The following is a 67,531-nucleotide window of genomic DNA, read 5'->3' on the forward strand; positions in this document are numbered from 1 at the left end:
TAAAATGCCTGCATACAATTTTATTTTTAATTAATTTCTGTAATTACCTAACCTGACCCATGTCCCTCCTCAAAAGCATCAAAAGTATTTTGGAATACAACATGATCAAAATAAGTAGATTGTACCAAAAGAAAAAAAGAAAAAAGAAAATGATCAAATATTAAGTACATGGTAGTTAAAGGTGCTATATGTAAGTTTTTGACTCTACTAAAGCATAAAAATACCATGATATGTTTGCAGATATTTAAGAAACATGCTACGTTAACATACGTGTTTATCTGAAAATCAATGTTACACTCAGTTATTCTCCTTTGAAAATGTGTGTTCCTGGCCAGAATGTCGAATGTGTACCCAATGGTATTTCAGCACATGGGTTGCCAGTTGGCGGAAAACACAGCTTATTTCATTTCATTCATCATCAGGTGTGACCGTTCCTGTTAGAGTAACAATTTGGCAACCTGCGTGTGCGTCAAGTCCGAGGATGAGGGGCTGGGTGAAAAAAACCCTCTCCAATATTTTGAATTTGGACTGCAATACTGTAACGTAAGGATAGAGGAGACAATAGCAAGTCAAACAGATCCTTTTATTAGGATGAATAGTACCAGTCTCAGGGTAAATAATGGAGAAGCAGACACAGTTCTCAGGATTGCTGGAAGATGCCAAAGCAGAACACAGGTCCTTCAGAATGTGATGGTATCTCTGATGTTGAAGATGACTAGGCAGCGCAGGCTTGCATGGACAACTCGATCCGAGGGTCAGACGTGAAGTAGTAAATCCAGTGTTGGAACTCCACCATAGAGAGTTGTTGACACCAAGAGGAAGGATTCTTGGAGGCAATACATCGCAACATTCTCTCCAAATCTTGGTTGGCTCTCTCGGTCTGCCCGTTGCTCTGGGGGTGGTAACCCGAAGATAGACTGACAGTGGCCCCCAGTAATTTACAAAATTCACTGCCAAAATTTGGGGACAAATTTGGATCCCCTGTCAGAGACCACATCCGTCGGGAGGCCATGTAACCGAAAGACGTGGTCGATGACAGTCACCGCTGTTTCCTTGGCTGATGGCAATTTGGGCAAGGGAATAAAATTCACCTTCGAGAACCGGTCCACTATGGTTAAAACAACCATATTGCCTTGGGATGGCGGGAGGGCGGTAACAAAATCTAGCGCTATGTGGGACCAGGGTCTCGAAGGGACAGACAGCGGTTGAAGAAGCCCATCTGGGGGTCGATTGGAAGTCTTACCCATCGCACAGATCGAGCAGTCCAAAACAAAATCTTGAATGTCGAAAGCCATAGATGGCCACCAGAGTCGTTGCTTAACTAGAAATCTAGTATGATTTACTCCTGGGTGACAGGCTACATTGGAACAATGACCCCACTGAATAACGTCAGACCGTAATTCCTCCGGCATTCTTCGGTGGGCACTGGGACGGAGGCGTTACCCCTTCTAAGGCCGTCTTGACCTTCAATTCGACCTCCCATAAGAGTGTGGAGATGAATAGAGTCTCCGGTAAAATGCACTCGGGAGTAGCCGTGCGTTCGGATGGATCAAAAATACAAGATAATGAATCGGGTTTGATGTCTTTAGAACCCGGACGGTACAAAAGAGTAAAGTCAAAACGACCGAAAAAAAGAGCCCACAGAGCCTGCATGGAGTTGAGTCTTTTGGCAGATTTAATGTATTCTAAGTTCTTGTGATCAGTCCAGATGAGAAAAGGTACCCTCGACCCTTCTAACCAATGTCGCCATTCTTCCAATGCTAACTTGACTGCCAACAATTCCCTGTAAACCAGTATTAATTTCATTGACTAAATATTTTCGTCATTATTTTCGTCACGCATATATTTTTGCGGACGAAAATGAAGCGAAAACTAAAATAGAAGGCACTGATGGAGACTAAAACTATGACTAAATTGATTGACATTATCGTCAACGAATAAAGGACGAGACCAAAATAGACTGTGACGAAAAACAAATCAGCAGACGGGAGAGATGCGAGGAATTAACAAAAGAACCGGCAAAATGTAACAGGCGAGACTGCATGAGAGAAGAGAACCAATCCGAGCCTGACTTATTGAGACGTGAAGCGAAGGTTTTCTGTTTTTAAATGAGCTCCCGGGAAGACGGCATTCGAAGAGGTGATGTCTAAAAAAGCGACAAAATGTCCACAGCTCACTTCACGTTTGACGACGAACAAAACAAAACAAACTGTAAAGCACGCGGAGAGCTCATTCGTGGCAAGAACACAACCAATTTGAAAAGACATTTACAGACGAGCCACCCGGACATTTTCTCAAATGTAATTTCACAACGATGTTCTTTTGTTTATTGAGCTAAGCAAAACTGGAAGACTGCAGTGCGTAGATGTTGTAGCATTAAATATTACGAACTGAAAAGTACTGTAAAATAGCCCCTTCTTCAAGTTAGATGAGAGCACAATACTAATACGTAATATCATGATAAATACATTTGATTAATACTAATGTTTAGTATATTTTATAATGTTCTACCTGTTGACAATATCACAAATATTTCTATATTAGTCATGTGAACATGAATGTTCACATCCTATCATTATACATACGAATCTAGCAATATTGTAGTATTTAAAACATACAATATTGCTAGACAAATGAATACCTTATAAAATCTTGTTACTTTTTTTATCCACCTAGCTGCCAACTTATTAAATATTTACTTTAAATGTATGCACTTATTGTTCAGCTCAGCTGTAAACTTTAAAGTCCTGGACCTAACGTTATTTTTTATTTTATTGATGGTCAATTGGCAGCTAGTTATTGTTTACATTATCATGACAGTGTTTGTTGCTGCATAAAAGCTTTTGAATCAAAATAAAGACACAGTTGTGTTGAAATAAAGTTGAATTTGTGTTTTATATATTTTGGTTAAGTTTGTTTCCTATACCAGCTGTAAAAAATTGTCTAGTAAATCTGTTATTGATTTTAGTCTTATTTTAGTCGACTAAAATACCAAGCAATTTTAGTTGTCTAAAATAAGACTAAAATTAAAACAAATCAGATGACTAAAACTTGTCTAAAACTAAAAAGAATTATAGTCAAAAGACTAAGACTAAAACTAAATTAAAATTTCGTGTCAAAATTAACACTGCTGTAACCAATGTCATAGTTACGTTCGGTAGGTGACAAACGATGAGAAAAGAATGCGCAAGGATGCATCTTGTCGTCTGAAGAAAAGCGCTGAGAAAGCACTGCGCCTACCCCCCACCTCTGACACATCGACCTCCACCACGAACTGACGTGACCGATCAGGAGTCATAAGAATGGGAGCTGAAACGAAGCAGCTCTTTTGGTTGGTGAATACAGCTTCGGCTGTTTTGGACCAGCTGAACGTCGTTCTGGGGGAGGTCAAGACAGTCAGAGGCACGGCTAGTTGGCTGTAATTACGAATAAAATGTCGGTAAAAATTGGTGAACCCCAGAAACCTCTGTAGGGCCTTACGGGAATCTGGACTTGGCCAATACACCACAGCCTTAACTTTGTCAGGATCCATAAGCACTCCCTCAGAAGAAATGACATAACCTAGGAAAGGGACAGACTGTGAATGAAAAGCGCATTTCTCTGCCTTGACAAAAAGCCCATTCTCTAGCAACCTCTGAAGCACTCGTCTGACATGCTAAATGTGTTCCTGGAGAGACGAAGAAGAAAAAAATCAATATGTCATCCAGGTAGACATAAATGAACTGATTGACCATGTCTCTCAGCACATTATTGACAAGTGCCTGGAAGACCCTTCCTGATGCGGACCAAATGATAAGCATTACGTAAGTCCAGTTTTGTGAAGACCGACGCTCCCTGCAACCTCTCGAAGGCTGAAGACATCAATGGCAAAGGATACGTATTCTTCACCGTGATGTTATTCAACCTTCGGTAATCAATGCAAGGTCAAAGAGAACCATCCTTCTTCCCCACAAAAAAGAACCCCGCCCCCGCTGGAGAAGAGGAATGTCGGATGAATTTGGATGCCAGAGAATCAGAAATAAATTTCTCCATGGCCCTCGGGCACAGACAGAGAGAATAACTTGCCCTTAGGCGGAGACGTACCTATAGTAGATCTATAGCACAGTCATAGGGACGATGCGGAGGAAGAGAAGCAGCTCTGGACTTACTGAACTCTTTGTTCAGGTCGAGGTACTCGGCGGGCACGTTTGACAAATTCACTGGCTCTTCCTGCAAGACAGAACAAGACAGAGACGAACCAGCAGACACTAAACAAGACGCATAACACTCAGTGCTCCAGGCAGAAACAGAGTTATGTCCCCAGTCCACCCTGGGATTATGCAGCACCAACCAGGGGTGGCCGAGGACAATGGGAACATGAGGGGAGTCCATGAGGGGAAATGACAGTTCTTCAGAATGATTGCCGGATGTGATGAGTGTTATCGGACTCGTAGTGTGACATACTGTTGGTAACTGTTGATCATTGAGTGCGTTGACTGAGATGTTGTTAGTAAGAGGTATGGTGGGTATCTGACAATGTTGTGCAAATGACCAGTCCATGAAGTTACCTTCTGCCCTGGAGTCGAGAAGAGCATGACCGTGATGTGACGAGTTGCCCACTGCAATCTCACCGGGAGGAGGGTGGAAGAGACTTTCTGTATGGAGACCCCGCCCGACAGAATCCTCTACTTCACTGCCGGGCCCTTTCTTTTACTGGACAATTATTGAGAAAATGTCCAGATCCGCCATAGTAGTGGCACAATCCTTGGGATCTCCTTCTTTCTCTCTTCTCCCGTGAGAGCCGGGCTCGACTCACCTGCATGGACTTGTGATCGTCGACATGCTGACCGCATCACAAGCGTTGAGTGGGGAGATCCCAAAGCTCCTCTGTGTCGTACGAGTGTGTTGTTCCAACCGATGCAGGCGTGTGTCCACTCTTAAGGCCAGTTCGATCAGATTGTCAAGTTTCTCTGGCAGGTCCAGGGTATAAATCTTGTGTTGGATGCGGTCAGCCAGCCCATGCAGGAAGATGTCCCATTGCGCCGCCTCGTTCCAGTGGCATTCTGCGAAGAGGGTGCGAAACTCGATGGAATAGTCGGCGATGGATCTTTCTACCGGGTGGATGTCAGCGAGCTGGCAAGCCGCTTCTCTGCCTGCGACTGCCCGGTCAAACACCCTTCTCATCTCCTCCGAGAATGCCGCAAATGAGTCACAACAGGGTCGATGGTTTTCCCACACCGCCATCCCATAGCGCCGCACGTCCGGACAGCAGTGTAAGCACGAAAGCCACCTTCGAATCTTCAGTGCAAAATGTCTGGGGTTGGAGAGCAAAAAACATTGAGCACTTGGTCAAAAAAGCTCTACAATAACTTGGCTCGCCAGAATAACTCTCTGGAGTCGGCAGACGTGCCCAATATTGACGGACAGATGCGGGGTAAATCGGCGGTGGGTTGGGCACAATGGACTGTGTCAGTTGTTGGACCTGCTGGGTAAGCCCGGACACCTGCGCTACCAATGCCTGCACCGCTCTTTCAGTTGCAGCGAGATTCTCCTCCTGCCGCTCCATACGGGCTGTGTTGTGTGCGAATTATTCAGTGGCATCATATCCGCTTGCTGCCCCATGCATGGTCAGACCTTTCTGTTATGTAAGGATAGAGGAGACAATAGCAAGTCTAATAGATCCTTTTATTAGGATGAATAGTACCAGTCTCAGGGTAAATAAAGGAGAAGCAGACACAGTTCTCAGGAATGCTGGAAGATGCCAAAGCAGAACACAGGTTCTTCAGAATGTGATGGTATCTCTGATGATGACGATGACTAGTCAGCGCAGGCTTGCATGGACAACTCGATCCGAGGGTCAGACGTGAAGCGGTAAATCCAGTGTTGGTGAAATAGTGAAGACATATACTGCAAACGACGAACTTCCAGCCAGAGAACAAACCAGGAGACACGAGGAGCCGAAGAGACAGGAACACAACAGGTTACATCCATAACACAACAATCTGACAAACACAAGACGCATGAGGTGAGTATAAGTAGACAGTGGTAATGACAAACACCTGTCGCTGATTTCCCGGTGGATCATCAGCGACCAAGCCCACACACACACACACACACACGCACACACACACACACACACACACATTCATTCATAAAATAAGCATACACAGTGCAAGAGATCGTCAATGAATTCCTCAACCGTGACAAATAACTAGTTCAAGCACTCAGTGTCATTCCTACATACAGCACCTTTTTTTTTGTTTGATCAAATAACAATTATCTTTTAGGAAATGGTTTTGATTGTAAAAATCAGAATTCCACATCTCACACAATGCCTCGCAAAAAAAAAAAAAAAAAAAAAAAAAAAAAAAAAAAAACACCAGCACCACTGCAGGTAGCGCTGTTTTATTTTTGATTAATTTACCAATTTGTTAATTTTTTCTACAACCACAAGTCATGTAAATACATATAAAATGGCTTTCCTACATGCATCTGCATCAGCTCTCCCATAAGTGGTGTTGTTGATGTCAAAGGTTGTGCAGCTTCATTATTTATTTTAATCCAAATGTATTATTTTGTAATTTAACACGGCTACTACTAATACAACATCACAGGTAACTCCACAACACTTGTGCTCTCTGATATAATTATTAATGTTTATTGAGACAAAATTAAAGTTTAATTTCCTTTAGAAACAGGCCCCTCAACCTCAAGCAATACTTCACAAACCTCACTATATCAAGATCAAGGTAATGATTTGCATCTTGAAATGTGTTGTTTTTTTGTTGTTGTTTTTTGCTTATTAGATTTTGCAGTACATCTTTAGTCTGTTTAGTCTTATTTTAACTCTTTTATTGTCAATTAGCAACTCAACCAAGTGCAAGTAATGACTCCATCACCTCACCTCCAAACACGACCATCACATCTCTCAACTTCACACAACCCACCTCAACCTTACACACATTTACCAGCATCACGGGTAACTCCACAACACTTGTGCTCTCTGATATAATGATTGATGTTTATTGGGACTAAAATTGCTTGATTTATGATGATAAACATTTATTGATCATGACATCTGCATTACATTAGACTATGTTTACAATACTTAGCATGTTTCAGCAGTTTAGTCATAGACCCTGAAAAACTTTTGTTTTTCAAAGGTTTTTATTTTTTTATTTTTTTATTCTTAGCATACCATTTCTAAATATTAATAATTTCTCATATCTACACATTCCTCTCTGTAACGGTGCTTTATTTGATCAAATAATTATTATCATGCAGGGAACCCTTGGAATTTCACATCAATCTTACCAACAGTCACCACCCCACATCAACAAAACACCAGCACCACCACAGTTAATAGCATATATTTTAACATTATATTTATCATGTGTTTGTGTGTGTGTGTGTGTGTGTGTTTATATAAAAAACAATATTTGATTAAGTCAATAATGTTTTATCTCACACTCAAACATTCTAATCAAAGAATCAAACACATCTGCAAATACCACTGAACTTAAAGATGACATCAAATTCACACTCCTACATTACCATACCCCCCCCCCCCACACACACACACACCTCTCACACGCTGACCTTCATCCACCACACATCTGACCATTCCATCATGCTGTGCACTCAAACATAATATCACTGAACAAAAGGTATTGATTGATTGACTGACTGAATAATTTGCCCCAAGCAAGCTCTCTTAGGCTACACCAGTACCAAACTTGATGTCTTTAGCAGTATGTATGAAATCTAATGTTGCACTGCTTTCTCTATTTTTATTTTCTTTAATACATTCTGCGCATTTTTATAAAGGCACAAACAGGTTATGAATGTTTTATATTGCATTTGTTGTCATGTAGCTGGCTTTTTCGCATGTGTGTTTTCTTTTAAATTGTTGTTTCAAATATGTGTCATTGATTATTACATACTTCTGCCATTACATTAGACTATGTTTACAGAACTTAGCATGTTTCAGCAGTTTTGTCATCGACCTTGAAAAACTTTTGTTGTTCAAAGTTTTTTATTTTTTTTTATTCTTAGCTTCACATTTCTTAATATTAATAATTTCTCATATCTACACATTCCTCTCTGTAATGGTGGTTTATATAATCAAATAATTATTATCATGCAGGGACCACTTGGAATTTCACTTCAATCTTACCAACAGTCACCACCCTACAACAGCAAAACACCAGCACCACCACAGGTAATAGCATATATTTACAAATTATATTTAATGGGTTTTGTGTGTGTGTGTGTGTGTGTGTGTGTGTGTGTTTATATACATAAAACATTATTTTGATGAAGTTAATAACGTTTTATCTCAGACTCAAACATAAAAATGACATCAAACCCATACTCCTACATTACTTATTACTTACTTACACTTTCCCACACACACACGCTGACCTTCATCCACCACACATCTGATCATGCCATGCACACAGACTTAATATAACTGAACAAGAGGTCTTGCTTGATTGATTGATTGCCCCAAGCAAGCACTTTTAGGGTACACCAGGCTCTTTGTTTAACACTTGTGCATTGTTCAAATTCAGTACACTTCCGTTAAGTTCGGGATGAAAACATTCACTCAATTAAACTGCTGTAAAAATGTGTCAGATTCATATTTTTTCTAAAAAAATTTTGCATAAATCTGTTAATCGACTTTGGTCCTGATCAAATCTACCAAATGTTTTTTTAAAAATCCAAGATTTTAACTCTTTAATTGCCAATTTCATAAATGATGTCACTCATTTGGGAAAAGAAAAAAACACACACAAAATGACTTATTTTCAATATAAAAGTAATTGTGGATTTTTTTTTTTTTTTACTTTTTATAACAGTCTTGGGCATGTCAAAGATTAATAGCAACATTGGCTTTGATGCATTTTTAGTTTTGTGCAGCATTAGATTTTAATTTTTTCTCCCTAATGTTTTGTTGGTGGCTGTTTTTGCCCCATTGACTTCAATTATAATGACATTTTTTGATTGCAAAGCCATGACACCATATAATCATGCATTCTTGATTGTTTGTGATTTTCCCTTTTGGGAAGAGGTAAACATTGCTATTTTCACAGTTGATCACTAGGTGGGACCATTAAACCTTTAGATAGGCCTGTGCAAAAAAAAGGCTTAGTTTCTGGCTTGTTTATGGAGTTATATGAAGTATAACAGCAAATTATAAGATAAATACACAACGAATGATGCTTGGCCTGAAACTTGGCAGGTTTAGGGGCAGAGACAGACTGCACCACTCTTCTGCGGCCATCTCCTCACTGCGGCTGGGGTTAAGGCTGCTCCCGTGGCTGAGCGGGAGTGGAGGAGACCACAGTGGGGCACCCTCGGCGACGAGCAGGCTGAGTTGGCTGTGCTGGCAGCAGCATGGGGCCAACAGCAGGCTGCTGGGGCAGGATGTGCTTCATGGTCTCAGACTGCTTCTGGGCGGCAGAGAACTGCTGGGAAAAATTCTCCACCGCCTTGCCGGAGAGGCCAGCCTGGGAGACTGGGGAGGTGAGGAGCTGAGTCTGATCAGACTCCCTCTTGTCTGCCAGGTTTAGTAATAGGTGGCGCTCCTGGACCACCAAAGTGGACATCACCTGATCCAAGGTGCGCGCAGTAACCTATGTCTCCCAGAGAGTGAGGTCAGTAGCAGTTCCTGCAAAACCCCTGGGTCAGCACTGCCCCCATGTAGCTCTTTGAGCACCTTGGCTTGGTAGACCTGAAGGGTGGCCATGGCATGCAGGACAGAAGCGGCCTGACCCGCAGCTCTGTAAATCTTGGCCACAAGCATGGATGAGAACTTACAGGCCTTGGAGGGAAGCTTGGTACAAACATGCCATGTGGAGGTCTGAGGACACAATTGCATCGCAACAGAACACTCCACTTGGGTAATCCCAGCATACTCATTGGCCACTCCACCATCCAGGGCAGTGAAGGTGGAGAAAGACACTAGAAAGTCCTCGGGCAGATAATGGTGCCTTCCATGAGCTCGTCACTTCCTGGTGCACCTCCAGGACGAAAGGAACCAGCGGGGCTGCTGGTGATCATAACAAGCAGTCCCCAGGAACAAATCATCCAGCCTCGAGCACTCGGGACAGGGTGGAGGATTCCATTCAAGCCCGATGCTCTCAGCTGCCCGGGAAAGCATGGCCATCAGCTCGGGATCAGACTCGGGCAACGCTGGCACTCCAGAGGGAGGCAACACAGCTAAATCCTCATTTCCCAAGGACTCAAGCCCACCTTGTGATGGAGCAATCGACACTAGGTTTTCTTCCCAAGCCCTGAATGAGATGTCAGGAGCCTGAGAGGAACCAGCAAACAAGGAAACTCAACTGTCTGCGGCGTTTGTGAGGAGGGTGTGGCCCGAGTAGGCTGGCTCATCGGGGAAGCCCACACGGTACCCCTCAGATCACTATGGCCTCCAGCCAAAGTAGCCCTCTTATGAGAAGAGGAGCTAGAATGGGGTGTGACAGAGGGGACTCTATACCTTTTGAAGGTAATCATGTCTCAATCTTAATGCTGAGATGGTAATGTCCGCGCAATGAAAACATGAGTCATCCACAAACATAGTCTCAACGTGCTGAAAGTCCAGACACATGACACAGTGATCATGGACGTCACAAGGAGCCATATATCGACTGCACCTGGAAACACACGGGCAGAATGACATCTTTAAAAAGATGCAAACACAACCCGAACTCTTTTAGTAGGTCTTTCAGTAGTGCTGAAGCGCTCAGGGGAACGCAGGAGCTGAAGGCAGGAAGCTCAGATGAACCGCTGAAGCGCGCTGTCACACCAACACCAGCCTCGCTTGTAAACACTCTAGTGAAAGAAGCAAGTGATGTGATTGGCTCCGGAGCAAAAGCTTGAATGTGAGTTGCTTGCACTGTGCCTTATATACCCACACAGTGGGGAGGAGCTTCCGATGCAAATCCCGCAGACCAAGGCAGAGACTGTGTACCATTGGCTCATTTTATTACCACTCGAAGGTGACTGGGCTCTAGGGCGAGACCCCATTCATCAGTCGTAATAATTGTGATAAAGGCACAAACAGGCTATGTATGTTTCATAGTGCATTAATTGTCATGTAACTGGCATTTTTTTAATTGCTGTTGCGTAATTTATAATGTTTTATTTGTAATTTTTTGCAGAGCACAAATTCTGACTATGGGTCACCATACTTGGCTGAATGTCACGCCACTTTCACTTTTTTTCACTTTTTAATTAAATATTAATGAGTTCTCATATCTACATATTACTCTCCGTAAAGAAATTGATAAAATGTCAATAATCTAAATCAATTTAGTCATATAATAATGTTGGGATAGAAAGTCTATAGAAAGCAGAAGAGAACACTTTTTGAGAGCCATCATAAAATTAAATGATTAAACTATGATTGCACAATGTAATTGTGATTGTAATTAATGTTTTGTTGTTGTTGTTTTGTTTATCTCATAATGTCCACAGAAGCAGGAAAAAGTGATGCATGTAAGTGTTGCTCTGTTTCTGTTATCCTGTTCCTGATTAAACATATGAGACAGAAAGAATACATTATTTGTTTTTAAGACTTGATATGATTAAATATTATTTCAAAAACAGATATTTATAAGATAAACATGGTATTTGATCAAATATTTATTATCATACAGGGAACACTTGGAATTACACATCAATCTCATTCAGGCTCACCACTGCACAACATCAAAACACCATCACCACCGAAGGTAACAGCATATATTTTAACATTATATTTAATGTTTTTTTTTTTTTTTTTTTTTTTTGCAACTGAATTCGTTACCCTGTAGTACTATGTGGAGTCACCTTTTGATGCACAATTTCCTTGTATATTGGTCTGCACTGTGAAAAGGTATTTACATATTATATTTTATCTAATAATAGTTATCATGTACTAAAGATAAAATCCAAATAACCTTACCCCGTGTGCCACACAACAAGAAAGCATCAACACTACTGTAGGTAAAAGTGTATATAACATTACATTTATTTTTCTTTTACATTTGACTAATTTATCAGATTTTTTTTTGTCTCTATAATGTAAATAAATTAGCATATTGTTCAGCTTATGCAGTTTATGGTAGTGATAAGCCATTATGTATTGGCTTTCTTTGTACAATACAAACATCGTGTTTGGTCACCATGTGATGTCAAACCTTTTCATACAGGACTATATATGGACCCACTTTATATTAAGTGTCTTTAACTGCAAACAATTAAATTAACCATTTGATACAATGGGATAATTGTGTGCATAAAGAATGGTTTAATTTATATTTTAAAATGCCTGCATGCAATTTTATTTTTAATTAATTTCTGTAATTACCTAACCTGACCCATGTCCCTTCTCAAAAGCATCAAAAGTATTTTGGAATACAACATGATCAAAATAAGTAGATTGTACCAAAAGAAAAAAAGAAAAAAGAAAATGATCAAATATTAAGTACATGGTAGTTAAAGGTGCTATATGTAAGTTTTTGACTCTACTAAAGCATAAAAATACCATGATATGTTTGCAGATATTTAAGAAACATGCTACGTTAACATACTTGTTTATCTGAAAATCAATGTTACACTCAGTTATTCTCCTTTGAAAATGTGTGTTCCTGGCCAGAACGTCGAATGTGTACCCAATGGTATTTCAGCACATGGGTTGCCAGTTGGGGGAAAACACAGCTTATTTCATTTCATTCATCATCAGGTGTGACCGTTTCCTGTTAGTGTAACAATTTGGCAACCTGCGTGTGCGTCAAGTCCGAGGATGAGGGGCTGGGTGAAAAAAACCCTCTTCAATATTTTGAATTTGGACTGCAATACTGTAACGTAAGGATAGAGGAGACAATAGCAAGTCAAACAGATCCTTTTATTAGGATGAATAGTACCAGTCTCAGGGTAAATAATGGAGAAGCAGACACAGTTCTCAGGATTGCTGGAAGATGCCAAAGCAGAACACAGGTCCTTCAGAATGTGATGGTATCTCTGATGTTGAAGATGACTAGGCAGCGCAGGCTTGCATGGACAACTCGATCCGAGGGTCAGACGTGAAGTGGTAAATCCAGTGTTGGAACTCCACCATAGAGAGTTGTTGACACCAAGAGGAAGGATTCTTGGCGGCAATACATCGCAACACTCTCTCCAAATCTTGGTTGGCTATCTCGGTCTGCCCGTTGCTCTGGGGGTGGTAACCCGAAGATAGACTGACAGTGGCCCCCAGTAATTTACAAAATTCACTGCCAAAATTTGGGGACAAATTTGGATCCCCTGTCAGAGACCACGTCCGTCGGGAGGCCATGTAACCGAAAGACGTGGTCGATGACAGTCACCGCTGTTTCCTTGGCTGATGGCAATTTGGGCAAGGGAATAAAATGAGTCACCTTCGAGAACCGGTCCACTATGGTTAAAACAACCATATTGCCTTGGGATGGCGGGAGGGCGGTAACAAAATCTAGCGCTATGTGGGACCAGGGTCTCGAAGGGACAGACAGCGGTTGAAGAAGCCCATCTGGGGGTCGATTGGAAGTCTTACCCATCGCACAGATCGAGCAGTCCAAAACAAAATCTTGAATGTCGAAAGCCATAGATGGCCACCAGAGTTGTTGCTTAACTAGAAATCTAGTATGATTTACTCCTGGGTGACAGGCTACATTGGAACAATGACCCCACTGAATAACGTCAGACCGTAATTCCTCCGGCATTCGGTGGGCACTGGGACGGAGGCGTTACCCCTTCTAAGGCCTTAAATTCGACCTCCCATAAGAGTGTGGAGATGAATACAGTCTCCGGTAAAATGCACTCGGGAGTAGCCGTGCGTTCGGATGGATTAAAAATACAAGATAATGAATCGGGTTTGATGTCTTTAGAACCCGGACGGTACAAAAAAGTAAAGTCAAAACGACCAAAAAAAAAGAGCCCACAGAGCCTGCATGGAGTTGAGTCTTTTGGCAGATTTAATGTATTCTAAGTTCTTGTGATCAGTCCAGATGAGAGAAGGTACCCTCGACCCTTCTAACCAATGTCGCCATTCTTCCAATGCTAACTTGACTGCCTACAATTCCCTGTAACCCAGTATTAATTTCGTTAACTAATTATTTTCATCATTATTTTCGTCACGAATATATTTTTGCGGACGAAAACGAAACGAAAACTAAAATAGAAGGCACTGATGGAGACTAAAACTATGACTAAATTGATTGACATTATCGTCAACGAATAAAGGACGAGACGAAAATAGACTGTGACGAAAATCAAATCAGCAGACGGGAGAGATGCAAGGAATGAACAAAAGAACCGGCAAAACGTAACAGGCGAGACTGCATGAGAGAAGAGAACCAATCCGAGCCTGACTTATTGAGACGTGAAGCGAAGGTTTTCAGTTTTTAAATGAGCTCCCGGGAAGACGGCATTCGAAGAGGTGATGTCTAAAAAAGCGACAAAATGTCCACAGCTCACTTCACGTTTGACGACGAACAAAACAAAACAAACTGTAAAGCACGCGGAGAGCTCATTCGTGGCAAGAACACAACCAATTTGAAAAGACATTTACAGACGAGCCACCCGGACATTTTCTCAAATGTAATTTCACAACGATGTTCTGTTGTTTATTGAGCTAAGCAAAATTGGAAGACTGCAGTGCGTAGATGTTGTAGCATTAAATATTACGTACTGAAAAGTACTGTAAAATAGCCCCTTCTTCAAGTTAGATGAGAGCACAATACTAATACGTAATATCATGATAAATACATTTGATTAATACTAATGTTTAGTATATTTTATAATGTTCTACCTGTTGACAATATCACAAATATTTCCATATTAGTCATGTGAAACATGAATGTTCACATCCTATCATTATACTTACAAATCTAGCAATATTGTAGTATTTAAAACATACAATATTGCTAGACAAATGAATACCTTATAAAATCTTGTTACTTTTTTTTAATCCACCTAGCTGCCAACTTATTAAATATTTACTTTAAATGTATGTACTTATTGTTCAGCTCAGCTGTAAGCTTCAAGGTCCTGGACCTAACGTTATTTTTATTTTATTGATGGTCAATTGGCAGCTAGTTATTGTTTACATTATCATGACAGTGTTTGTTGCTGCATAAAAGCTTTTGAATCGAAATAAACACACACTAGTGTTGAAATAAAGTTGAATTTGTGTTTTATATATTTTGGTTAAGTTTGTTTCCTATACCAGCTGTAAAAAAATGTCTAGTAAATCTGTTATTGATTTTAGTCTTATTTTAGTAAAATAAGACTAAAATTAAAACAAATCAGATGACTAAAACTTGACTAAAACTAAAAAGAATTATAGTCAAAAGACTAAGACTAAAACTAAATTAAAATTTCGTGTCAAAATTAACACTGCTGTAACCAATGTCATAGTTACGTTCGGTAGGTGACAAACGATGAGAAAAGAATGCGCAAGGATGCATCTTGTCGTCTGAAGAAGAGCGCTGAGAAAGCACTGCGCCTACCCCCCACCTCTGACACATCGACCTCCACCACGAACTGACATGACCGATCAGGAGTCATAAGAATGGGAGCTGAAACGAAGCAGCTCTTTTGGTTGGTGAATACAGCTTCGGCTGTTTTGGACCAGCTGAACGTCGTTCTGGGGGAGGTCAAGACAGTCAGAGGCACGGCTAATTGGCTGTAATTACGAATAAAATGTCGGTAAAAATTGGTGAACCCCAGAAACCTCTGTAGGGCCTTACAGGAATCTGGACTTGGCCAATCCACCACAGCCTTAACTTTGTCAGGATCCATAAGCACTCCATCAGAAGAAATGACATAACCTAGGAAAGGGACAGACTGTGAATGAAAAGCGCATTTCTCTGCCTTGACAAAAAGCCCATTCTCTAGCAACCTCTGAAGCACTCGTCTGACATGCTGAATGTGTTCCTGGAGAGACGAAGAAGAAAAAATCAATATGTCATCCAGGTAGACATAAATGAACTGATTGACCATGTCTCTCAGCACATTATTGACGAGTGCCTGGAAGACCCTTCCTGATGCGGACCAAATGATAATCATTACGTAAGTCCAGTTTTGTGAAGACCGACGCTCCCTGCAACCTCTCGAAGGCTGAAGACATCAACGGCAAAGGATACGTATTCTTCACCGTGATGTTATTCAACCTTCGGTAATCAATGCAAGGTCAAAGAGAACCATCCTTCTTCCCCACAAAAAAGAACCCCGCCCCCGCTGGAGAAGAGGAAGGTCGGATGAATTTGGATGCCAGAGAATCAGAAATAAATTTCTCCATGGCCCTCGGGCACAGACAGAGAGAATAACTTGCCCTTAGGCGGAGACGTACCTGGCAGTAGATCTATAGCACAGTCATAGGGACGATGCAGAGGAAGAGAAGCAGCTCTGGACTTACTGAACTCTTCGTTCAGGTCGAGGTACTCGGCGGGCACGTTTGACAAATTCACTGGCTCTTGCAGGAGCAAGACAGAACAAGACAGAGACGAACCAGCAGACACTAAACAAGACGCATAACACTCAGTGCTCCAGGCAGAAACAGAGTTATGCAGCACCAACCAGGGGTGGCCGAGAACAATGGGAACATGAGGGGAGTCCATGAGGGGAAATGACAGTTCTTCAGAATGATTGCCGGATGTGATGAGTGTTATCGGACTCGTAGTGTGACATACTGTGGGTAACTGTTGACCATTGAGTGCGTTGACTTAGATTTTGTTAGTAAGAGGTATGGTGGGTATCGTACAATGTTGTGCAAATGACCAGTCCATGAAGTTACTTTCTGCCCTGGAGTCGAGAAGAGCATGACCGTGATGTGACGAGTTGCCCACTGCAATCTCACCGGGAGGAGGGTGGAAGAGGCTTTCTGTATGGAGACCCCGCCCGACAGAATCCTCTACTTCACTGCCGGGCCCTTTCTTTTACTGGACAATTATTGAGAAAATGTCCAGATCCGCCATAGTAGAGGCACAATCCTGGGGATCTCCTTCTTTCTCTCTTCTCCCGTGAGAGCCGGGCTCGACTCACCTGCATGGACTCGTGATCGTCGACATGCTGACCACATCACAAGCGTTGAGTGGGGAGATCCCAAAGCTCCTCTGTGTCGTACGAGTGTGTTGTTCCAACCGATGCAGGCGTGTGTCCACTCTTAAGGCCAGTTCGATCAGATTGTCAAGTTTCTCTGGCAGGTCCAGGGTATAAATCTTGTGTTGGATGCGGTCAGCCAGCCCATGCAGGAAGATGTCCCATTGAGCCGCCTCATTCTAGTGGCATTCTGCGAAGAGGGTGCGAAACTCGATGGAATAGTCGGCGATGGATCTTTCTACCTGGTGGATGTCAGCGAGCTGGCAAGCCGCTTCTCTGCCTGCGACTGCCCGGTCAAACACCCTTCTCATCTCCTCCGAGAATGCCGCAAACGAGTCACAACAGGGTCGATGCCATCCCATAGCGCCGCACGTCCGGACAGCAGTGTAAGCACGAAAGCCACCTTCGAATCTTCAGTGCAAAATGTCTGGGGTTGGAGAGCAAAAAACATTGAGCACTTGGTCAAAAAAGCTCTACAATAACTTGGCTCGCCAGAATAACTCTCCGGAGTCGGCAGACGTGCCCAATATTGACGGACAGATGCGGGGTAAATCGGCGGTGGGTTGGGCACAATGGACTGTGTCAGTTGTTGGACCTGCTGGGTAAGCCCAGACACCTGCGCTACCAATGCCTGCACCGCTCTTTCAGTTGCGGCGAGATTCTCCTCCTGCCGCTCCATACGGGCTGTGTTGTGTGTGAATTATTCAGTGGCATCATATCCGCTTGCTGCCCCATGCATGGTCAGACCTTTCTGTTATGTAAGGATAGAGGAGACAATAGCAAGTCTAATAGATCCTTTTATTAGGATGAATAGTACCAGTCTCAGGGTAAATAAAGGAGAAGCAGACACAGTTCTCAGGAATGCTGGAAGATGCCAAAGCAGAACACAGGTCCTTCAGAATGTGATGGTATCTCTGATGATGACGATGACTAGTCAGCGCAGGCTTGCATGGACAACTCGATCCGAGGGTCAGACGTGAAGCGGTAAATCCAGTGTTGGTGAAATAGTGAAGACATATACTGCAAACGATGAACTTCCAGCCAGAGAACAAACCAGGAGACACGAGGAGCCGAAGAGACAGGAACACAACAGGTTACATCCATAACACAACAATCTGACAAACACAAGACGCATGAGGTGAGTATAAGTAGACAGTGTAATGACAAACACCTGTCGCTGATTTCCCGGTGGATCATCAGCGACCACGCCCACACACACACACACACACACACACACACACACACACACACACACACACACACACATTCATTCATAAAATAAGCATACACAGTGCAAGAGATCGTCAATGAATTCCTCAACCGTGACAAATAACTAGTTCAAGCACTCAGTGTCATTCCTACATACAGCACCTTTTTTTTTTTTTTGATCAAATAACAATTATCTTTGAGGAAATGGTTTTGATTGTAAAAATCAGAATTCCACATCTCACACAATGCCTCGCAAAAAAAATAAAAAAAAATAAAAAAATCACCAGCACCACTGCAGGTAGCGCTGTTTTATTTTTGATTAATTTACCAATTTGTTAATTTTTTCTACAACCACAAGTCATGTAAGTACATATAAAATGGCTTTCCTACATGCATCTGCATCAGCTCTCCCATAAGTGGTGTTGTTGATGTCAAAAGTTGTGCAGCTTCATTATTTATTTTAATCCAAATGTATTATTTTGTAATTTAACACGGCTACTACTAATACAACATCACAGGTAACTCCACAACACTTGTGCTCTCTGATATAATTATTAATGTTTATTGAGACAAAATTAAAGTTTAATTTCCTTTAGAAACAGGCCCCTCAACCTCAAGCAATACTTCACAAACCTCACTATATCAAGATCAAGGTAATGATCTGCATCTTGAAATGTGTTGTTTTTTTGTTGTTGTTTTTTGCTTATTAGATTTTGCAGTACATCTTTAGTATGTTTAGTCTTATTTTAACTCTTTTATTGTCAATCAGCAACTCAACCAAGTGCAAGTAATGACTCCATCACCTCACCTCCAAACACGACCATCACATCTCTCAACTTCACACAACCCACCTCAACCTTACACACATTTACCAGCATCACGGGTAACTCCACAACACTTGTGCTCTCTGATATAATGATTGATGTTTATTGGGACTAAAATTGCTTGATTTATGATGATAAACATTTATTGATCATGACATCTGCATTACATTAGACTATGTTTACAATACTTAGCATGTTTCAACAGTTTAGTCATAGACCCTGAAAAACTTTTGTTTTTCAAAGGTTTTTATTTTTTTATTTTTTTATTCTTAGCATACCATTTCTAAATATTAATAATTTCTCTTATCTACACATTCCTCTCTGTAACGGTGCTTTATTTGATCAAATAATTATTATCATGCAGGGAACCCTTGGAATTTCACATCAATCTTACCAACAGTCACCACCCCACATCAACAAAACACCAGCACCACCACAGGTAATAGCATATATTTTAACATTATATTTAACATGTGTTTGTGTGTGTGTGTGTGTTTATATAAAAAACAATATTTGATTAAGTCAATAATGTTTTATCTCACACTCAGACATTCCAATCAAAGCATCAAACACATCTGCAAATACCACTGAACTTAAAGATGACATCAAATTCACACTCCTACATTACCATACCCCCCCCCCCCCACACACACACACACACCTCTCACACGCTGACCTTCATCCACCACACATCTGACCATTCCATCATGCTGTGCACTCAAACATAATATCACTGAACAAAAGGTATTGATTGATTGACTGACTGAATAATTTGCCCCAAGCAAGCTCTCTTAGGCTACACCAGTACCAAACTTGATGTCTTTAGCAGTATGTATGAAATCTAATGTTGCACTGCTTTCTCTATTTTTATTTTCTTTAATACATTCTGCGCATTGTTATAAAGGCACAAACAGGTTATGAATTATATAGCATTTGTTGACAATGATGATTGCTGATGTTTTTGCATGTTTGTTTTCTTTTAAATTGTTGTTTCAAATATGTGTCATTGATTATGACAGTGGTCTCAAACTCAATTCCTGGAGGGCCACAGCTCTGCAGAGTTTAGCTGCAACCAGCTCCAAATCACACCTGCTTGGAAGTTTCTAGTAATCCCGAAGACCTTGATTAGCTGGATCAGGTGTGTTTGATTAGGGTTGGAGCAAAACTGTGCAGAGCTGTGGCCCTCCAGGAATTGAGTTTGAGACCAATGGATTATGACATACTTCTGCCATTACATTAGACTATGTTTACAGTTCTTAGCATGTTTCAGCAGTTTTGTCATCGACCTTGAAAAACTTTTGTTGTTCAAAGTTTTTTTTTTATTTTTTATTCTTAGCCTCAGATTTCTTAATATTTACAATTTCTCATATCTACACATTCCTCTCTGTAACTGTGGTTTATTTGATCAAATAATTATTATCATGCAGGGACCACTTGGAATTTCACTTCAATCTTACCAACAGTCACCACCCTACAACAACAAAACACCAGCACCACCACAGGTAATAGCATATATTTACAAATTAAATTGAATGGGTTTTGTGTGTGTGTGTGTGTGTTTATTTATATAAAACATTCTTTTGACACTCCTCCATTCCAATCAAAGCATCAAACACATCTGCAAATACCACTGAACATAAAGATGACATCAAACCCACACTCGTACATTACTTATTACTTACTTATATACACTTTCCCACACACACACCTTACACACGCTGACCTTCATCCACGACATATCTGACCATCCCATCATGCCATGCACACAGACTTAATATAACTGAACAAGAGTTCTTGCTTGATTGATTGATTGCCCCAAGCAAGCACTTTTAGGGTACACCAGACTCAGGCCTGTATAGAGTTAATGATAAACATCTATTTTTGGTAATAAAAATATATCCAAACTAAATAAGAATTTAAGTATTCATTCCTTTTTTTCATGTGATCCCGTGTGTGAAATCTGGGCTAAAGTCTCAAAATCTAATTATGAGATAACAAGCATCAAAATTTGACTTCAACCATTAATTTCTCTATGATTTCAATCTTTGGCATACCCTTCCTCTGTCAATATTAAAGATATAAAGGTTATATTTCCACAGAATGTTCTAAATCTTTATGAAGGATGATTTTATGTAGAAAACAGTAAATCACACACACACACACACATACACACACACACACACGCACACACACACACACACACACACACACACACACACACACACACACATACACACAAGTATTAACTGTGTTTTAAAGGCAGGGTGACATCCCAGCCAGCATTTCAAAGCTGAAATGTGAGGTACCATGGTTGAATCAACGTTGAATTACCTTTGGATTTTGCAAATTGGATCAACGTTTAAATTGTGATGTTGTTTCACTGTCTTAACTAAATCATGGGTGAATTATGGTCGTTCTTTAGACGTTGGATTAATGTTGAATTAGGTGTTGATTTTGCAAAGTGAATCAGCGTTGATAACACAACGTTGTTTCACCGTCTTAACTTCATCATGGATACAATAATATTTAAAGGTTTTTGTAAAATAATATCCATATTTTGCACTGCACTTGCAAGAGAAACCCTTGTATTTTTCTGACTGAAACCAGTCGATCTTTTATTTTGGTGAAAAACTATACTGTAGGTTCTGTAAAAAAACATGTTCAAGTAATGTGTCTCATACAAGAGATTTGTACATTCGTGCGGTGAAAATGTGCTGAACAGTAAGAGAATGGAACCTGCAACCAGGGGCACAGTAAGGGGAGGGAAGGTTAGGACAATTACATGTTTTTTTTTTTAACCATGGGGAACACGTATTGTGATTTCTACTGAGGGGGGGGTTCTGAAATGTTAGAACCAACAGCCTCTTTCATATAGTGTGGTTGTGCTTCTGGTGATCCTTGAAAATTTCCCAGCTCTAGGTCTTCAGACGCTAGGTCCTTTCCCCTCCACTCTCTCCCACATTTTCTGTACTGTCCTGTATAAACCAAAACACCGAAAATAAATCCTCATGAAATATAAACTTTGATTTTCTGAAATATTTGCAGCTCTAAGCTTAGAACAATATTCAGTTCGAACATCAGATAACCAATGGACAGAAGGGGTGGTATGGGATGGCCTGGAAGACAAGGAGCAAACCGTGTCTAAATAAGATATAAAAGTGTTGAAGAAAGTATCAGTAGCACTGCACACAGTTTTGGGGAAGGAAGCGAAGATGAAACCATAGCAGATAGCTGGGAGGGTGGGAGTTAGCGTAGGTTACGAAAGATGAAATGTGGAGGTGTAAGTGATGTATCAGGGACCATGTTGAGGTTAAGAGTGAGGAGGAAGTGATTCCTAGGTGTGCAGTGGAGTAACCAGTACATGATCAGTAGAGCAGTGTTGTGTGTAAATAGAGTCCAGTTGGTTGCTTGATTTGAGAGTAGCAGTAGTTGACACTCAAGCATAGTGTGGAAGTCTGCAGCTAGAGGTGTATCTAGGTTGATGTTGAAGTCTCCAAGCATAATTAGGGGAGTAACATCCTCAAAAAAGGTTGAGAGCAGCACATCTAATTCATCTAAAAAGTTACCTAGTGGTCCCGGAAGTTCATAAACAACTACAAAATGTCTTTTAAGAGGGTAGGTAACAGTAACTGAATGAGATTCAAAGGAGCTGTTGATACCCAAAGATGGTCAAGGAATAAACTTGCAATCATTAGAAATAAGTATAGCAGTACCTCCACATCTTCCAGTCAGACAGGGGGAGTGGGAAAATGAAAAATTATTGGATAGTGCTACAGGTGTAGCAGTGTCCTCTGGTTTGATCCAGGTCTCTGTTATTGAATGACTAATAATAGAAGTAATGAAATCGGCTTTGTGTACAGCAGACTGGCAATTCCAGAGAACAATAGAAAAATAAAGTAGTGTATTAGCAGACATAGAAAAGTGTGCATGTTTTAAGGATTGCACTGCCTAAAGTGTGATATGTGTGGTTTGTGAGTGGTAGTGGTAGTAGGGATCTGGAAACACATACACTTACAATCCGCTTTTAACTTCCGCTGATTAACTGCTTCTCTAAAGAGGATTTCTCAGAGGTTGATTTAAAATACAAATATTTCACTTATATCATTGTCAGGTGAAACAGGCTGGATTCAGTTGCGGGTTTACACAGCTTTATTGAAACAATTGAGACAAGGCAGATGATTATCATTTCACAGTTTAGCTCGTTCGACAGCCGAGACCGGAGGAATGGGAGCTGGAATCTTCTAGGAGTATTGCATTCATGAGAACAAAAGGCAGAGCAAAACAGCAAAAGACACTGGAATCTAAAGACAAGACAAGGCGAGTACACAGACCAGCTCAAGCTATTGGTATGAGTAACAACAGTCTGACAAAAGACAGAGAATCACAGGGAATTATAAAGGGAAAAAAATTGAAGAATATTGAGAACAGGTGGCGAACAATTAAGTTTAACAACAGAGAAACAAGGAGGGCGGGGAAAACCAAACAAACAGGCAGACTGTCAAACCATGCAAACACAAACACAAACACATTCACAACCCCAAAAGGCAGGTGATTAGCCCTGAGACCCGACAATCATGTTTAATGTTGTTTTATAACAAAGTTCGGGAGGAGCAGTCGCAGTTCATTAACCTGATTAACACAAGTGGAGACCAATCAGTAATCAACTCATGACAAGGTATAAATAACAGCAGAACCTACCTCTGTTCATTGACAGTTTTCAGCATCCCGGTTTGCAGTGTTTGTCATATTATCACAGACCCAATTTTCCTTCCAGCAAGGAGATTCATACCGGGGATTTTTCAGATCTGCTACTTTTGCTGACACCTATGATCATTAAACACGGCAGTTGAGCGCCATCAAACGTCATCGCGACAGCTGCTCTTCTCGCCAAGCCACACGTCGTGGCCAATAGACCGTGCAAAGCCTGAGCTCGCCTCGCTTGACACCATGATTGATCAGATCAAGACCGGGCTCTCTGCGAGCGCTGGAATCGCAGCAGCAGCAGGCATTCAACCAGCCCACACCTCAGTTATTACTGCAGCAAGCCTCTCTCACTTCCCGCTGCGGCTAAGCCTTTCACCGCGGCTTTTCTGCCCGAGGCGCAGTTTGAGGCTGCACCGGCCTTTCGTCATAAATCAATACATTTTCAGGTGAAGACGCTAAATACAGGTTTGCGGCTAGAAAGTAGTGCGGGAGCCACGTGGAGTTCCGATCACATACGTATGTGAAAATTTCACATCCGATTTGAGCCTCGGAGGCGTTCAAATATTTGAACTTCTGCGACTAGACCGTGTGCTAACGCCCGACCAGATGTGATGTATTCTAATCAGATCTATCGGTGCGAGGTCAGAATTACCTATATTATGTTAACTTTAACATTATTCTTCAACACAATTTATGTAAAATGCTGGTTTATAATAATTATGGGAGAAATAACTATTAAACCATTATTTACTTGATTAGCCCCATAAAACCTACTGTTTTTATTTTGGGGGTCATCTGATTTGTGACTATGTATTCATATATTATATTTACATTATATTCATTAAAAATATTAATTTTACCATGGTGAACATGTCAAGGTAACAGTTGCTGCACGACCAGTTTGAAAGTTCTGCACGCCTGCCACTCGAGGTAGAAATGCGACAATCGTGTCCAAATTCCGTGTTCCGTGGGAAAGGAGGCTTAAAGTTTGTTAAATGAGGCTATGACGTAGTTTCTGTCGGATGACGATGCATTTTTTTTTTTTTTTTACCACGAAGCCGAGCCATTTTTTTTCCAGAGTCGTCATCCACACTGAAATGTCCAAAGATATTTTCTGCCTTACCATGCATGTTTAAACCTCACTGAGGTTTTACAGATATAAGTTTCATGCAATTATTCTGGCAGGACCAATTTATTTAGGGACATATTTCACTGGCGTGACCACTTAGAATTTATCTAATACACCACTACCCTCGTTTTGCCACAGGACAGCAAGTGTGAGTAAAATTATGTTGTCTTTCTAGGACTGTAATATGAAAAGCATGCAAGTAAATATCTTTAGAACTGCTTGGAAGTGAATAGCACATAACTGCAAATTAATGTCATTGCCATAATCATGTCTATTGGTATGTTTTACAGACTAAATGATATTCATAGTTTTCAGAAGCTGCTGTTTCCACCATCTATACTACAACGTGAAACCAGTGTTCCAAATGTATCAATTTTTGGAGGCTGTTTAAAAAAGGCCTGAAGGCCAAAACAAGAGGAGTGATGCTTTTCCAAACAGGAATGTACTAATGTGGACAATGCTTAAGGAATTGTCAAATTAGGCAACCAATTTCTAAGCTGGCAACACATTAGGCTATGCATTCATTTTTTAGGTTGCCCCATCAAATGTTACTAACCTGTCTACTCTTCCCACAGCCAAGGAGGGGGAAGTCGTGGCCCAGTGGTTAGAAAGTTTACTTCTAACCATATGGTTGTGGGTTCGAATCTCGGGCTGGCAATACCATGACTGAGGTGTCCTTGAGCAAGGCACCGAACCCACCAACCCTATCTCACGGCGGATTCGTACTAATCCGTATGAATTAACCAAGTGGCTAAATCGTACGATACTGTACGAGCTGGGTCGTATGTATTCGTACGATTTGTTCATTGCATGTAATAAAAGCCCATCAAGACGAATTCGTACTAATTCGCACGATTTAATGTATTGGTTAAATTGTACTATATCGTACGATTTGTTTTTCACGTTCAATTAGCGTGTCCCAGTCTCACGGCAGTTCGCGATTTTGTCACGTAATGAAATCTATTGATTCATGGCATTGACGTGTTTATTTTGTTATTTTCGTGATTGCAGCACGTTTTTTTTTTTAAACTAATGCATTTAAATTGGATGCATCTTTCGTGAAACAGCATGATACTTTCTGATTAATTAATTAATTTATTTATTTTCCACAGGACAACAGAAGAAACTCACAAAAACTTTTTTTTTTTAAATCGGAGCTTAACTTATAACAAAACTGAGCAACATACTGTATTGCTGGTGACAAAAACACATATTCAACGTTTTTTGCTGTAAAATGCGCAATGGTTCTTTTTTTCCTTTTTTTTATTTTATTTATATATATATATACATTTATATTAAAATTATAGAATTCTATATCAAGTCCCTGCATTTTCACATTTAGTAACAATATAGTTTAAATAAAAATAAAACCAAAAAATAAATAGAAAAATAAACTATCAGAGATAGGCCTACAGATCTTTTATTTATTTTTTTATTTTTTATTTTTTTTTACTTTAGACTCTAAAGTTAAAAGTTTTTATTAAGGTTATTGTAAAGGCTGATTAAAAATATGATAGCCTATACTATCAGATACTGTGATATGAATGTCCGCGTTGAATTGTGGCTAATGGGCTTAGAATGAGCCCCGCTCGGCCCGTGTTCTGCCTTACTGTAATATTTCACCTGTAATAAGACCGAAATAATATAATTAAAATAAAGAAATTAATGAATACAATGATAACCTCTAAATAAATGTTTATAGATGTAGCGTTATAGTTTTAAAAATATCAATAAACAGCAAAGCAACCCAGCCTTGAAATAATAACCGAAAAAGACCTAAATAATAATAAAACATAATTAATATACAGCGTAGCCACTCCCAAAGCGTCAACAACTGAAGCGTGGTCAAGCGCCTCTAGCGTCACTGACATGAGATGTTTATCGCTATGAAATCACGTTCAAGAAGTCTCATTCAGCACACATCGCGATACTTGCCATCAGTTTACAAGAGCCACAGGTTGGGTGAGTAGTAATAAATATGCTCTTTTAATGTCTGTTTTTAAATGTATTCTGTCTTTAGCTATTTATTAATGTATACTCTCTGTATTATATCGGTCATCCGAGGCTATCTTTGAGTTTCATTGCGTTTAACTTAATGAACAGAGCTGCTAAATGGGGTGATTAAACTATCTGCCATGTGACGTGCCACAGAACAGGGATCCGTTTTATATCCATTTCAGGTTCAAAGATGTAAGTTGTATTTGTAGTAAAATCATGGTAACCATGACACGTACAATAATAGGTAAAACCCAGTAAACAGGACATTTACCATGTTTTTTTTTTTGTTTTTGTTTTTTACCACAGTAACTGTAGTTTTACTATGGTATAGTAATAGCACAATACTCACCAAAATAACTATGGTTGTACCACTGTAATGGTAGTGTTTTAATGTGCTTTTGTTTGACATATTTCACAGTAATCACATTTACTGTATCATGCTTGTAATACCTTTTAATGTAAAAACCCCCAAAAAATTTTTTACCCATTTTGCTGTTCATTCATATTGGTTTATATCTTAAATATTTTGCTCACAGATAACATTCTGTATATAATTCTATTTTATTTTCTCTCTCCTTGTATTAATTTTTTAGCTGAAAAGACGTAAAGGAAGCAGTCACCCCAGTGGTGTTTGTGGGGAGGTATTCCTTCAGAAATGGAGAAGACTGAAAGCTGCAGAGGCAGGTTGGTCTGTGATAGTTTGTGCCTTTTATCAAACATTCCTGCTGTTATCATTTCCACAGCATTTGTTGTTTCTTAAATTATTGTACTGTCCAAATACCCAAACTTGCCATCTTTGCACATTTCCTTTATTTGGCCCAAGTGAGCATGAAGATCACAAGTGTGTGTCGATCTTAACATGACAAAGTTCGTTTCAACTTTGCATTTTAAAATAAACTTCTAAATGTCTTTTCAATAGTCCTTATTAAAGATGAAAATTAAATTGTGGTGCTTCTAATTAAGTGATAAAAAGCAGTTGCAAATGATGTACAAAATTAATATACTTTTCTGTGCACCAAGAAAACGTGCAACACTTTGTTTTACTACCAAATTATTCTCAATATCTAATTATTATTATTAATATTTCACATACATTGGAAAGGTTTGCGTGACCTCTTGTGAGATCTCTGCAAAAAGTCTCACGATTAATTACAAAACATGATGCATGATGGGATACACGAAGCGTTGTATAGCGCTCCGGAGCAGTATTGGAGAGGTTTAGTGTGTGTTAAGGACGCTGCGCTTTGGCATTATTAAGACCGGGGACAGTCACGTACACACACTCTCTCTGAAACTCTGAAATGACTAAGACCTCAAGTGTGGGTATCTAGAAATGGGAAAAGTCTTTAAAATGATCCCAAAATACAGTCGCACATCAAAGTCTTAATAATTCAGTAATTCAATCATACAACACTTGTATGATATTGTACAAGCACCTGGACAATCTCATCTGACACTATCACAATATTCAATTCAATTCAATTCAAGTTTATTTGTATAGCGCTTTTTACAAAACAAATCGTTACAAAGCAACTTTACAGAAAATTATGTTTCTACAATATTTAGTAGTAGCTAGTAGTTTGTGCACATTTGACAGGATTTTAGAAAAACTAAAAAATAATAATAATACAAGACGTAGTCAGCTAGACGATGAACTATCAATATTATTAATTAAGTTATTATATGATTAAGTCACACATTTAGGAATAATTGTTAGTTCTGTTTGTTCATTCAGGGTTAGCATCATCTGAGGTCCTCTGAGGGTCAGCATCATCTCTTCTCAGGTGTTCTGGATCCAGACTGGAGCTTGTGTAAATCCTAGTTACCACGGGATGTGAATCCCGTGGCAAAACATAGAAACAAAATACAGACATCATTAGCATAGCTGCTGATCCAACAAAGTAAAATTAGTTTAACCCAAGCTAATGAATAAAAATGCACCTTTGATCAGATGCAACTACACTCACAATTAAAAAGATACATTATTCGAATGCTTGGCGAAAGAGATGTGTTTTTAATCTAGATTTAAACAGAGAGAGTGTGTCTGAACCCCGAACATTATCAGGAAGGCTATTCCAGAGTTTGGGAGCCAAATGTGAGAAGGCTCTACCTCCTTTAGTGGACTTTGCTATCCTAGGAACTACCAAAAGTCCAGCGTTTTGTGACCTTAGGGTGCGTGATGGGTTGTAACGTGGTAGAAGGCTAGTTAGGTACGCTGGAGCTAAACCATTTAGGGCCTTATAGGTAAGTAATGATAATTTGTAACTGATGCGGAACTTAATAGGTAGCCAGTGCAGAGACTGTAAAATTGGGGTAATATGATCATATTTTCTTGACCTCGTAAGGACTCTCGCTGCTGCATTTTGGACGACCTGTAGCTTGTTTATTGAAGAAGCAGGACAACCACCTAGAAGTGCATTACAATAGTCCAGTCTAGAGGTCATGAATGCATGAACTAGCTTTTCTGCATCAGAAACAGATAACATGTTTCGTAGCTTGGCAATGTTTCTAAGATGGAAGAATGCAATTTTTGTAACATTGGAAATATGATTTTCAAAAGACAAATTGCTGTCTAATATAACACCCAGATTTCTGACTGTAGAGGAAGTTACAGTACATCCGTCTAGTTGCAGATTGTAATCTACAAGATTCTGTGTAGTGTTTTTTGGTCCAATAATTAATATCTCCGTCTTATCCGAATTTAATTGGAGAAAATTCTTTGTCATCCAATCTTTTACATTTTTAACACAATCTGTTAGCTTAGATAATTGGGAAGTTTCATCTGGTCTCGTTGATATATATAGCTGAGTATCATCAGCATAACAGTGGAAGCTAATTCCGTATTTTCTAATAATATTACCAAGGGGCAACATGTATATTGAAAATAGAAGGGGACCTAGGACGGATCCTTGTGGCACTCCATATTTTACTGATGATAAATGAGATGACTCCCCATTTAAGTAAACAAAATGGTAGCGATCGGACAGGTAGGATCTAAACCATCTTAGAGCCTGCCCTTGAATACCTGTATAGTTTTGTAATCGATCTATGAGTATGTCATGATCTATGGTGTCGAACGCAGCACTAAGATCAAGTAAGACTAGAAATGAGATGCAGCCTTGGTCTGACGCAAGGAGCAGGTCATTTGTAATTTTAACAAGTGCAGTTTCTGTGCTATGGTGGGGCCTAAAACCTGACTGAAATTCTTCATACAGATCATTTTTATGCAGGAAGGTGCTCAATTGAGCAGACACAACTTTTTCTAAAATTTTAGACATAAATGGAAGATTTGAAATAGGCCTATAATTTGCCAGTACACTAGGATCTAGTTTTGGTTTCTTAATAAGAGGCTTGATAACCGCCAGCTTGAATGGTTTTGGGACGTGTCCTAAAGATAACGACGAGTTAATGATATTGAGAAGCGGTTCTTCGGCTACAGGTAACAGCTCTTTCAGTAATTTAGTGGGTACAGGATCTAATAAACATGTTGTTGGTTTAGATACAGTGATAAGTTTATTTAGCTCCTCCTGTCCTATGGTTGTAAAGCACTGCAGTTTATGTTTGGGTGCGATGGATGAAACTGAAGTGATAGACGCTGTAGAATCTACATTCGCTATTGTATTTCTAATGTTATCTATTTTATCAGTGAAGAAATTCATAAAGTCATTACTATTTAACGTTGGTGGAATATTTGAATCAGGTGGCATCTGGTAATTTGTTAACTTAGCCACTGTGTTAAATAAAAACCTTGGATTGTTTTGGTTATTTTCAATGAGTTTGTGTATATGCTCTGCCCTAGCAGTTTTTAGAGCCTGTCTATAGCTGGACATACTGTTTTTCCATGCAATTCTAAAAACTTCTAAGTTAGTTTTTCTCCATTTGCGTTCAAGACTACGAGTTACTTTCTTGAGAGAGTGAGTATTACTGTTATACCATGGTACAGTACGTTTTTCTCTAACTTTTTTCAATTTGATTGGGGCAACAGCTTCTAATGTATTAGAGAAAATAGTGCCCATGTTGTCAGTAATTTTGTCTAATTCATGTGTATTTTTGGGTACAAATAGCAGTTGAGATAGATCAGGCAGGTTATTTGCGAATCTGTCTTTGGTGGCTGGAACAATAGTTCTGCCCAGACGGTATCGCTGCGACATATAGTTAATATCAGTTATACGCAGCATGCACGATACGAGGAAATGGTCTGTAATATCATCACTTTGAGGTACAATATCTATAGCAGTAAGATCGATTCCATGCGATATAATTAAATCTAGTGTATGATTAAAACGATGAGTGGGCCCGGTGACATTTTTCTTGACTCCAAAGGAGTTTATTAGGTGTATCATTTGTATTATCAACGTGAATATTAAAATCTCCCATGATTAGCGCCTTATCAACTGTAACTAGAAGGTCTGAGAGGAAATCTGCAAATTCTTTTAGGAATTCTGTATACGGCCCTGGTGGTCTATACACAGTAGCCAGAGCAAGAGATACATTAGATTTCTTTTGCATGTCTGACAGAGTAACATTTAGCATTAGTATTTCAAAAGAGTTAAACCTGTATCCTGTTTTCTGGGTAACATTGAGAATATCACTATATATTGTTGCAACACCCCCGCCACGACCAGTCTGACGGGGCTCATACTTATAACAGTAGTTTGGTGGAGTAGACTCATTTAGACCAAAATAATCATTTGGTTTTAGCCAGGTTTCAGTCAAGCAGAGTAAATCAAAACTATTATCTGTGATCATTTCATTTACAATAACTGCTTTTGGTGTGAGTGATCTAATATTTATGAGCCCAAACTTTAAAAATTGTTTTTGTTCATTTACTTTACATTTTTCTGGTTTAATTACGATAAGATTTTTTCTAGATCCTACATTATATTTATATTTATATTTTGACCTCACTATTCTGGGAACAGACACAGTCTTAATAGGTTTTACAGCACAAGTACTTTTATCATTTAAGCGGGTGGAACAAAACTCATCATAATGGTTATTTGAGAATTGACTTACTAGTCACATGGAGCGAAGTGTCCTGGAGATGTTGTCAGAGAGAAGCTCCGCGCCGACTCGACTGGGGTGTAATCCATCAGCGCGAAACAGTCTAGGACGCTCCCAGAAAAGATTCCAGTTATTAACAAATAGCAGTTTCTGTTCTTTACACCATGACAACAACCATTCATTTAAAGCAAAAAGTCTACTGAACCTTTCGTGTCCTCGTCGATACGTGGGCAGTGGTCCTGACACGACGATCGTCGCCGCGGGCGTCGTGCTGCGAACCGTCTCGATCAGGCTCCTGAAGTCCCTCTTCAGCGTCTCCGTCTGCCGCAGCGTGGTGTCGTTAACCCCGGCGTGAAGCACGACCGCTCTCGGGCTCTCGTCGTCCTTCAGGATCGCAGGTATCTGCGCAGAAACATCGAGAACACGAGCACCAGGCAAACAATGAGTGTGCACTTTACCTTCGGCTAACGTAGCACTTACGTGTCGGACGATGGAGTCTCCGATGATCACAGCGTCGCGTCCTGTCTCGCGGAGGGGAGCGAAGCGGTTCTGGATGGAGATCTCGAAGGCAGGAGGGGGAGATGTCGTCGCCCGGGACCCGGCTCGCATCCCCCGCTGTGGATGCACCCAGGGTCCGTGGTGTCCCGGCGTCGCAGTGAAGGACATCTGGGAAGATCGCGTCCTGGGTGCACCGGGCCTGCGCAGAGAAACACACGGAGTAGACGTGGTGGGACTGTTAACAGCACGCTGTATACTTACCCCGGACTTGTGAGCGTCAGCCCGGGATGATTCCAGCGCGGCTCTCCGCTCTCTCAGCTCGGCCTGCCTCCGTTCCAGGTCGCGAATCTGCTTCCCCACGGCCTCGAGCTCGAGCTGCACAGAGTGGAGACATTCATCCGCCATTAAAGCAAGTAACAGTGAGTACAGCAGTGGTAATGTGTGTGAATAGAGTATTAGCAATGTAAGCTCAGTTAGCAGCAACCACGCTTGCTGATGCTAACTGGCTAAAAGCTAATAGCGGACCTGGGAGATCAAAATAAATCTAGTGATAGCGAGTCGCTCTAATTGATTTTGTTGTAGAATACAATAGAGGATATATTCACGCGTTATATAAACGGAAACGATGGTGTATAAAATAGATTTTTAAGTTAAAAATAGTCAATGAAAAGAATATAGTGACGGAGCTCAAACGCAGTTCAGCCGTCAACAACAAACAGGAAGTGACGCACACAGCTCTTATTGGAAAATCAGTTGCCCCACACAGTCAGAAAGTTTATATTGTTCATTGGCTTCTCATTAAATTATTTCAAATAAGCCCCATCAGTTCATGTTCCCCCTGTACATGATCTCCACAAGTAGAAATGCTAGTTTTGAAAATTTGAAAGTGACATTCAGCCAAGTATGGTGACCCATGTTTTCCTGATGTTAAATTTATTTATTTTTTTTTCAATGTATTTTTTTTTCATTGTGTTTTATCACTTTTTGGTCAATATAATTTTTAAAGAAAATGTATCTTTTTCCAGTTTTTTCTGAAAGACATACTGTATTTATACTGTTTTTTTTTTTTTTTTTATAAAAGTATTTGCATACTGAAAATAGTTAACGTTTACAACATAACTGCCTTTTTATTCATCATAGTTTTATTCTTCAAAAAAAAGCTTGGTGACAGAGGATGAAGTGCAGTAATATGGGCACTTTGTATTTAAATGAGTTTGACATATCAATAAATACTGGAAAATTCTTACATAATTGTGTACATTCATTATGCTTTATATCAGTTTTTTTTCCTAGAGATCAATTGGTAAAGCAAGGCAAATTACAGAAACAAAAATGTGAATAATCTAATAACTTAATAATTTAACTTTTTTACTTTGTATTAGTAAATGCTCTTGTCTTTGGTCAGAAAATGAGCACATCAATATTGCCTAATTTTTGTCAAACTGAATAACAATAATTTCTGCATTTGCATTATTGTTGGAAGAAGGTGTAGACGTTAATAAAACACTATCTAATAGGTAGCAAATTTAAGTTATTGTTAACCAATCTATCCATCCCTTTAGTCGAAAAATGGAAAACAGCGTTCATGAATGACCATAAATGGTTAAGGGAGTGTGATGACGCTGCTCAGCTTTGATGTCATTGGCTGTGAATGTCCCTTGTCACCACAGGACTGTCTGTGGTTGGACTATATTTTAACCCATATTAAACAGCGCATCATGTTACAAAATAATGTTTTGCTGCTATTATTACATTAGTAATATATTTAGTCAATGAAGTGTTTCTATGTTGAGAAAAATGACGTCTTTAGTGAGATCCTAACCTTAACCCCAAGCATAACTTCAATGAACTACAGAAACAGTACCTAGTTTTCCCTTTCCATAGATAGAACGACGGAGGCTTGTGGGTAATGTAGTTTAAAATGTTTTATTAACGAATTGAAATGAATAACATATTTAATGGTAAACTGGACATATAAATATGTTCACTGTGTAAACCTCTATGATATATTTGAGAGGCATGATGAAATTTAGTATTTTAGAGTGATCAATATTTAAAATGCTTTTGTGCCACCATTCCATTTATTTCTGAAAACTGTGCCCAACATAATTTTATCAGCAAGTAGTAATCCTGCTGATTTTCGCTTTGATACGTTCATTTTACTCTGATTTACAGCCATTTGAAATGTACAGTTTTGGGCTCTTCCGGGGGGTGCTACTGGGCCCCTGGGGGTAGAAGGGCAGTAAAACCTACATGTATGTATTCTCCTCATCATGGACAACAAACTGAGCTGAGTCACATTTATATCTGACAATTTTCACAGATCAACTATTTTTATTTTTACATCATGGCCTGTAAAGCTTTTGACAGGACATTGTGAGGCCATCCAATGAAACATGGACACAATTATAAAGAAATGATTTAATAATAAAAAATAATAGATTATTCATTTGATTTTTTAAGTAAACAGCAATAAATATAATGGATGAACCTGCAAGAACTTGCCATTATCTATTTCCCACTGTTAAGCAGTAATCAAATGGTAAATGGTAAATGGACTGCATTTATATAGCGCTTTCAACAGACCACATGGCCATCCAAAGCGCTTTACAATTTGCCTCACATTCACCCATTCACACACACATTCACACACCGACGGCGGTGTCTGCCATACAAGGCGCCATCCAGCTCGTCGGGAGCAGCTGGGGTTAGGTGTCTTGCTCAAGGACACCTCGACACTTGGTCAGGTGGAGCCGGGGATCGAACCACCAACCTTCCGGTTTGTAGACAACCTACATGAACCACTGAGCCACTGCCGCCCAAGGACAATGTATACACATTGTCATACTTCAATATTACACAAGGACAAATTCATATATATAAGGACAAATTCATATATATATATATATATATATATATATATATATATATATATATATATATATATATATATATATAAATAACTAATTAGCAAAAATCAGTGTAAAAATGTTCTCCTTCCCCCCGTATCTTGCTCCTCAGGTGCTGGACATCAGTAATGTGCATGTTCTTGGTTTTAATGCAGTACAAGATCCACGTTGATCATTCCTGCTACATTTTCAGTTATCCCTCAAGTGTTTGTAACAATAAAGCCCATGGCAACATCTTGTAATGCAAAATAATGAATCTCGTAACTCCCTTTATTTCACAAAAAATTGGCATTTACTAAATATAAACAATAATAACTTTCTGGTGTATTGATGTCCCAGATGTCATTAATCTGATCAAAAATGTTTATCTCTTAAGTAACAGAAATTATCCCAATAATTAATAATATGTAGTTTTTCCAAGTCTAAAATAAGCACATATGAGCCTACCTAGTAAAATTATGTGTTTACCAAGAATCTTCAGAACACAATATTCACCATTTTCATTTTATTGGAGCATAGACTATAAAGTTGATAAAGTAGCATCAAGACAAATAAGATTCAAGGAAAATTATTATTTATAATCAAAAATACATTAACAGAAAAGTCACACAGTCCCATTCAGTCAACTGTGATACAGATCATGTGATACATATAAGACATGTGATACTGTTTCAGAAAACAATGATTCCTTATCGTCACATCTAAACTGGTTTCATCTCCCCATCATGATCTTCTTCTCTCGTGTCTGGAAACAGTTTGTGGTCGATATCCAGCACTGATATGGTGTAGCTAGAGGATCTCTCAGTCCTAACATCCCATTTTCAGACAGTTCCCAGACCTGGTCAAAGTAAAACAAAAAACACAAACAATCCAGATGAAGTTATTTAATGGACAGAGAGCTCAGCTTATGGTCTTGTGTGATTTTAGCAGTGTGAGCAACTATGACCCTTGCAGTACTGTACACTTAGCATTCTTCAAGATGTTTTAAGACCTTTTGAGAATCTTTTTCTCTGAAGACAATTTACCACATCCTCTTCTTTCACTCCTTTCAAGAGCATCACTTGGTCAAAACCCCTCATTTGGTTGATGAGATCATCTGTACAAAGTTAAATTGTTAAAATACTACAATAAACAATTTCATTCAGCAAGAATTAAGAAAAAGTTACAGATTCAAAAGGTCTTGCTCATGAGACTGTATTAGCATGTGTGTAGTTCTCAGAGACTCTAGAATTCATCTATTGCTGCAGTAAATGTGTCTTTTTCTTCTAGAATCTTTCTCCAGAGTTAATGACTTCTCTGACAAATGTGTTTTAATCAGTGCAGTGTAAGGCCTGGCTTCAAACCAATCAACTGTCAATTCATAATTTATAACACATTTACAAAACAATGAGATAATGCCAATTGGTGTTTATATCTTAACTTAACTTTAGATTAAAAATGTTCCAGTCACACTTTGCTAACATGCTATAATTGTAATAGCTGTATCAAAAAAATAAAAATAAAAAAAATTAGAAAAATAATCACGGCTGACATGACCAGTCCCATGAGAGATCATCATAAAGTGCTGTAACACATAACACAGCATTGCTTCAACACACACATACCAGAGGACTTCTGTTTGTTTGAGCAAAAGATGGCCGTCTTCATTCCTCATCCTGAGCAAATAATTTCCTTGGTCTTCCTTCTCTTCTGTGAAACAAGATCATCTCTACTTACTCTGTGTGCAATTAATATTGCTCATTAAACATATAATCACATTTATTTAAAGTAAGATTCAGACCAGAGCATTTGATGAGTAAATGTTGATTCAAAAATATTTTAAACAAATGTACCTGGGAAGAGCTGATCATGGCAAGATTCGCTGAGACTCAGTAATAGCTCTTTTAATTTTTAGGAAGGTGTGTGAGGGTTGGCTCCCCAAAAACTTCTGAAAAATAAGAACAGCATTATCTGCCAACAATCCTATAAGACAGAAAGAAAGGAAATATTATTAGGGCAAGTCATTAATAGCAGGCTATATTTATATGAGTTTGTTTAAAAATGAATACATGCTAACAGGACTGTTATCTGTAGTGTAATTGATCTGGTTCTGACAAATTAATCAAATATTTAATATATATCACGTGACACATTAAACTAGCATTTCTACTTGTGGAGATCATGTACAGGGGGAACATGAACTGATGGGGCTTATCTGAAATAATTTAATGAGAAGCCAATGAACAATATAAACTTTCTGACTGTGTGGGGCAACTGATTTTCCAATATTGTGATAGTGTCAGATGAGATTGTCCAGGTGCTTGTACAATATCATACAAGTGTTGTATGATTGAATTACTGAATTATTAAGACTTTTATATTTGCGACTGTATTTTGGGATCATTTTAAAGACTTTTCCCCTTTCTAGATACCCACACTTGAGGTCTTAGTCATTTCAGAGTTTCAGAGAGAGTGTGTGTACGTGACTGTCCCCGGTCTTAATAATGCCAAAGCACAGCGTCCTTAACACACACTAAACCTCTCCAATACTGCTCCGGAGCGCTATACAACGCTTCGTGTATCCCATCATGCATCATGTTTTGTAATTAATCGTGAGACTTTTTGCAGAGATCTCACAAGAGGTCACGCAAACCTTTCCAATGTATGTGAAATATTAATAATAATAATTAGATATTGAGAATAAATTGGTAGTAAAACAAACGTTTTCTTGGTGCACAGAAAAGTATATTAATTTTGTACATCATTTGCAACTGCTTTTTATCACTTAATTAGAAGCACCACAATTTAATTTTCATCTTTAATAGGGACTATTGAAAAGACATTTAGAAGTTTATTTTAAAATGCAAAGTTGAAACGAACTTTGTCATGTTAAGATCGACACACACTTGTGATCTTCATGCTCACTTGGGCCAAATAAAGGAAATGTGCAAAGATGGCAAGATTGGGTATTTGGACAGTACAATAATTTAAGAAACAACAAATGCTGTGGAAATGATAACAGCAGGAATGTTTGATAAAAGGGACAAACTATCACAGACCAACCTGCCTCTGCAGCTTTCAGTCTTCTCCATTTCTGAAGGAATACCTCCCCACAAACACCACTGGGGTGACTGCTTCCTTTACGTCTTTTCAGCTAAAAAATTAATACAAGGGGAGAGAAAATAAAATAGAATTATATACAGAATGTTATCTGTGAGCAAAATATTTAAGATATAAACTAATATGAATGAACAGCAAAATGGGTAAAAAAATTTTTTGGGGATTTACATTAAAAGGTATTACAAGCATGGTACAGTAAATGTGATTGCTGTGAAATATGTCAAACAAAAGCACATTAAAACACTACCATTACAGTGGTACAACCATAGTTATTTTGGTGAGTATTGTGCTATTACTATACCATAGTAAAACTACAGTTACTGTGGTAAAAAAAAAAAAAAAAAAAAAAAAGAAAACTTGGTAAATGTCCTTTTTACTGGGTTTTACCTATTATTGTACGTGTCATGGTTACCATGATTTTACTACAAATACAACTTACATCTTTGAACCTGAAATGGATATAAAACGGATCCCTGTTCTGTGGCACGTTACGTGACAGATAGTTTAATCACCCCATTTAGCAGCTCTGTTCATTAAGTTAAACGCAATGAAACTCAAAGATAGCCTCGGATGACCGATATAATACAGAGAGTAAACATTAATAAATAGCTAAAGACAGAATACATTTAAAAACAGACATTAAAAGAGCATATTTATTACTACTCACCCAACCTGTGGCTCTTGTAAACTGATGGCAAGTATCGCGATGTGTGCTGAATGAGACTTCTTGAACGTGATTTCATAGCGATAAACATCTCATGTCAGTGACGCTAGAGGCGCTTGACCACACTTCAGTTGTTGACGCTTTGGGAGTGATGCGCGTGGTGGGAGTGGCTACGATGTATATTAATTATGTTTTATTATTATTTAGATCTTTCTCGGTTATTATTTCGAAGCTGGGTTGCTTTGCTGTTTATTGATATTTTTAAAACTATAACGCTACATCTATAAACATTTATTTAGATGTTATCATTGTATTCATTAATTTCTTTATTTTAATTATATTATTTCGGTCTTATTACAAGTGAAATATTACAGTAAGCCAGAACAAGGGCCGAGCGGGGCTCATTCTAAGCCCATTAGCCACAATTCAACGCGGACATTCATATCACAGTATCTGACAGTATAGGCTATCGCATTTTTAATCAGCCTTTACAATAACCTTAATAAAAACTTTTAAGTTTAGAGTCTAAAGTTAAAAAAAATATAAAAAAAATAAATAAAAGATCTGTAGGCCTACAGATCTTTATTTTTCTATTTATTTTTTGGTTTATTTTTATTTAAACTATATTGTTACTAAATGTGAAAATGCAGGGACTTGATATAGAATTCTGTAATTTTAATATATGAGGGCTTGAGACGAAGAACCATATAAGTCCATATTTTCAATTTTTGAATAATACATTTTTTTTTAATTTGGACTGAATATTATATTACTTTTTTTTTTTTTTTACTTGAAGATAGACAACAAAAGCTTCCCAATTCTAATGAGACAGGATTTTTTAGTATCAATCTTAAAAATAAAAAGTTAAAGTAATTTACATTTCTGGAATGTGGAAGAACAGTATATGTCCAGTTAATGTGGAATAACAGTATAAGTCCAATTAATCATATCAATTTAAACCACTGGAGATTTGATTCCTTTATCTTAGTTTTAATACAGTAACAGAACCTTAAAGAAAATATTAAGCATTTCTTTCTTTCAATTTTTTTTATTTTTTGCCAACGTAAATCACAGAACAAAAACGCGGACAATACGGTACGAACAATGAACAATACATAGGCCTACTTATAGTACAGAAAATAAACGTCAGTACAAACAAACCGTACATACAATAAACAATAAATACAAACAATAAACAGTAATAATGGTAAACAATACATATTTACAATAGAGACATACATCATCTTCATTCCATGCTGGTTCTATATGCTAGTTTACCATATACGTCTTCCTTTTTTTGGTTCTAAATAAAATAAAATAAATACCTATATATTCCTATTATACAACATAAGATAAGGCATACAAGATAAGCTACAACTACTTTTATGATTAATTTCACACAATATACACAATATATCCCACCTTTCCCTGCACATGACCTACACATACCAGGCTACTCTTCACATTCTAATGTCCCATAAAATGCTTGGGCCTCCGCTGGCATGTAGGCTAGCATTTTCATAAGGTCACGGTGCTTCTCCTTCTTGATGGGCAGAGGGTCCTCGTAAGCACGAGCATACGTGGTGGAGAACGAGGGAGCTGGAGGTGGTTGATTCTTCCTCTGTTTGGTGATCAGCCAATGCTTCCATCCCTCGTAGAGGCTGTGGCTCCCTTTTGTGTGGACACACCATGGATCAGTAGCTGAAATCATGATTCAACAAGAAATTCAATAATGATTCTTCCTTCACACACATATCCCCAACACTGTTAATCTCAGAAAACCAGTTTAGTTTTAGTCTAGTTCTTTAGTTCTTTACCTGTCACTTTCAACCACATCATGGATGTGATTAGGAAGCCAGGTGGATGCTTTAATGTTGCATCAGGGAGCTGCCTGAAGTCCGCACATTTCATCTCAATTACTTTAAATGGATGCAGCTGCCTGGCTCCACGGATCATCTCGGCGACATCGCTGGGGGTGTGGAGTGTGGACACCTTACGCCTCTTGTCCAGCGTGGCAAATGAACGGTCACAGGGAAGGAAGGAGTGACCAGACACCATGAACTTCTGCTCTATCTGACTGAAGTACCCTCTAGATACGAGTAGGGCCATGAGGTTTAGGACTCGCCAGTTGTTGTTCTGCCCACAGCATCGGTCACTATAGATGATGAGCTTCCGTTCCTTTGCCTGGACTAGGGGAGCGAAAGATGTTTCTGCCCACTTCAAAAGACAGCTTGCCACCTCGATGGAACCTCTGTGAGCGATGCCCTCATGCCAGAGGCACATTGTTGGAGGTTTGTCAGTGCCCATCTCCTGGATACAGAGGTTGTAGTTGGCCAGCTGCCGTTGATAGTAAACGTTGGAGTGTGTCAGGTTTGGCGTGTACACTACCCCCTGCATGTCGATACAAATGACATGGCAGTCATCATTGGCTTTGGCCCACTCTGTGTCAGCCTGCAACTGGGTGTATGCTTTTTCGGCTTTCCGGTGGTGAAGCTCACTCTTGGCTGTGATCTTCAACCTTTCTCCATCTGTTGTAGTAGCTACTAATTTTGAGAACAGGGCGTCACATTTTGCACAAGTATCACTTCTTGGCTGCCCAAAACTGAGGTTTTGCTGCTTGAAGATGTCCCTATAGAGCCAGAACTTTGTAGTGGATGCTGGATTGTTTTCCTTGTACAGGCGGAACATGCGGAGCAGGTTTAAATCAGGGCTCAGGTACTCCCTCTCCACATCTCCCTTCATCCGTGAGTAGTGGTTCGGTTGGCGTGGGAAGCTCAGGATGTGCTCTCTTATCCCCTCTCTCACTGCAGGATGAATGCTATGAGGCCTAAAAAATAAACAACACAACTCATGAACAAGGGAAATATAATAAACTATGCTGGTCTGTTTTGCACAATTGCATTGTTTCTGTGACAATAACATTTAATATAATTGTAAACTTTTCTCTAAACTATAGGATTTTGTTTTTCACAAACAATCATTAATGGGATTCTCAGGATTTAGCATTAAGCTTTGTATTAGTAGAAAACCAGTAGTATTTTCGAATTACCATGCTTTCCTCCCTCATATAACCCTGAGATGAGAGATTTATGTATTTTTTGTCTGGAAAAATCCTCAGATGACGCAAAAATTGTCATTGTTTACATGCACACATTTTGTTTCAATCTAACTGAATTCATTCTGATTGGTGAATCTGAATGTAGTGTTTACATGAACGCTAAACATGTGATCGATTGATGTGTGCGTTTTAGCATTGCTAAGAAAATTCCTGCTCCTCCGTGAGAGATACGAGACCGGTCTGTCTCACAGGTGTCGCTCATCAGTAATCACGCCACCGGCCTTGCGCCGTTCTCCCGCGGCCCTCAGTCTCGTCCTGCTTGCCACAGTAAACACAATGAATGGCAACTGTAGAATGCAAAAGCCTAATCCCGGACATTTTGGCCGATCTCGAAATCCCGGGATCATACATTACATTTGCATAGCACTTTACCTCTGATATCGATCTCAAAGTGCAAAAATATGTTTCCTGACTGGGCAACAACAGTGAGCTGAATCCTAACCATTACAGTTTGTGCATGCTGGCGTTATAGGGTGGCAAGGCACCCGACGCCCTATAATGCCAGCGTCAAGTGCACCATTAGATCAGGGAATGTTGTAGGGCAACTGATGCTGACATTGGTGCAGCTTTAAAAACTAACAGGACGAGAGCATGAGGTCCTTCAAGAATATATATATTTTTTTTTTACCTGTTCTTATGTTTTCCTCTGAAGTCCTCTAATGGAGACCTGACTACCTGCTCTGTTCCCTCAGACTGACTGCCTAACTTTTCTTGAATAACCTTTTCAAAGATAAGTAACTTTAAATAAATATGTTATGGACAATGTATCTAATTAAAATCATGCATGTAATAAAAAGTTAACAAACGGAAAAAGCTAGGCTGTTTAAAACTTGCCTGTAGGCGACTGTTGGTCAGTTGAAAGACGGACATAAATGTGAGCTTACAAACAGCAAGTCTTTGACCTCCTTGTTGCACATGGTACTTGAAGGTGTACTTCCTCTTAGTATTCTCAGTGTCGGGCCCACGTGGTCGTCTGCGACTCACCTTGTGCTAGAAGTAAAAAGACATATTGGGATGATCAGTGATCAGGCACATGTGCAGTCTTAGTGAATTGAAGGCATACAGTAGTATTCAATTCACTGGTTATTTTATGGGCCTACATTGTAATGCATTGCATACTGTTGACATGATATGGTCATGAATTGCTTAAGTTAGCATACCTGCTCCAAACCAGAGAGAATGATAGCCTGCTGCCTCTCATAAGAGACAGCATAAAACTCTGTGAAGAGCTGGAGTTTTCTTTGGTCTGTTAGGCTTGAACACTGCCTGGGACATGTCTCCTTGCACGCCTTTCCCTTAACAGAAACAGTCACATTAGCGTTTTTGTTTTTTTGAGCTATAAAACACTAGAGCTATTAGCAGCTATTAAGGTTACTAGCTAGAATTTATAACAGCTTACACAATCAATGCATTTTTTTTTTATTATTACCTTTTTTTTCATTTATTTTTATTATTTATTAAATAACAAGTAACAAACATAGCATAGCATACAATATTACAAAAACAAAGTGTTACATTAAATGGTAACAGGGATCCAAAAATTATATCAAAATATTTTAAACACGTCAATGACTTTTTTTTCTATCTTTTTTTTTTATTTTTTACCAATTTCAGTGAAGACATAAAGCAGTCAAATTCTACTCTAAACATCTTAAAGATTGGGGATGAATTTACATGTTTGTTTATGTATATAAAATTCTGCCAGCAGTGCTTATAACAAAATCAATGAATGGTAAAAAAAAAAAGTCTAACATTACTGTAGACGCAGCTGGGCTGGTGTTACAGACGCACCTAAAGCGTTTCGATTCATTTCTCCGTGATTATGAGGAGTAGAGAGACATGTTTAAAACGTCCCCTGAATCCTAATTTTCTCAGCTTTCATACGACATGACTTGAACCTTTAAAAAGAGTGAGCTATATGAATGAACTGTAGTAGACGATGACCCTCTGTCTGTAACCGTTAACTTTATGTAGATACTTTGTATACGGTTTTTCACTCACCTCTTTTGGTGGACTTTTTCCTCGTTTTTGCTCTCCTCTCCGGTTCACATATGGTTTCCCAGCATCCCTCAGAGACTTCCTTGCCCTGTCCTTCCATTCATTCATGTTCGCTCTCCTTTTTTTGCCGACGTTTTGTCTATTAATGTCCGCAGCGGACATGAAAGCAATCGGCGTCTCCATTTTTCGTTACTGGACATAAACGGTTTTTCCGCGTGAGACTATTTTAAAATTTTAAATTCAGAGTTTTGGTCGCGCGAACACCCCCCAAAGTGATTCTGTATACAAAGTGGCACACATACATTGAAGTCACATGGTTATCTCAATTTTTGTTTTTTTGGACTTATATGGTTGTTCGTCGCATGAATACAATATATATATATATATATATATATATATATATATATATATATATATATATATATATATATATATAACCAATACATTAAATCGTGCTAATTAGTACGAATTCGTCTTGATGAGCTTTTAATACATGCAATGAACAAATCGTACAAATTCATACGACCCAGCTCGTACGATATCGTACGATTTAGCCACTTGGTTAATTCGTACGAATTAGTACGAATCCACCGTGAGATAGGGTTGAACCCCCAACTGCTCCCCGGGTGCCGCAGCATAAATGGTTGCCCACTGCTCCGGGTGTGCGTTCACGGTGTGTGCGTGTTCACTGCTGTGTGTGTGTGCACTTTGGATGGGTTAAATGCAGAGCTGCTTCCGCAAGAGCATTTTCTGTATCTCCCCACTGCCGCGGCAGTGTCTACTCCCACAGGAGCCTTTTCTGTATCTCCTCACTGTCGCAGCAGTGCCTTTGCTGTACCTCCCCCCATAATATATATTTAAAAAATCCTTGAATATGCACATCAAAGGTTGCAATTTTTCTGATTTTCATTACGTTAAGCCATTTCACTAAAATAAGCTGTTCAGTTTTCCCAAATAGGCGACGTGAATTTAAACAAGGGTTCATGATCAGCTTCGATGCCCCACATTCTCAGTTGCATTAGCCATTGGAGTGGCTACTTGGATAATTAGTGTTGCACGGTGCACCGATACCTACTTCAAAAGTATCGAGATTCTCGGAAATTAAAAACGTCACGATTCCTAAATTTATTAGTATCGATACTTCAAAGAATGACTGCGGTCAAGATTTGTAAAAGACGTATTTCATGTTGGTGTGTGCAACGCACGCTTCCAGTGCCTCCCTATGGACGTCTGTGTTTTTTCTACTCATGCAAGCAGAAAAAAAGCACTACAGCGAATTGTTTGGTCAGACAGTTCATATATAATATCCACATTAATCGGGGATTAAACGTGGAGTTATGTTCTGCATGCTAAATATGAGCGTATCTGCACAGCACCTATAACTGCGCTTTGTATCTGCTGATTGCTGATCGAGATTTACATGCTTGGCTCACTGACCCGGTATACTCATTCATTTAATTCACGAGCGAGATGTATCAGTTCATTCAACTTATTCACGAATGAGAAGATCTCTCGATCTCGTTCAGTGAAGGGCTTATGGGTTCAATCACTACATTCAACAAATCACATGCTCCATCACATCTCGAGTAACTGTTTGAGTAACAGTTCACAGAGCTGTTCACGAGCTGCGCATGCGCTGCTAATAGCGCCGTGCTCGCGCGCTACTGTGGAGAGAGGAACTTCAGTGAACGAGAAACATGAGTCTAGTACCAACGTATCTTCCTAAATAATTTCATAAAAGCGGTACCCGCGGGTTTGGAAAAAAACCGGACCCCGAGTATCACTAGGCTGCATGAGCGAGCACAAGTGATACTGTGGCCGACGGTCCACGACTGGTAGAAAATGATGACGCTTAATAAAGCACACTGGCTGAGTTTTCTACTCTGAAAGAAAAGTTTGCGCAACTAAGTTACAATATCTGAGATATTGCTGCTAAAAAAAAAAAAAAGTATTTATTTTTTTATTTATTTGAATGTTATTGCTTAAATTGATTGATATTTATCTTTTGACATTTAATCTTCTGACTTCAGAAACATTGTTTAATATAATTGCTGTTCATATTTTATTCAAAGTTCAGAATCAAGATAAATTTATTACTCTTATGTTTCTTATTATAACTGAGATAATGCTGCTAAATTTATTCTTTCTTTACCTTGAATGTCATTGCTCTATTTTATTTTTTATATTTTGATATTTCATATTTTGTTCAAATGTTTAATATATCTGCTGTTCATATGTTCATTTATTAGTGTGTTATATTATTAGAATGTTGTCCCAGTTTTAAAATAAAGCACAGAAATGATATTTGAGTGTATTTTCCCTTTTCAGGAAAAGTATCGAAAAAGTATCGAAATTCGCAATTCTTGACTAGGTATCAGTATCGAAACAATAATTTTCTTGGATTAACATTACAGCAGCCATTAGCTAAATTAGGTGCGGTCCCTTTAAGAGATGATGAACGCATCCAATATAATACACATCCCATTTTTCCCTCAACTGTTTACTTTCACTTAAGAAATAACTGACAGTTTTTTCGAGCATAATTTCCAAGGTGGATATTTTGACATATTTTGTATGTATTTGTCGGCACAAGAGCAAAAATAAGCAAATTCGGTGTTCAAGTGTTTTGAGACGCCTTTCTCTGCATGAGCCCTGAACACAAGAACACCGTGAGTTCTGAATTGGGCTCTTTCACATCTTTTTGTTTGTTCAAACTGCGATTTGTATTTGTTCGTTCATGTGCAGGAGGGACTTTGAGGAGAACTTCGCAGAAGAGAGCTCGGTTCAGTGTCGCTGTCCGTGATACGCGGCTCTCTCTCTCTCTTGTGCGCATCGCATATATATATATATATATATATATATATATATATATATATATATATATATATATATATATATATATATATATATATATATATATATATAAAATTATCTTATTTATATCTTTTCGTTTCCCCTGTCCGTCCAGTGAGCACTAGTCTCTCAGCGGACGCAGTAAAATACCTATTTGTCTCCTCTGTCGGTCCAGCATACCTGCCAACCTTGAAGAAATTTTATGAGTACTACCCCCCCCCCCACATACACACGCGCGCGCGAACATTACAGCCCACCGCCAATGTATGCTCCACCATTGCACACACATCTGTGAGAAACCTATGAGATACCTAACACTATAATACATATTATACACATAATATCCTTTCACCAATTAAGATTTATTAGTTACTCCATAACATATACAAGTAGACCATAAATGTTATACAATTTCTGCAATCACTCCGAACATTTTGTACTGGAGGCATAGCCCATGGAAACTTCTTCCACCTGAAAATCTTGTCAGAAATAAAAGTAAACTGAGGATATTCTTTCTAAATAAATAAATCAAAACATTAAATAAATGTGCAAAACCAGCAGTTATCAATATCAAAATCAGTTTGCAAAAAACGAACAACATTTTTTTTTGTAATTTTCCATGCAAAGTGTTTAAACTTTTGCATTGTTTAACTTGTTAAAGGTTGCAGATTTGGCTTTTTTAAGTAGTGCATCAGTGAAAGTCTCTTTGTAACAAATGCTGCCTTTGGAGGCAATCATGACTTTTCTTGTCACCAGAGAACTAAACATCTCTGTGCTCATATTAATAGATTATTATTAATGTTGAAAAGAGCTGAGAATATTTTTTTTTCAGGTTTTTTCGGGGGAATTAATTGAAAGAACAGCATTGTTTGTTACATTGGTTACAGTTACATTTATTTGTTACATTTATATTATTTACATCAAGCTTTTGAATGGTATAGTATTGCATATTGTTATTGAAACTTCATAATGTTTCACTTTGTTATACATTTAGTCAGGAATTATAGTTTGGAAAAAGTCTAACTAGTAAAATGTTTATACGTTATATGAAAACTAGTACAAGTATATAAATAAATAATAAGAGACTTACACATGTTTATGATCTCTGCTGAATAAAGTGCTTCATTCTTTTTTTCTGAGGAAATCCAAATCTCAAATACTCAACCACATCACATTTTGGGGTGACTTATATCTTATTCCTCTCATCGCAAAGCAAACAGTAAAATAAAAATAAAAACTTTATTTAATTTAACATTAGAATCTGAATAGAGCGTTCAGCGCGGGGGCGTGGTCGAATTAGAAGATAATGAAGGGAGATGTGAAAAACGGACAAGACATCGCGTTGTTTTCATATGGATTACTTAATCACAGAATTTTTTTTTTTCGGCGGCACTTGTTTAGTTTAAAAGTAGACATGTCAATCTTTCTATAGATATATCTCTTATATCTCTTCATTGAGTATTCACTGAGTTACAGTTCATTTTAATGACGTGTTTGTAAATGAATATCACAGCAGACAAAGGCTGCAGACAGCACACCTTGTTTGTTATTTTTATTTTATGTGCACAAAGTTTTGTTGTTATGTCTGTATACAAATAAAAGTAGACCCTTTACAGATTCGATTTTTCTCTTATCTGTACGATCAAAACTGAAAGCGTAATTTAAGTTCTTTTCGGTGTTATCAGGAGAAAATGACTCATAACACGTATACGCGTTATCCACTCAAGAGGGTTGAACAGAACATTTCAAAACAAAAGAAAACCGACTGCTCTCTGCTTATCTAACGTTAATCCATATGAAATGTGCATTTCTCTGGCACATTCACTACTGCGAAGATCGCGAGACAGCATCGTCAACTTTATCTTTGCAGTCGACACGACATTGATACAGAAAACACTTGTTTATTAATAATTATATTAAAAAAATATTCATAATCATTACTTTTGTCGGTTCTTTGTGACAGCTTTTAGGTGCGTTATTGGCATGGCCACCCTTACGTGTTAGCCTACATGAACGCGTGAACTGAACTGAGCTCGTCACAGCTGGACTGCTTGTTATGATGTCAGCCTAAACATAGCCTAACTGTTACCTTTATCTTACGTTAATCAGCACCTGGCCTGTCTAAAACCTCCTAGATTTCAAGCCATTCCACCACTTTTCTAACTGCCAACTAAGCTTGTGGATATGAGGGGCAGGTGGGCGGTGGGTTAACATGCACCGCTCTGTTTGGCCGAAAGCTTTTCACTCCACTTACACGCTGTGGATCAGCGGCAGAATCAGCGTCATAGATTGCATAGAAACTGAAATCGGCGAAATGCGAGACGCAACAAATGCGTACCTAGAGAGCAGCAAATCGTACAAGCGTACTTATGGGTCAAAATGCATGCAGAGTACGAAAAATGCGTACATGTTGGCAGGTCTGGGCGAGCACTAGTCTCTCAGCGGAGGCAGTAAATATATTTTTGTTTCCTCTGTCTGACCAGCGAGCCCCAGTCTCCCAGCGGACGCAGAGAAAAAAATAATAATAATAAAAAAAATTATATATATCTTTTATTTTCCCCTGTCCGTCCAGCAAGCACTAGTCTCTCAGCAGACGCAGTAAAATACCTATTTGTCTCCTCTGTCGGTCCAGCGAGCACTAGTCTCCCAGCAGACGCAGAAATATCTATTTGGTTCCCCTGCCTGTCCAGTAAGCACTAGTCTCTCAGCGGACGCAGTAAATATATTTTTGTTTCCTCTGTCTGTACAGCGAGCTTTAGTCTCCCAGCAGACGCAGAAAATACCCATTTGTCTCCTCTATCAGCCCAGCGAGCACTAGTCTCACAGCGGACTCAGTAAACATCTATTTCGTTCCTCTGTCTGTCCAGCGAGCCTTAGTCTACCAGCGGACACAGAAAATGTCTATCGGTTTTTCCCCTGCCTGTCCAGCGAACACTAGTCTCCCAGCGGACACAAAAATATCTATTGGTTTCCCCTGTCTGTCCAGCGAGCCTCAGCCTCCCAGCGGACGCAGTAATATCTATTTGTTTCTCCGCCTGTCCAGCGAGCACTAGTCTCTCAGGGGATGAAGTAAATATCTATTTTTCCTCTACCTGTCCAGCGAGCCTCAGTCTCCCAGCGGACACTGTAAATACCTATTTGTTTCATCTGTCTGTCCAGCGAGCACTAGTCTCTCAGCGGCCGCAATAAATACCTATTTATTTCCTCTACCTGTCCAGCGAGCCTCAGTCTCACAGCGGACGCAGTATGCATCCATCTCTTTCTCTTCTTCGTAAAGCGAGCCAGTCTTCCAGCAGACGCAGGAATATAATTCGTTTCCTCTATCTGTCCAGCGAGCCTCAGGCTCCCAGTGGACACATTACGCATCTAGTCAATACATCATTACACCTCGCAGGCAGATGGTGGAGACTGTCTTCCCGACATCGTAACGTTTCTTCCTCATCTATTAACCAACAGGACCTGCCTGCTCCTCCGCTTCTGCCAGAGGCAACGCAAGATCTCCTGGTAAAACGACCATGCTTCTAAAACGTCAGCCCGCCAAATCTCTGCGTTTTGTGGGGTTCGTAGTCCGGCGGCTGTCCTTTTGCTCTCTTGTTTTGGGGGGAGTACTCTGGGTTCGGGCCACATCCCGAGCTCGGAGCCCTCAACCCGGACAGCACGCCAAATACGCATAACCTGTATTAATATACGTGTGAACTCGTGAAATGTTGTTTTATAACAAAGTTCGGGAGGAACAGTCGCAGTTCATTAACCTGATTAACACAAGTGGAGACCAATCAGTAATCAACTCATGACAAGGTATAAATAAACAGCAGAACCTACCTCTGTTCATTGACAGTTTTCAGCATCCCTCCTCCACCCCATTTCTCCTCACTTATAGATCCATCTACTCTTACCACAACCAGGGGGAGTACTCTGGGTTCGGGCCACATCCCGAGCACAGAGCCCTCCATCCGGACAGCACGCCAAATACGCATAACCTTACTGTATTAATATATGTAGATGTGAACTCGTGAACTTCCCATAAGTGGTGTTGTTGATGTCAAAGGTTGTGCAGCTTCATTATTTATTTTAGTGCAAATTTGTAATTGTGTAATGTAACACGACTACTACAAATACAACATTTAATATGTTAATCAACTTATTAATTTACTTATTTAATTTAGAAACAGGCCCTTCACCCTCACCCCCTACACAAACCTCCCTCTATCCAGATCAAGGTAATGATTTGCTTCTTGAAATGTGTTATTTATTCATTAATCAAACTTTGCAGTATTTCTTTAGTCTGGTCAGACAGTTTTAACTCTTTTATTGTTAACTAGCAGCTCAAACAAGCTCAAGTCATGACTCCATCACCTCACCTCCAATCACGACCATCACATCTCTCACCTCCACACATCCCTCCTCAACCTTACACACATCCACCAGCATCACGGGTAACTCCACAACACTTGTGCTCTCTGAACAAATGACTGATGTTTATTGAGACAAAATTGCTTGATTTATGATGATTAACAATTAAATGTGATTGTGCTTTTCTCAGGTAGCACAGAAAGACCATGTGAGTATTTGTTTGTCTGTTGTGTGAAGTCAACTTTAATTGTGTTGTTCAAGACACAGTTTCTTCTTGTGAATTTGTGACTGTTCATACACACTTACACACAGGTCAGTACAGCGTTTTGGAGAGTGTGAAAGAAAACGAAGCTCATGTCGTGAATATCACCGGCTCTAAGGACCAAAATTACACAATCAGGATAAAGGATAAGCACAATGAGATCCGTGCTGAGAAAATATCTCACCAAACTGCCTTTAAAATTCCTTTTCAATGGTTAAAACCATGCACTGTGTACACCGTCAGTGTGGATGACTGTGAACTCAGTGGAAACAACACCTTTACTTCCAGTAGTAAGTGTTTTAAACGGGCAGAAGATTTTTCATTAATTAGATCATACTAAAATAGATGGGACATATTTTATTTTTTGAGTGACCTCAAAAAGTATTTAAATGCTTAAAGCACTCTTAAACATGTCAAATTTGTTCACACTTAACAGTTTGATATTTTGTTACACAATGCTAATTTTTTTATATGATTTTTAGTGCCCAGATACTCTTTGGTAACTTTGTTTTATTTATTTTAACAGAGCAGAGAGCAATAACAAAATTAATTTACATATGTCAGGTTTTTGAACCGTGTATTTGTATAATATTGCTAACAGATAGATTGTGATGTAATATGCATTTACATTGGGTTTTTTTGTACAGAAAATGGAGAAACTGTTCCAAAAACTGTTGTGACAAGCGTGACAGATAATGAAGTGTGTTTGAAAGGAGAATTCACTTGTATTCAATGGGATCTGACTGAATGTGTTGAAATAACGGAGCAAAACTCTTGTGCATCCACACACACCGTTGTACTGGACACATGTAACTACACAATGAATGTTACTCTGCCCCCAGGTTGGTATTTAATAAACTCAACAGATCATTATATCATTATTCAATTTAATTTTCAAAGTGAAAACAGGCTCTTACTATTTAAACACAAATTAAATGTCTGTAGAAAAATGATGAATGTTTAAGCAATCTCAATCTCTCTCATGATGTAGAATTTATTGTTTTTTCATGAGAGTGAATTTGAATTGGTCACAACACACAGAAGTGTCCTCAATTAGAATTTTATTGGCATTAATTGCAAAATGACTGAATTAAATATAATCATATACATTATACATTTCTATAGATGGCATTTCAAATACTGATTAATATCTGTTTCTTTGTGTACAAGTATCCAACATATTTTGTATATCATAACAAAATTAAATCAAAGCAGTTTTAAACAAATGTTATAATTTTGATTTTACTCAAATTAAAATTAAATTAAAATTTTCATTTAAGCATTTAGCAGATGCTTTTATCCAAAGCTTAATGAACTTAATGTTTGTGTTTCAGTCAAGCCTCACATAAACTTCAAGAAAACTATTCCCTCTCAGTTTGAATGGATGAATAAACCAGAACGATGTAATGCTGCACTGCTTAACATCAACTGCATCAATATTGAGAACAGTAAGTAATGGACATGTTTTAATGGCACTGTGAATTCATATTGTCATATATATATATATATATATATATATATATATATATATATTTTTTTTTTTTTTTTTTTTTTTTTTTTTTTATTATAATCATACTACATTTACAATGATGATGAAACAGACAAGCAGACGAATAATGAGTTTTCTCCTCTTCATTTATCAGAAAAGGGAATAATTTATGGTTTAAATACCCCAGTGTCATTATTAGCAAACACACACTACAGCTGCACTGGAGAATATCCTCGTGAGAAACAACCCATCAAGAGTCATGAGCTCGACATTCAGATCAAATGTGGTGAGTTCCTATTATACAGACAACATTGATTCAAAGTTTTTCCTTCTTTCTCTCCTCACACCTGGGAATATTTACCAATAATGTCATGATGACATAAAAAAAGCTTGTTTACATGCAGTTAAATGTTCAATACATTGACCCTAAAAGTATTTAGACTCTTAAGGTGCATTTAAAAATATATGAATGTCTTAACATTCAATTATATAATATAATGTTAAATTGTGAATGCTGATTAAATGTTTTCATTGTCATATTGTAACAACATCTTTGTTTTCATCCCTTTAAATTATTTAGTTAATAATTTATAAATGAACTTACATTGAATCTTGATTCTTTTCATTAAGAAATGTATTGCTCTAACTTTTGATTTTACTTTAACTTCAAGGCATTGATTAAACAAAAAGATTTTGGTGTTCTGTTTGTTTGTTTGTTTGCATTTTAACACAAAATAATATTTGTTATTTAATATACAATACTTGTTATTTAATATGTTATCTAAAACCTCATACATATTTAAGTGTGACTGGGGAATCAAATAGGACTGGGTCAATGACAAATAAGATTTTCAAGAAGACAAAAAAGATATATTTTAAGCAAAACAGTTTCAAAATGCATTTTTATGTCCAAATGTATTGTGTTGATTTTTAATGGTTTACAGCATTTTAGGAGCATTAATTCATTATTAAACAAGATTTCTGATTTTACCACCCAGAAAATGTTTTGTTTTTAACTGTAAAAATGATTTGTATACGTTATATAAAGGTTTACATTTATATTTCTTACTTCAATTTTGCAATTGCAGTGGGAACTGATACATTTAAATGTAAATTTGCTGGTTACACCACCTGACCATGACCGGTCGCACCGCCTGTCATTGTGATCAATAATGATTGATATTCACAAAATAAAAAGAAAGATATGTCATTGAATTGTATTCAGGTTTCACTTGGCTTTTTTATTTTAATCCTCTGACCAATTTATATCTCAATCATATAATAACATTTCATTAACAAGAACGTGCAAAACAATACTGCATGTTATGAGAACATTTGATCATCGATTCTTTAAAAATATAACTTTGAAACCTCAAGGAACACATTTAATAAATGAAAACATATTTTATATGAAACAGTGAATTAGTGCAAATATTGGGCCCAGAAACATTAAGGGCAGAATTCAATCTACTGTTCAGTAGATTCAGTAGTGACAGTAAGTCAAGAAAAAAAACACATTTGAACATCGCTTCTATAAATCTATAAATATAAAACGTCTCCTGGAACACATTTCAAAAACGAGAACGTGTTTTATAAAATGTCATATCATGAAACAGAGAATTAGTGCAAATATTCGGCCCAGAAACATAAGGGCAGAATTCAGTCTACTGTTCAATGGATTCTGTAGTAACAGTAAGTCAAGAAAGGGTTAGGTACTTTGCCCTTGCAACTGGATCACTTTTTAAACGAGCTCTATGCCCTGTTATTTTTTTCTTGCTTGATAATGGCATCTACAAAAACAAATTGAAATAGATTCATTAGTTGCAATTGTTTTAGTATCAATGTTGATTATACATACGGCTGTGCAAAAAATCAAATGCGATTTTCATGTGCATCTCAACGGTAAAGACGCTCCTGTAATTAGAAGTTTATCTCCAGCACGTGCGTTCAGATCAGGGTTGCTAGGTTTTCACAACAAATCCTGCCCAGTTGCTCCTCAAAACTAGTCCAAAACCAGCCCAAGCGCGTGTCGATAAACGTTGCTTCCTGGGGTTAAAATATAAGTTTTTTGGTAGGATTTTGTTCTCTACTTGTATGTTTGGATGGTCGCACCACCTGACTTTTTTGGTCTTTCAAACACCAAAACTCATTTGTTGAATTTCAATAAAATGAAAAGGACATATTGTAGATCCATTTGATATATGACATGTATTTATTCAAATTATTTTTAGGAAAATAATAAATTTGTACAAAAATATGTCATTTCATTGACCCGACCACTGTTAATTGTTTGTGTGTGTAATGGAGAGCCTTGTGTGCACTTGAATGTGAATTGTGAAGAGTTGTTTTGCATTGTTTGTGATTTCTATTTTACTTTCTTACAGATTGGGAAAAGAATGGGCGATTTCAGCAGAAATCCAGCAGCTCATTGGAAATCTCCTGGACTTCACTCGAGGGAGATCAATGCTCAGGGATTGAATGGGACAGTTATTCAGCCAGCTGCAAAACCCCTGGCAGACATCGTAAGAGCTCCAACTTTCCTGTTGTTTTACCAATACAGTATCACTGAAATTATCATCTGCACATTATCTGTAATAATACTCCAGAGTCTTTTATGATATTAGTAGAGGTAATAGATGTTCAGTGTCTTATTCAGGTATATTTTGTCTTTTCAGGTGTGTGCTGTACACAAGACAGTGGCACTAGTACAGTCTGTAGAATTACTGGATTATTGCCATATACAAACTATAATTGCAGTATTATTGGAAAAGTCAATCAAAAAGTTTATGTAATTTACACCGGTAACAGTAAAACGCTTTCTGCCAGTAAGTTTTATGTATTATTATTATTATTATTATTATTTTATATCTCTTGTCTCTCTGCCATTCTTTATTTTGTGGTTGCTTTCTGAATATTAAAAATGTGTCCTTATCAGGTTTAGAACTTTTTATCCCCATCTATTTTCTATCTATAATGTATATTGTTTGACTAAAATATGTTTTGTTCCATTCTGTTTGATAGAGCCCATTTTCAAACCAAAAACTAAAGTACATAACCCTACTCACAATTCTCTTGAAATAAATTGTGAAAAACTGGAATCAGATCTCGTCTGGAATGGAGGAAAGGGAACATTCACAGCTAAGATCAGATACAATGGAGACACTAGAACTTCAGGTCCACAGAACAAATGCTTGTTTAGATTTTCAGATCTTTACTACCTTGCAACATATGATGTTAAGGTATTTGAATTTCACCTAATGTCTTTCAGCGTCTGTTATTCATTAAAGCCAAAGAGTCACATGGGTTGGGATTGCAGTGTTTCACAGTTCACATTTATTCATTTCAGATTACAGCCACAAATAAAGAAGGAGATTCAGCTTCCATTATTTCTGAAGCTACCACTCAATGTAAGAATACAATTTTCTCGTTCCAGAGGAGAAAGGAAGAGGAGATGTTTAATATTTCAATTAGGTTATCGTATATTATTTGAATCTGTTCAGTATATCATCTCTCACAAAAAGCTTTAAATATGTAATTTGTATTAGTTTTTAAGATGGGCAATATATTCTGTAGTGTATATATACAGGTGCATCTCAATAAATTAGAATGTTGTGGAAAAGTTAATTTATTTCAGTAATACAACTCAAACTGTGAAACTAGTGTATTAAATAAATCCAATGCACACAGACTGAAATAGTTTAAGTCTTAAGTTCTTTTAATTGTGATGATTTTGGCTCAAATAAAAAAAAAAAAAAAACACCAATTTTCAATCTCAACAAATTAGTATATGATGACATGCCAATCAGCTAATCAACTCAAAACACCTGCAAAGATTTCCTAAGCCTTCGAAATGGTATCTCAGTTTGGTTCACTAGGCTACACAATCATGGGGAAGACTGCTGATCTGACAGTTGTCCATAAGACAATCACTGACACCCTTCACAAGGAGGTTAAGTCACAAACATTCATTGCCAAAGAAGCTGGCTGTGTGGTGTGTCCAAGTATGTTAACAGAAAGTTGAGTGGAAGGAAAAAGTGTGGAAGAAAAAAGTGCAAAACCACCCGAGAGACCCGCAGCCTTATGAGGATTGTCAAGCAAAATCAATTCAAGAATTTGAGTGAACTTCACAAGGAATGGACTGAGAATGAGTTCAAGGCATACAGACGTCTCAAGGAATTTGGCTACATTTATCGTGTTCCTTTTGTTAAGCCACTTCTGAACCATAGACATTGTCAAAGGTGTCTTACCTGGGTTAAGGAGAAGAAGAACTTGACTGTTGCCCAGTGGTCCAAAGTCCTCTTTTCAGATTAGTGCAAGTTTTGTATTTCATTTGGAAACTAAGGTCCTCGAGTCTGGAGGAAGGCTGGAGAAGCTCATAGCCCAAGTTGCTGGAAGTCCAGTGTTAAGTTTTTAAAAACCAAAGACACTGCACCCAATTACCAAGAAATCTTGGAGCACTTCATGCTTCCTTCTGCTGACCACCTTTTTGAAGATGCTTATTTCATTTTCCAGGACAATTTGGCAGCTGCCCAAACTGCCAAAAGCACCAATGGTGTTGGTGTGCTTGACTGGCCAGCAAACTCACCAGACCTGAACCCCATAGGGAATCTATCTAATGAAGGTGAGACACAAGTGACAGGCCACTGTCAAAGAATCCTGGGCTTCCATACCACCTCAGCAGTGCCACAAACTGATAACCATGCCACGCCAAATTGAGGCAGTAATTAAAGCAAAAGGAGACACTACCAGGTATTGAGTACATGTACAGTAAATAGCCATACTTTCCTAAAGGTCATCAATTCACTAATTTATTAATTTTTATTATTGGTCTTGTGAAGTATTCTAATTTGTTGAAATATTAAATTGGTGTTTTTTTGTTAAATGTGAAGTAACCTGAATTCCTGTGGCGAAGCGGGCAATATATAGCTAGCCCGATTTTGGCGGGCTTTGCTGCCATAGGTTCGTGCTGCACTGCTGCCGAGCCATTGGTTTGTTTTAATAACACTGCATGAACCTATGGCTGTGCAGTTTCACTGCGTGATTGAATAAGGCTTCAGTTCAGGAGAAAAAATGAGTTTTTCCCATAAGCGTCTACGACGCAGTACTCTTTCACGCATTTCAGGGGGCCAAGGTTACGTTAGTAACCAAGTACATTTTGTTAAATAAACCACTTTTATTAGGCTGCTGATATGGCATTGATTTCCTTTTGCAAAACTTTTTTAATGAAGAAAACAACTGAATATTGCACCTTTTAAATGTACCAACATACTGGAAGCAGTTTATTCAGCCTAGTTTCATGTGTTCCTTCCTCAGACAATGATAAGGCTGTCACTGGATTCCTGGTTTTCCTGAGTGTTGTGATCTCAATTGCGCTGCTCTTTGTGCTCTTCAAAATGTACCTTCTCAAAAGAAAACGGTCAGTGCCACAGTAAATACCAGCTGTCCTCTGAACTCTTAAGACACATTGTTTTCTGTGAGCGTTCATCAACTGTTCATCAATGTTTCTAATGGAATTTCTCTCCATAGTGATAGAGAAGATGGAGAAGATGAAGATTGTGTCTACATGACTATCCCTATGCATGTAGACAGAATGGAGACAAAGCAACAAAAATGAATAGCTGCAGTTTTATGGACTAATACAGTTAAAATTAAAACTGTATTCCATCAGAATATATGACTGCATATCCAGAGGTAGCACAACTTTTGGACTTTCTTCACAGTGACCACAAAAAAATAGTAAAATTATAGTAAAATGTCCTGTTTGTTGACACTAAAAAAAAAAAAAAAAAAAACTTTTTTGTTACATTATGTAATGATAGTCATCTTTAAATGTGATTAAGTGAATCCATATACTCTTTGGGGACAGAAATGTATTGTAAACGCCTATGAATGTATTATCTTTTCGGTCTCAAATGAATGTTAAAATCTCAGGACAACTTTGCTTGTCTGAAAAGTTGAACAAGATGTGTTATGGACTGACACGTACAGAAATTAAGAGCCTATGGATGCAGACAAGACATTAAAACCTTATTCCACATAATTGTTAACATCAGTTCTGTAGTAATACTTATTACTCACTTTTATTAATTCAGTAGTTAATATATCCAAAAACTTAATAAAGGAATAGATTTACCATGCATCATTTACAAAATTATGCCATGCATCATTTCATATAGACCTTCATTATTTGTTTTCTTCCATGTAACAAATTTGTCAAAAAAATGTAATCGGATAAACAAATAACAAAGGGGGAAAGCCTTTTTTTCATTTGCATGCCTTTATCTAGAGTAGAAGTAATAATGATATCTTAATATCTGTTTTGGTCCTTAAACTTTTCTTTGGTATTTTCATTCTTAAGGCTCTATATGGTTAGTCTCCAGGGAGATCTCATTGAGAGATCTCATTGTGGCTCCATTAGTAAACTTACATTATAACCAATTGTGGGTCACTTTGTATACAACTGATAATTTTTCTTTTAAAGAGCAATGTGTGGAAACAAGTGATGCTAAAACTAGAATTGTATCTTGTTTCTCTCTATGAAAACAACTGCATAAATCATTCAACAATATTGTTTTATAAACATAGTGTGTCTGTAACTCAACAAGTATTAAACATATCTCAAAATTCAGAGATTCTGGTTTTATGGTCACTTTGCATATAGCCAATACTTACATTGCATTTCAGGAGAAATGTCTGAAGAACAAATAAAAAATGGACTTTATTTAAAATTACATAAAAACAATGACAATATTTATATTTTTGAGAGTCCAAATATACATTGCTATTAACAACATGTTATTAAGAAAACATGTCACAAGTAAAGCACCATTTTCCCCCTATTGCCATGGGAACCTTATGAAGTGACGTAATTACGTGACGTGAACATCATCTGATTTCTTAAGAAAACGTGCCACAAAATCAAGGATTTTTGCCCGCAACAATCACAAAAAAAATCTGCGTTTTTCTGGAGAGACTGACCAATGACAGATTCAATCAATGAAGTAGCCTAGTATGTTGCTCCAGGGCCATAATCGATGACATGGCTGTAAAAACGTATTGGATAGTCATGAGCTCCTTATTCTTGCTCAGGAAAACGTTTTATGCACATTTTAAAGTATCGCATCAGAATAGAGTGGAAACGCTGAATTTTAAATAAAAATGCCTTAATTTGCTAAAAAGTTTTTATGCTCGCTTGATGTGGTTTTTGACTTGAGTGAAAAAGGGTTAATGCAAATAATGTGAGATGGAAATGCCTTATGCAAAAAAATCTTTCAAGCCCATCGAATAAATCATGTGATTTGGCGCTATGGACGGTAAATCCTGACTAAACAGTGGACCGATTTCATTCCACAGTATCTGAAATGTTGTTATATGGTCATTCAGAAATGTGCGTGTGTATTTTTTTTTCTACTCATACTGAGGTGCGAGTAATTTATTATATAGGACAATTCTCCTACTTTTAAAGGGGGGGGGGGGTGAAATGCTTGTTTTCACTCAATATCCTGTTAATCTTGAGTACCTATAGAGCAGTACTGCATCCTTCATAACTCCAAAAAGTCTTTAGTTTTATTATATTCATAAGAGAAGGATAGTCTGTACCGATTTTTCCCGGAAAAACATAACCGGCTGGAGGCGTGACGTGTGGGCGGAGCTAAAGAATCACGAGCGCCAGTAGGCTTTTGAGTTGAGAGCATTTGGAAGCTGTGACATTACCTTGAGGAAAAAACCATCATCCCAAACAAACCATGGCTAACAGTCAGATTCAGCGTAAATTTATGATCCAGAATCAGATCCAGAGGCTGAAATTTAACAAGAGCAGCATCAGCAACGACGTCTCTAATATGTGGTATGTACTGAAACTGTATATATTTGCTTAGCGGTTTTGGAAAATGACTAAGCTCCACTTTGTCGTCTTTTTTTTATTTTTTTTAAGCTGTACATGTGGAAAGTGCAGTTTGATGACAAAATCGCATGTTGTTTACTGGATGTGCTTACGCGCCGATAGCTAAGTTAACAACACAGAGATATTTTAAGCAGTTCTACTCGTGCAGTTTGATGACAACATCGCATGTTGTTTACTTGATGTGCTTACGTGCCGATAGCTAAGTAAACAACACAGAGATATTTGAAGCAATTTTACTCGTGCAGTTTGATGACAACATCGCATGTTGTTTACTTGATGTGCTTATGCGCCGATAGCTAAGTTAACAACACAGAGATATTTAAAGCAGTTTTACTCACCGCATGCGGTTCCAACACACGATCGTGACCCTTTTTCGTTGGGATTGCATCATCCTTAAGAAATAAACGATGTGCAAATCCGGCGTCAAACTGGGCCTTGTTTGTAAAACAAGCATCTTCGAAATGCAGGGAACAAAAACAAACACTTGCACAACTCCGTTGATGCTCTGTAAAAATAAACTCCAGCCACTGGTCCCTTAATGCTGTTTTTTTTGGTAATCTGTGCAGGGTTGTCTTGCCCTGGCAACCAAAAACACACGTCTTTTGTGACATTTCGCGACGCTCTCACTCTGAGCAGTGAATGTCTGTGCTCAACCTCTCAGTGCTCTGCTATACGGGAGCGCACGCTCTTCCGGCAGACGTGTCCTTAGGACCCTTATAAGGAAATTCCGCTCCATCTAACGTCACACAGAGCCATACTCGAAAAAAAACTTTCCGAAACTTGTGACAAACCGGAAGGAGTATTTTTGGAACAGAAATACTCCTTCAAACGTACAACTTAATTTTTGAAACTTTGTCCATGTTTAGCATGGGAATCCAACTCTTTAACAGTGTAAAAAACTCAGTATGCATGAAATAGCATTTCACCCCCACTTTAAGTGATGTATGGCACAACACACTTTTGTGAATCTAAAGCTGAAGGTAAAATGGCTCTTTCAAACTTCTTTATTATTATGCTTTATTATTATGCTTCAAACTATCCTAATGTGGTTAGACATAAAAATAAAACAAAGCTACATAGACTTTTTTCATATATTTACCCACTATGTTATAAAAGCTATTTGAGTCATTTGTAAAATAGAAGTAATTACAGTGCCCCGGCAAACTGCTAAAGAGGTAGTGTAACTATAGCATTAGAACCAGTGAAAAATGTGCGCAAAATCAGTGACTGTAGAAATACAGTACAGACCAAAAGTTTAGACACATCTTCTCATTCAAAGAATTTTCTTTATTTTCATGACTATGAAAATTGTAGATTCACACTGAAGGCATCAAAACTATGAATTAACACATTTGGAAATATATACGGAATAATATACATAACAAAAAAGTGTGAAACAACTGAAAATATGTCATATTCTAGGTTCTTCAAAGTAGCCACCTTTTGCTTTGATTACTGCTTTGCACACTCTTGGCATTCTCTAGATGAGCTTCAAGAGGTAGTCACCTGAAATGGTCTTCCAACAGTCTTAAAGGAGTTCCCCCGAGAGATGCTTAGCACTTGTTGGCCCTTTTGCCTTCACTCTGTGGTCCAGCTCACCTCTGAACCATCTGGATTGGGTTCAGGTCCAGTGACTGTGGAGGCCAGGTCATCTGGCGCAGCACCCCATCACTCTCCTTCTTGGTCAAATAGCCCTTGATGCCTTCAGTGTGACTCTACAATTTTCATAGTCATGAAAATAAAGAAAACTCTTTGAATGAGAAGGTGTGTCCAAACTTTTGGTCTGTACTGTACCTCAACAGACATGGAAGAAATAGCTCAACAACACTAGAGTCCATGCAAATGCAATGGCATGTTAAATAAAACATCGTAACGATTTAAAGAAGAGTGGATTGATTAAATGTTCAAAATAATGGATCATGGGCAGAGAACGGTAACAAAACATTTACAAATACACACCCACCGTAGATATAGTAGTATGAGATTGTAGTTGTTTAGACTGCAAATATGTGGTTTTTTAATAAAGATCTATTCTTTATTTTCTATTTGAAAATTTGCTTCAAAGTTTTATGAGAGATGTGAGCTTCAACATTCAGATTCAAGATTCAATTTGTCACATGCAAGTTATATAACATACAAAAAGCAATGAATTGTAGGTCTGGCATACTCCTGGCAACTTTTATGATGGCTGTTGTTATTGTTTATTAAACCCTTGGGTACCATAACCTTTTAGAAGAAGACTCAAGCTACTTCAGGACTAAAGTGAGGTTTAAATTAAACCTTACATTATGCTGTACCCTAAAGTTGTGTTTTACAGAAGAAGACAAAAATAAGTCCTGAAATAGCTGTAGACGTCCTCCAGGAAATCAGCTCATTACACTCTTGACTATGTCTAGGACTATTTAAAACCATGACACAGAAAGCAGAATTCTGTTAATCTGGTTTTAAAGGTCATTTTAGACCAGGATTTGACTTAATTTCTGTCCAGGAAACTGCTCACAAAAGGCATAAATCATTTTATGCAATTAAAGACTTAAATATACGCCTGGTTTCAAAGACAGTGCATAAACTGAACCAAGATTAGGTCATTGTTCAATTAGGAAATGTAAGTCTTTTTTATAAATGTGCCTTAGAAAAAAAAAAATAAAAAAACATAATGGTGTGTATCTCGAGAAAAACAAAGTTACTGATATATATATATATATATATATATACACACCTTTAAAAAAAAAAAAAAAAAAAAAGACGACATAAAGTGGACCGTAGTTATTTTCCAAAACCGCTAAGCAAATATATAGCCTACAGTTTCAATACATACCACATAGAGACGTCCTGCTGTTGTCGTTGCTGCTGCTGCTCTTGTTCAATTTCAGCCTCAGTATCTGATTCTGGATCATAAATATACGGCTAAATCTGACTGTTAGCCATGGTTTCCCAGATAGCAAACTGACTCTGCAACGGATCCGCCCCAGAGGTATCACAAGCTCCAGAACAGATCCGCAAAACAGGTCCGGAACGGAGTCTACTTGCACAGAGCAGCGGATCCGGAACAGATAAGGATTGTGGTTTCAGATCAGATCCGGGGCAGACCTGCCCCGTGTCCGCCGATAAGGAAGTTCATCCGCCGCAGATCTGATCAGGAGCCGTTTATGAAGCACCGGATCCGCCGCGGATCCGATATGGACCCGCTTATTAAGTGGTTCATTTGTTCTGGATACCTTTCAGATCACTCTCGAACTAGTATTCTGGCCACAACTCGCTACACAGAAATATTTAAAATCTAAATGGACCAACATCAGATAGACTGGATTGCTCTATAAAAGCTTGAATATTTTATGTCTCCCTTTATTAATAAAACATGATGAAATCATTCAGAACTTTAGCCAGTTACAATAAAACTATAAAAATACTCTGTAAATGTATTTACAATCTGTAATTACTGTTATTATTTTTAGTTTAATTATTTATGTACATTAATAGGTATTGAATAGAATTATTACAGAAAATGAAATGCAACCATAAATTGTACCATTTTTTTTTTTATTTAATGAAAAATAAGACTTTACAACATTAAGAAGAGTAAATATTTGAGCAAAAATTTTTTGTTAACAGTTGTACTGCTTATTTTCTTTGTTTTTTTTTTAGAAACTGGATTTCATTTAATTTTCTTTGAATAGAAAAATAAAAACAAGTTGATTCTTTGAATAAAAACAAAAACAATTAAAAAACATTTATCTAAAATAGTAACCTTGTACCTTTATTTTATTGTAACTGTTCAAAACACTGAAGGTAACAATGAAGCTCTGAAGAACTCTACTGCTGGGTGCTCACAGTGGGACGTTCCTTGAGCTTCCCCTATCAGCTGCCAGGCTGACCCACTGTATTGTGTGTTCTGTGATTTCTTCATCAGTGGCGGCACGTGATACATGGCTCTTTCTCACAGCACCTGTAATACACAAGCAGATTTTCAAAAAAAAAAAAATAATAATAATAATAATAATATAATAATAATTCACATTGAAGCTACCAGTTTTTTTTTTTTTTTTAAAGGATACACATAACCACTGCCTTTAAAAAAAAAGTGTACAACCTGCCATTTATTAGGTACAATGTGTAACTTTTGGCGCTCTAGCGTAGCGCTGTGCAGATAAACAATATTATATTGAATTGCTGTAAAATATGTCGATAATGATGAGAAGCCCTAGGCATTTTTACTCAATATGGATTAATATAAGAGCCAATCATACAGCAAAAATATGCGACAACAGCCAATCAGCATGCAGCTTTAAACATTCACGTTGTAGGGGAATTTACAGTTAAAACCCAAGGACCAGATATTTGGCAATGAAGACCAGGAGTCAGAGATGAGTTCAATTAATAATAATAATTGTACTTGAAAAAAAGAGTTTGCAATTTCATCAGCAGAAGTCAGCTTCAATACTCTCGACGGAGTTCGTAGGCCGCCCCCCGTACAACTAAAAATTCCAAAACCTAGATAAAACTCTCCAAAGACGTATATCTGATACACTGGACACTGGCAGTTGATCGTTTGTCCTGGGACTGTCTGAGCTTCTGCCTGTACAGACAGATAACACACATACACAGAGAACTTATCTAAAATTCAAGGCTTTCTAGCATTGGAAAGTTTCTTATCATAACGGTTGGATACACACACATAATATGTGGACATTAATCTTGAGGAAAAGAAATACAGCACACATAAGGTTACACAATTCACTCTTGCTATAACTTGATTAATAGTCAAACAAGAAATCATGTAATAATATAATTAATATCAGTATGAAGGATATGGCAACTCAGCATATACTCCTTCAACGTCAAAGAACAAAGTCAATCAATCAGTATATCATGTAAATGAATGTGGCTGACTCCCTGATCAGTTCCCTGACTACTGAAATAGGGAGCTGATTGAGACACAACCACAGACTTTACTTGGGTGGGTCGCCCAGGTATATTTGGAGACACATTTATGCTTTTATTACTTTTTATGCTCTCAGACTTTTGTATCCGGCCAAGATAATGAAACCATCTGCGTCTATTAACTAGTGGAAAATCTTCCCTCGCCCTACGTGTTTCGTACCTGCTCGTTATGTGTGCGTCAGAACTGTTTGCTCCCGCTGACATTCCCACATTTACTTACACATGAGGAACTTCTTGGACTCCATCTGGCTGAATGCTTTTTTCCCCATTCACACCCTTCTCTCAACGTCATCCTGGAACATGCGGGAAAGGATGTTCCACTTCCACGTGACACGTTTTGTGTCATGGCCCCAACAGCCGCAAGGGAAGAAATCTAAAATGTAACAAAAATCCTGTCAAGTTCTTATATATTAAAAGGTTAGTTCACCCCAAAATTAAAATTCTGTCATTAATTGCTCACCGTCATGTTGTTCTACACACGTAAGGCCTTCATTCATCTTCGGAACACAAATTAAGATATTCTGATTAAATCCGATGCATGAAAGTGAAACCAACAAAGTAGATTGTAAACCTAAAAAGTAGGTTTTTAAACAAAAACTTCTCTGAAAATTCTTTGTATACTATGTACACTCCATCACTGCTTTCCACAGTGTTATATATAATGCAAATCTCATTTCCAATAACAAACACAACCTAAGAAACAGCCTAAACTTTTAACCTTGTATGAATCTTTTGAAATCAAATGGCACGTGTATTACATGTTAAAAGTTGTAGTGTGGACCATTATAAGTAGGGCTGGATGATTATGACCTAAAATCAAAACCTCAATTAATTAAACATTTTACCTCAATTATTGAGCATGAGCACCGAGCTCGATATAATACACATCAGATCATATAATCGTTTGAATGTCTAAACTGGCAAACCATAGGCTAATATACACATAAACCATAAAACACATACCATTATCAGTATTTGACAAAATCAAGTTTAAAACAGTTTTTAATCTTACTTTCCTCAAATGAAGATGAAATAGAAAGAAAAATACATAAAAAACACACTGGTGGCACTTGAATGAGTTGTAAGCTGCAACAGAACACACACACACACACACACACACACACTTATTCATTTTTACACACATGGTAACTTGTTAATTATGAATTAAAATGATATGAAATAATGATCTGAAACAACATTACATGAGGTGGAGAATAGTCATATCATATCTAAACAAAAAAATAGACTAAAACAACTAGAAGTTCAGTGAAAAAAAACAGATAACTTTAGGCCTAACATTAGTTTGCCTGCTATTTTACTTGAAAGGAGTGAAAATGTGCGTTTAGGTCACACTGGACTGAAACCTTATTTAAAAAGGTTATGAAATCGCCCCCTCCCAAAAAGATAAAGAAATTATGTCCAAATAGCGTTTTACTCAAAAGATTATTTGCCAAATTACTTTTTAATCAAATCTGAGTTAGCACTAATGAC

At 38.1% G+C, this 67,531-nt stretch overlaps 1 protein-coding gene across 1 annotated transcript; it reads left to right on the forward strand.

The window, feature by feature from the left end:
• The first annotated feature begins 11,463 nt into the window (after nucleotides 1–11,463).
• On the forward strand, nucleotides 11,464–51,997 carry LOC113039999 (extensin-like). The gene is made up of 9 exons (XM_026198184.1): nucleotides 11,464–11,484; nucleotides 11,646–11,720; nucleotides 18,891–18,947; nucleotides 19,064–19,177; nucleotides 19,483–19,557; nucleotides 51,259–51,312; nucleotides 51,415–51,528; nucleotides 51,636–51,653; nucleotides 51,758–51,997. The coding sequence occupies exons 1-9, from the start codon at nucleotides 11,479–11,481 to the stop codon at nucleotides 51,782–51,784; spliced, it is 540 nt and encodes a 179-aa protein (XP_026053969.1). The 5' UTR covers nucleotides 11,464–11,478; the 3' UTR covers nucleotides 51,785–51,997.
• The last annotated feature ends 15,534 nt before the right edge of the window (nucleotides 51,998–67,531 follow it).

Source organism: Carassius auratus, chromosome 22, assembly GCF_003368295.1.
Source record: "Carassius auratus strain Wakin chromosome 22, ASM336829v1, whole genome shotgun sequence".
In the NCBI taxonomy this organism is placed as follows: Eukaryota; Metazoa; Chordata; class Actinopteri; order Cypriniformes; family Cyprinidae; genus Carassius; species Carassius auratus.

Coding starts and splice junctions, on each gene's coding strand:
- LOC113039999 (XM_026198184.1), top strand. Junction 19,178..19,482: donor CACATTTACCAGCATCACGG/GTAACTCCACAA, acceptor ATTATCATGCAG/GGAACCCTTGGAATTTCACA. Junction 51,313..51,414: donor CTCCCTCTATCCAGATCAAG/GTAATGATTTGC, acceptor ATTGTTAACTAG/CAGCTCAAACAAGCTCAAGT.